Source organism: Kwoniella shivajii, chromosome 12, assembly GCF_035658355.1.
Source record: "Kwoniella shivajii chromosome 12, complete sequence".
Classification (NCBI taxonomy): domain Eukaryota; kingdom Fungi; phylum Basidiomycota; class Tremellomycetes; order Tremellales; family Cryptococcaceae; genus Kwoniella; species Kwoniella shivajii.
The window spans coordinates 1-72,089 of NC_085919.1; the positions used below are offsets into that span (position 1 = coordinate 1).

Here is a 72,089-nt window from a genome sequence, read left to right on the forward strand (position 1 = left end):
TAACCCCTAACCCCCTAACCCCTAACCCCTAACCCCTAACCCCTAACCCCTAACCCCTAACCCCTAACCCCTAACCCCTAACCCCTAACCCCTAACCCCTAACCCCTAACCCCTAACCCCTAACCCCTAACCTCCTAACCTCCTAACCCCCTAACCCCCTAACCCATCGTGCAAATGACCACCTTTCCTACACGACAACGACTTAGAAACCGCTACTCATCCAGCATGCTCGCAGCCGATATCCATGGCGTGATGCGTTCAATGGCCGAAATGAAGAAGCGGTGACAAGAAGGCATAAGGAAGGGTACGTTCAATTCCTGCACGTTGATCAGAAGGTCTCACAAGATGGACCGGCTTGCCAAGGGAAGAATGGGTGTGCATGTGCTGCTTAAGACCGAAATGAATATGGCAGTCAGGATCGGGATCAGTTGCTGATCATGTCTTGGAGACGAGAGCCGTTCCAGCTCGAAGGGCTCGAGATAGCCTTTGGTGAGTTCACAATGAGACGGAGATATAAACAATGATGTTGATCTTATGTGTGACGATCTTATCAAGGTATCACCCGAAATTATCGAGCGTAACACCGAAATTATAAGGGGATCCTTAGCGCGGGGGTATGCCACCGTTGCACCGATCTGGAAATGAGTTATACCGTTGCGTAGCTAAGCTTATACCTAAGGTACACAATTCGCTGTACTCACAGCGTTTGATCAAGTCAGTCCAGAAGTCTCGAGCAGCACTTGAGGAAGCGCCACGGGTAGATGCTAATGGAGTTCGAAGATCGTGTACCTGAGCTAGGCGAGACTCCAAGCGCGTGTACGCGTTGGGGACTCGGACGGAGGCTGACGCGGGTCGTGTTCAGTCATTACAAGGATGTTTCCACTTTCCACGTTCATCAGAGTGGCTTGGATCGACCGGTAGCAAGGAGCTGGAGCTTGCCTTTAAGCGTTGGCCGGAAGATTGAGCTTCAGGATCGTCGGTAGGTCGCTTAGTCGATTCTGTTTGACCAGGAAAACCAGCGGTGGAAGTTGTGTCGTGTTAGGGATGCGGCGGAGTGCCGCTTGCATATTCCACTGATGATGGTACAAGTGATGACTGATCGTGAACACGTAGGGTCGTAAGCGCAAGTATAAACTGATCAATATCAGAACAAAGGGACTGACCTCCTGACTGGGCGGATCATCCAACATGTCGGCGAGCTGTAATATGGACAACACAGGAGCTATAAAATCGGATACAGCAGCAGGAGCAAGCTCGGGTGCTGTTGCTTCCTTGTCGTGCCCTTGAAGGCCTCCTTACAATGGTGGTAGGACGTCTTTCTTCCCACATTCTCCGGTATTATAGGATGCAAAACCGTAAGGAAGAGTGAATATATCATGCAGAAGAATATTTGACTCTTGGATGCGATACGCGTGTTGATAAGGAGGACTGGTTGCCGGCACGTGAGCTAAAATTGACGTTCCGTCTCGCATGCGCTCTCACGAGCCAGTCAAGAAAGGATGAAGTGAATGAAATCAAAGACATAGAATGAATAGGTGGCGAAGTACATTTCTGAAAAAGCCGTCGAATAATGATAGGCCTTATGAATTCCGACCAATGCTTACACTGAATAATCCGTAACAGGGCGGTTCTCCAACTGTAAATTCCGCCTGCAGGAGATGGATGTGTTCCCGGGAAATTGCGTATGTAATCACCGCTCTGTTTGTTTGGTTTGTCATCGCTCTATTCTTTCATGCTACTTAAGCACTGAATAGACGCATGGGAAGTGTCCTTCTGCTTCTTTTCGCCATAAGAGGAGTATGAAAGGCCTCCTATACTTCAATCTGTCTGCTCAGGATTGCTATATATATATGAGTTAATCAGATCGATATCTCTGTCAACCAAAGAGACTGGTCATACCCAGCCCTGGGAAAGGAGTCTCGTTCTCCCGCCGAGGCTGAACCGCCAGGGGGGTGATATGGGCGGTCTAAAGAAGCACAAACGATTGAGACTATTATTGGGGTGGTGTTGGTGATTGTTGATCAGGTGTGTAGTAGCTGCGAGCATCAATGTGGGACACTCGGCAAGATATGAAAGAGACTGCGAAAGCTCCCAAGGTAGAGCTTTTTGCCTACTCTTTGTATCACACAATATCTCACCTGACGATTGCTTCTGAACTACGAGTCAGGTGAGAGAGTACTTTATTGGAGTATCCGCAGCTATAGCTGCCGGGCAAGCGACGCTATCAAAGATGGTGTGAAAAACCTAACACATGTAACATGGATGTGTCTATATATTGCAGCTATGTCATACAATGCTGTTAATCTTCAAGGTATTGGAAGTAGGCATTGACGTTGGGATATATACATATCATAATCGCCGACAGTACGGTGTCTCTTCAACTTTCAAATGATTGCATTTCAGTCTCCATAACGAGGTTGCGCAGTTGATCACCGCTCTTCCATTCAACCCAGCGGCTTATTCCAGCTCCGTATATAGAGCCTGGGTTACATAATGATGGTCTACCGCTCGTACATTGACGTACGTGTTAGGGAAGCCTATCATTGCCTTGCCCCGCGATATAACGAAATACAGAACGTTACCAGGTCGCCAATAGCCCGAACCTAAAATATCCAACTTGTTTCATGTATAACTTCGTAAATGTTGGGTTAATGGGATACTTGTCCGATGACTTGTGATACTAGAAAGCAGTCCAGGTAAAAATATCCAAGCTCTCTTCCGTCCAATCTTTTCTGTGAATAATCCAGAAATCTCAGCTTAGTCCTGGAAAGTCAAGGGTTCAAATAGGAACGAAGATGCAATCAAACCGACGATTAGCTACCAAACTTAGCAAAGACATGCTGTAATATTGTGAGACGGATGTCTAAGAAAGCAGCGACCCTCTTATTTGCAGTAAGCTCGAATTTACATAAACATGTTGAGGATCTAGGCATTAATTCATTATTAGGTCGTCATAAATTACGTTTAATAAATTTATATACAAGGTGGTTATCTACAAATGGTCATTTGCTGGGTATATTTATGGCGAGAGAAATAAAAATTATACGGCATATTAGAAATATATACAAGATTATGCTATTGCGAGTTCCTAGTATAATCTATCATTCACATTTCTCCCCACGTAGGTAATCCTATCAATTCATGGACTTCATCTTCCTCAGCAACTCTTCGATTACCCCATTCCCATAAGTTATCTAAGTCCGTTTCTGCAGGTCTCCAAGATGCAGCCTCGAAATCGATTATAACGATACCTTGATCTTGTGGATGTCTAAGAATATGTCTCTTTTGAACATCATCGTGGACAACTCCAGAAGAATGTACCGTATCATAAGCGTCTAAGATTTCGTTGCTATGTAGAACAATCAAGGCATCAATACTTTCCGATACTCTTCATATTCTTCTCACGTCAGGTAATAGCAGTTAAGGCCAAGAGATGAAAAATGATGGAAGAGATATAAGCTGGAAAAATACTAACATCGTATCTCCTGTAAGCTCCTCATTTTTCTGGAAAACCGATTCACCACAATATTCTAGAACCATCATCATAATCTTGCTTTTACCGTTACTAGATTCCCATAGACCATAATAATGAGGTACTACACCATGTAGTTTAGTTGAATATTTAGGATTTCTGAATTTGTTTGAAGATGAGGATGATAGGATGTTGACTAGAATATATGATTCTTTCATAACAGCTGACTCTGCTTCTTGTTTTGTATAAATATAAGATGTATCTTCAGACTTCTCAACGTCTTCAATTCTAGTAGGGAAACTGTCAAGGTTTATTATCTTAACCACGACTTGTATGGGTTTACTGTTGTTGACCAAAATACCATCTTGATCTAAATAACTTTTTGTCTTGAGGGTGATATTCGCTAGGTAAACATCATACAAGCGACCCCCTGAGAGGTAATTGGAAAGCTGGATTGTTGCTTCTGGTTGAGTTGTAAGCCCAGGTAAGACGGGTACGCTAGCCATAGTCGATCTCCTGTCGTGATGTGTAGAACGTACGTCGAGTGGCGAGCTAGGAGGGTCACTTTCCAAAGTAGAAACATCACTAGCTAGAGATGGGACATCTGAAACTCGAGCTGGATGGGATGCAGCAATAATTGACCATCGACTTGTATCAATGTGTTCAGGTAATTGGTGATAAGGTCGATGTCGTCCATCAGAATTCGAATGCAAATTAGATTGCAGAATGGAGGAATCCTTGAGTGTGACACGCAGCTTCATGTTCGTGATATTTGCATAACTGATACGAGAGAGGTTGAGATTGATATGAGGATTATCACGGCTAATATGTCCGGAAGAATGTTGAGGATCCTTTGACCGGACAGCTTCATTTTTAGTTGATGATGCAGTTTCAGCAGGTAAGTTGGTAAAGATGGATGGTCCTGATCTACTTTGAGGTTGAGTATCGAGAGGTGGTAGAGACTGAGCCGTCCGAGATCTGTTCTGCGGTTGTCGCTGCTTGCCTCCCAATCTAGCTTTCTTCTCTTCGTTTAAGAGTTGGCGAAGCGGGTCGACAATGTCCTTTGGGACAAACATTTTATCTGGTTGCTCTTCAGGTCGAGTGAGGAGTAAACCGGTGAATAGAGACAATGGGGTTGTTTGGCTAGCTTGATGGTTGGTGATAAGGGACGATGTTGTCGTGGGAAAAGTTTTTCTCGCTATAGCAGCCTGGATTATCGTTTTGATCGTTTCTTTCACGGGTGCATTAGCGGATGCAACCAGAGATTCCAAGAATTGAGGCGTAAAAGAGCGTTCCGGGTCGAGGGGATCTCGTAAGATGACTCGAGATACTCTACATTTGTGCGTCGCGGAAAGGTAGAACAAGATGAAAGCATCGTAATTACCGAGAACGCAAAATCGGGCTCGGTTGACATGAAGCTGTTCGACAACCTAGGGGGTATTCTTTTGGCATCAGCTACCAAGCACAGATATCATGAACTAGGTGGAATTTAGCAAGAGAAAGGAAGCAAGGTAGCGGCTTACCTGCGCAAGTATGTGCTGCATTCCCATGGACAATTCTGACCAACGAATCACCCCTAAATCATTTGCTCCTCCCTTCCTAGTACATATAAGCTTTTCTTTGCTATAGGAAAGCTCGACATCTTGCTGTGCGAGTAAACCCATAAAAATGACAACATCCCTAAAGGACATATATGGTTTGTTCTCGTAGACGGAAATAGGAGGACAGTTGTCAGGTTGAACAGGGTTTGAACCATAGGTGGATGAAGGTAGAATTTCGTTCGTATCCAAATCTGAAGTTCCTGAGCCGACCAATCCAGCAAATTTCCATAACCTTCTGACCAAATCATTGGGAGTGTGGAAGTTGTAATCCCTTTTGACGTATTCATTTGCTAAATCTCCAAGCGCATCTTGAATTAAAGAAGTTACTGGAAGTTCTCCACCCGCAATGTCGACAAGTTTAACCCATTCTCTTTTGCGATCTTGATAAGTTGAGAAGGTTTCGCCATTCTGCATAGCTTGGATACCGTCTTCTGTCCAATAGGTATATTTACCTTCTGAGCATATCATCTTGCTCCACCATGTGTTCATGAATGTCGGGAAGTGGCTGTTGGTGGCTGCGGTAGAATGGTTGATAGACAGTTGTTTCAATCGACTATCGATCTTCTCGTCGAGTAGATTACTGTCGAGCTCGAAACTAAATATGTATTGCATAATGTTGTCAGCTATGAATCTCTCGTGTTGATCTAAAGGGGCTGTCCCACGTAATCTTGTCAAGAGATTGCCAGAAAGCTAGTGCAGCTGTACTTGAAGGACGTCTAGTACTAGCTGGTGTTGATTTCTGCAGACTCGATTTCTTTGGCGAGGTGTTCAATCTGGTCGATGGACCCTGAGAAGTTGATGGGTTTCCTTCTTCTTTTCCTTTACCTTTCACTCTCTTCCTTCTCGATTGACTATCATGTTCATCTCGAGCTTCACCCTCATTTCTTCCTCGTTTACTTTTCGAGCTCTTCTTTTCAGTTTCGACATCCTCGTCAGGAACGACATCCTCGTCAGGAAATTCTGGCATGGGTGTATCAGCTTGCATTGAAAGTCTGTCGACACCAGGTAAACTAATTGGGGGAAGTACATGTTGAAACAAGCAGCCTATTGACGTTGTGGGAAGGTAGCCAGGTGGTAAGGTTGTGTATTCATAGAAAGGTATGGTTGCAGTATTATCCAAAAAGCTGACAGTGTATGATGAGTGACTATTACGGGTTGGACTTGATGGATTTGATGAATTTGATGGACTTGACGGATTTGATAAGGATTGTAGTGTTTGTAGCGGTGGTTGACTGTCAGAGCAAGAAGAGAGCTCCTGCTGCGTCATGATGATGGCTTGAGCTGCTCAAAAGTGTTGATTGAGTTGATGAATGTGACGAAGTGGAAGAAGAAAGAAGGAAAGATTCGCAGATGAAAGTGTTGAATAAACGTTGAAAGGGGGTATGTAAGATCATGCGTTTCCCTGTTAGATTGACAAGGCCGCGCCTAACTCTGTTTGCCGGAAGACTTCATTACGATTATCGCGATCAGACACCGAAGAGCCGTGCCTAACTCGCCGTCTGTTTGGTTGTTTGTTTAAGTCCCCCAGACGAACGTGCCTAATTACGTTACATCGTCCATACAAGTGGAGAAAGAGGACAGAGAAAGAGTGTTTTATTATACGACGTAACATCTCCATAAGTGACTTGTCATTTCATCATTATATGACAATATGTTTGTCAGCAAAGATTGATGAGAATCTATATGTCTCGGTCGTGCATAAGCAGCTACACGAAATGAACTGACCAAATGGTACAATGTTCAATCCGCGGAATCCGAATTGAACCTGCTTATATACTGATACGAAATATGCCATTCGTTACATTATAATAAGCTCTAGTATAGTGGAGCTGAAACTGGAATCCATCCACGACCGACATCGCCGACTTTCTACTTTTGTATACGATGAAATCTCAAACCAACTACTTTACCTTATTCCAAGGTCGAATTATAAATCCACATGAAAATATGTTTTAGGAGTTGACAACTTGATCGATTCGCATTAGAATTGAATACACAGTCCACTACTTAGTCTACGCTGCCGCATGTTCTCCTAATCGTCGCTTCAGGACAGAGCAATCAAGTTTGGTAAAAGAAGAAGAAGTGGGTGAATCTGAATCTATACTTTTTTGTAGGAAGATAGCTTTGTCAAGATCTTTTCCGTGAGTTTCTACAGATCATAGAGTCACGTCACAGCTATATTTATTGTTGCCTCAGTCGCAGTCCTTGATTCGTCTCGACTACCTATACCACTGGCAAGGCTCCGGCGATACTCTACCGAATACCACTTCTATACCGGTCCTTCTGGTTTACCATCATCTCAAGGGTATTTTAGTGATCTACACGTAAAGTCCCGGACTTGCAGCGGAAGCTACTGTTAGTCTAATAAGCCTGGCAATGGTAAGCGAGGTATCGATTGGGAAATGAATGATGATTTGATCGTTGAACGAATACAATCTTCATTGGATGGATTCTTCAATGGGATTCAGTGATGCATTGATCAGAATAATGATGAATTTGCGCCTTACCATGACGGGAAAACTATGGGTAATTTTATGCATTTCCTTTAGAAGAATCATGTCATTCCAATTCGTAAATCTCTATCTTTGCTCTACCTACCATATGGTACCTTGTACAGGATCTTCAGTCTCTCTACACTACATTGGATACTCCCTAAACCTATGGAAATTCGACGATCAGCCCGTGATCAAATAGTGGTCAATATATTCTACCTCCCGCACTCGAGCGGCAGAGATTACTCCCACCTTCCCACTTAGTATTATTTCTGCCACTGCTGATGGTAACAAGCACTTCTGTCGAGGTCAAGCAAGATAGTCTCAAAACATTAAGGTGAATCTGAAGCTCTCACTCCTTTACGAAATAGAATAGTTGGTGGAAATACAATTCCTATCTAGTTAGCTAGTGACAGTTAAGCAAATGGAATTAGATCAACCTCTGAGAAGAAGCTAAAGTAGACACTTGACTTCTCGAAAACGGAAGCCAAGAGTTGATTAGAGTCCTGTTTATATCGTTCAAAATCTTCGTCAAGAGTACCGATCACGCGGAAGGCCTAATTACCCTTCAGCAATAAATATACATACAATAAACCCTATCCGCTACTGTATTAACTCCTCACCAAGTTCGAATATCTCATGTACTGTAGAACTCGGATTAATACTCGATTCTTGATCTTCAATTGTGTCAGATGCATCCTTACTTGTATCCCATAATCCACTCCCAGGGTACTTGTAGAAGGATGCAATCTCTCTCCAGCGAAGTTGGCTTCGACTCAAGCTGTACCAGTGAGTTTCACGTCACAAAGTAGTCGAGGTATATACCAAGCGGCGGATGCTCGCAGTCTCTTTCACTACTAACATCCTCATCCAGTTTCGTAAAATTCCAATTATCTTCAGAAAGTATTACACGTAAATGATCATAAATTGGTTGTTGCAATATCATCTGTCGTTCAAACGACGATTAATGTTTGTTTACTACAACTCATCTTCCCAGAAAAAAGTCAGCTCTGAAGTAGCTATTTCTGAGTCCGCTTCAAGTGTAGTTTAATCTGCAGATACCATTACAATACTGACCGGATTCTCTGACTTTAGTAAAACAGAAAATCACATCAAGATCAAAATCTATCGGTAATTTCCTTGGTACATCCGCCCCTATCAATTCAGAGTAAGAGTTGTTGATGATAAACTGCCAAGTATCCGCCCTATGGAATTACGATGTACTCATCAATACCAGGTCAAAAGTTAGCAGTACCTCATTCTTCGTGTCAATGTGAAACAAGTGAAAGACAGAGAGCATAAACCTTGTATTACTAGAATTGCGGTAAAGTTGGGGTTTTCCCCTGCTTGGCTCATTTTTGTAGACGATGATGTACAATGGTGTTAGCGAACTAGGTAAGCCTCTGAACAGTAAATTGCAGATGAAACGAGTCAACCAATTGTGCATGTAAATTCAATGAGCCGAGTCTGGTATTGTTGATCGAGCTGAGAGGATCATGTGGCACGACCCAACATGCACCGTAGCATTATCCACATGACTGGCCGTTTCCATATTGCGTGATTATACAGTTATTATCTCAAAGACGTTACCGTAAGATATGACTGGGGAATGATCTGGAAAGGGATATAAAGACGACATTTCATAGACCTTTTTTATGTTTTTCCCCATCGGTGAAATATCATGAGTTACTTTCAATCGACTTCACAAATACATCACAATGCATTTCTATTTTAATGTCCGTCCACATTCAGCATTTATTACAATTAATCATCATTATCCACTATACTAGCGGTCTAGTCATCCCGATAGCACGGTCGTAACAGTGGATTTCATGGATCATTGGTTTATTTGTAGACAATTCCTTGATTTATCACTTTTTACATTCCACTTTACTTCAATAACTCTACTTCATCAGTCAGCAATCAATCATGGTCTTTCAAGCCGCACCAGTGGACAACTCATAAACCCGGTTAAATGATATATTAGCTGCTAATCAAACATTACGTGAGTCGCTTGACAAGGCTAACAACCGATTAGACAATATTCCGCCACCTCAACCTATAATCAGTGGCAACAACAAGCGCAATCCATCTGAACTCAAGGTTGCACCACCCGGATACTTCACTGGTGAAAGAACGCAAGTCAAAAACATTCATCGCTCAAGTCTCTATGATTGTTAGTCTACAATTGTTTCGATTCCCGGATGGAACAACCAAGTGTTCCTCCAAAACACCTTTACCTCAATCGAATGCTACTGGTCCGGAGATTTCAGCAGTTCAACAGGATCAGCGCAACGGATTGTTGCTACCACTCAGTCAATAATTCAGCCGTCGATCTTCTCCAAATTGTCCTCACACTTCTTTTGGTGATGTCGAAGAGCAAAATCATGTGACTGCTATGGATGATTATATCACTATTCCACACTTTTGCGGTTATTGAGGTTCACTAAATTCAATATCTTCAAGGTGGAGATTATCCTTCTGAATCCTTTTCTACCTCAGCAAATCAGCTTGATCAGGTAAGCGTATTTATTTGACTTTAAGAGATTGAGAGATTCCGCTGATAAAATCTGGTTATTCGAGTCCGATTCATCCAATAATTCACTAGACAGTGTGGTAAGTGTTCCATTCTTGACGCTCAATCCGCCGCATATGGCTGGTCGTAGCTTACTTTTGTAGGATCTGAAATGGATAAATTGAGAGTGACGGATTCATCAACTACTTCGCCAATGCTATCGATGATCTACTTGCCTTCCGCGAGTGATCTCGAACCGTGGTCTGTGATACGTATAATGTGCTCATAGAATCTTTCGAACAGCTTCCATCAGTAGCTCCATATCTGTCCCAAGATATCGCTATGGTTGTGCTCCAGATTGTCCGAAACATAGATTTCAACACAAGTATGTCGTGTACACATTGAGGACCCATCAATTGGGAGCGTATTTCCCAATAAAACATTACCTATAATCGCTGAACCTACGAACCCTTCTCCAAATGATGACACCCCGTCTTTTATTTTAAGTTCTCGCCAGGGTCAAGGTGCTTTATGGTCAATTACTGAGATCCGACAGTATACTTTCGATAATTCCGCTGCAGGTCACACCAACAGTATGATCGAGACTATGAGTGTCATCAAAGTCTCTGCTCCCTCGGTCTTTGATGGTATCGCTCTCGAAGAGGGTTTTTGTGATGTGGAACGCGCAAAATTAGCTATTAAGAATGAATTCGATCTGTCAAATGATAAATTTGCGAACTTTACAAGGTGAGATCGCTCCAGCTTTCAGAGGTATCCGTGTTGGTAGAACAAAAGTGAATCGGAAGGAAGAAATCTAGTCGATCATCATGGCAGATTGTGGGGATCCAGATTAGATTTGAGGAACTGTTACACCATGAAAAGTGAGATGTGATTGCGCCTCAGTGAATCTGGCCGATTTTGTCTGTCTGCAAACTTTAGGTTGAGAATCTTGACGCTTATAAAACGTCCATACGGATGGTATTCCTAGAAACCATTGAGAAGCGACGGTAATTTCAGAAGCCTTGATTTCGAGGGGTCTTTGACAGAAAATTCGTTGATGGAAGAGCAATCAGGGCAAGAAGCTATCAGGGAAGTTCAAGCGCTGGAAGAGCTCTGCGAAGAATACTCAGACTATGTGAGAAGTTCAGTCCATCTGAACCGAAATTGTCAAGAAAGTGACGGACATAAAGATATAAAACATGCCTTTTTTGGTGATAATTCTGTGTATGGATCTGTTTTTAAAAGATGAATTCGAGAGAATACAGATGATAACGAGCTTTTTTCATGACTCTGATGGATGATTTGGTTACCACATGACATGAATGGGAATTGCTCAATGGAATGTCTGCTTACGGAGAGTCTACGGATCAAATCGTGGGCAGCCGCTCAATGTTTGCACAACAAATGACGGACATCGATCAATCTTCTTACCCTACGACTTATTACTATTTACGTTGTATTGAATCACTTGATTCGCTTGATCACTTGATCACTTGTTCATTTGATTACTCGATCACTTGATCACTTGTTCAGTTGTCTACTCAAATCGTCTTCATTAAGAACCTCACCTTCTTTGACATGCAAAAATATACCAAACCTTCTGACACCTCATTTCCTGTTCTCATTTCGTCCTCGAAACCTACGATAAACAAAGGTTCAACTACCACTAAACATTGACGTAATGTATCCCAGCCGAAGTCCGGATTCGTCAATACCGTTTGGGATCACCAGACTTATTGGACTTAAGTGCTTCCACCCAACCGCAGTTCACATCTTCGAAAGCTTCTGGAGTTCAATCTCGGATCACTGTACGCACTTCCAACGGAAGGAATACCTCAGATGGACATCAAACTTCAAGACCTTTCAGTCATCACGACTGAAGCTATGACTTTCAACAATTCAAACCTGTTCTCAGTTTCTTCTAACCGCTTCCACGAAGTAATCATTAGCTTTGTGAGTAGCTTCAAGGAACAGAAGCCGTATACATCTAAATGTACCGATTTCAACATGCAATCAGAATACACTTTCAGTGTTTCCGGATACATACCCGCCTGAATTGAATGCTCAACAATCCTTTGATCAGTGGAGTAGAGTAAGCAGAGGAATCCGAACAAAGATCGTCACTTAGCAGGCTAAAAAGCTGTAAGCTGGTCACTTCCAATTGGATACATGAATGCTTAGCAGAAAGCAAATTGTTACAAGCTACGAGACACTTAACCTTGTTATTCAATGTCGAAGATGAAGATCAGGAAGAAGAAGGAATCCGGTTTGGCAGTACAAAAGATGATGAAGCTCTCGAATCCTCTGAAGAAGTTGAAGAAGGATTCAGAGAACATTACCTCAAAGTATAGGAGATAAGAAGCCTCCCAAGTTTTCAGCAGTCCCAAAAGATCAAATTATGCTGAATACCTTGAATAAACAAAATAATTCTAAGCCCAATCACGAATCTTCGGAAGGGCAAGAAAGGTTTTTATGATTGATCCACATTCCTAGTGAGTTGTATCCAAACGGGTCTGCAACTATGAGTTTGGATTTGTTAAAAAGGTCTTTTGACAGATCACCTCGATGGCTTTCTCATCATAGAGTTGCCCACATACATCAGAAGCCAGAAGTTTGGGTAATGAATCTCAGACTTTACTAGAAACTGAATCTCCTCTGTTCGAAAGCTGTGCGAAAACTGCAGCTAAAAGATCGAGATCCAAAATGGGAGAAGCTGATGACGAAGATCCTAAGAACATCAAAAGACTGTTGTAATATTACGTAATACATAATACGCTCTGTAGTTCTCCAAGAGGTTTTTCATACAATTTACTTCTTGTACTTCCTCATCGCTATATAAGACGCTGAGGAAGTACAGGTAAGTTCATATTATCCATGCATCGCTATATAAGACGCTGAAGAAGTACAGATTCTCACAAAGACAGCTGGACTCCACGGGCTGTGATGAAAATTCACTACGAGGTACTGCGACCATACTATCATCAGCATGTTTCGATGCCGGGACTAACGGTGAGGAGGATGGTAACAGGATGACGCACGGTTTTGGGTGTATACAAGGATGAGGAGCCCCAAATGATGGGACGGAATGAGGGTGCGTTGAGCGACGATGTCCCTCCTACCTCGCCAAAGACCCCGCTCATCTGCTGTAAGTACTTAGCGGCGATGCCAGTGTACCTCTGTTGGTCGATCACCGACGATTATCATCGATTACAGGCGATGGTGTTGAGCGTACGGAATACTCGGTGATATATACAAGTGACCATCATCAGCAGATAGAACTGATGGTGAGTTCGCTACTTTGGTGACAATTCTGTGCTCACTGTTGAGATTATACGTTCCATATAGGCATCGGACCATGCAAGTGTCAGTCTTCAAAGGGAGACGGATAATCGACACCGATTAGCTAATGGGAGAATGACTAAATAGCAGGACATACTGAAAAAAACGAAATCTCTACCAACGAGTGGGATCCTCCAGATTCCGGAGGAACAATTGAAGTGTCTATTATATGGAAAATTGATGAATTATGGAAAAATGATGTATGACGATCGGTCGTGCCAGTCCATTGAATACGTTTTTCACCACTGCGCGAAAGTAGAATCCGCACTCTGATATGTAAGGAAGGATGTATGCTCTTTCGCCAGACTGTTTCATGTCATAGGGATTGCAGTCTAACAATGTACCTCTAGTGAATTTACCGAAGATGATGAGTGATGTATTGCGAGAGTCGGGCGATGACCAGGTAGATTCAATCTCCTTAAAATTTCAATGAGGCCTAATCTTCCTCTTTGACATTGATGCGCTTTTCCAGCGCTGACCATCTCTCTTCTGGAGATAGTTTGAGCTCAACGAATATGATATACTGTTGACACCCACCCCAAATGACTTTGGGTGAATAGGATATGCAATTGACCTCCAAGTGTCGTCGGTGGATAGTGGGCGAGGACAAAATCGTGTGATGTTTGTTTTTGCCTGGGTGCGTGGTTAGTCCCTTTATCAATCAACAACGTGGTGCTGCCATAATCTTACCATAGCTTGCAGAACGTATAAATGGCACTGGAACTGCAGCAGGTCTAGCGGTTTAGCGGATAATAAAGAAGCTATGATAGGTTTTTATGAGATATGCTCATCCTTTGTTTGAAAGCTACGCCAGCTGATCTGTGACCATGTAACGTTCCGCGACTACAGCTCGTGAGCTTCCACTTATCGTGTCCACCTCCTCGCGATTGATCGTGCGCCTTCATCTCAACATCCAGCATCATTTCCTCTTTCTATTTATACTTGTCATCCTCTATTTTGTCAGAGAATATAGCGATGCATTCAGAGATTACCTTTATCAAAGTGACGAGCTCAGTGCAAGGGCTATCACCTCTAGGGCAAGTGTGACAATTACCAACCTTGGGACACATTGTATATTGACCCCAGATGCCTTACAAAGGTGAAAGAAGTAGAGGAGGAGAGGATGGCTAAGAAGCAAAAGAAAGCGCCCAATAATAGAGAAAAGCATGCATGTAAAAGGTCCATAGTAAGCATGGAGGTCAACCCTTTCCTATCCGCCCTTGACCTGGAGGATTTTGATGAATAGTATGCATTGTTATTGGAGATTTATGTATAAAATGACTTGAAATTAGGTGCTCAGTAAGGTGCTCAGTGAAGTGGACACGGAAAAGTGGAGGCTCACGAATTGTAGTCGCGGAAAGTTAGCTACCAACGATTCAAGGGAATAGTGGCTTATCGATGATATCTGACCAACGATGGATACCGAAAGGAATACAAGGGATGATCAATCACTCACCGTCTAACTTCGGTACATTGGTCAATCTTCGGTCAGATAAAGTCATATCGGCGAACAACAACGAGAATAGTAGAATAAGGCTTCGGAAGGAGCAATAGATCCTCTTAAGAAGTCAAAACCTGTAAATTTTGTTGAGATTTTCGAAATGGCTTTTATGTGAATGTTAGTTCAATCTGGCAAGGTAGATCCTCGTCGTCAAATGAATTCAGATCTATTCCGCAATTTCAAAACGCCCGTTGTATTGCCGCCCCATGCGATAAATTGGCTTACTTATGTTGATCAAGCTAAAAAGTTTGTTGACTTGCGTTCATTTACTCGTTGGAAATGGCCCTCACACTGTCACCCTGATCCAGAAATTCCTGCGCAGTCGGCGTAGCATTGTGTGACATGATCATTACAAGTGACAAGTCATAAAACAAGATTAGGAAGCTACCTCCGTACCATTGAATCCCCATTTGGTTTCTTCCACAAGCTCAATCCATGCTTTCGCGACAAAGATCTTCTTCCGGGTCCAGTAAGCGTATCTTGCTGAACATATCCTATTAGAGGGCTACCCTCATGAAGCTAGATTATATCAATTTGAGGCATAGTCTGGCTGGAAACCTCCAGGTCAATACCATTAAAGCTTCTCATATGCTCAATTGATCACGGTCCATAGACTCTTTGGCAATCAGTGGAGAAACAAGCGGGTAAACCGTTGAAAGTCAGGATATGTCCCGAGCATTCCAGGTACATACGTTGACACTGACACTGAATATATTGACCGGGCTGCCTAACCAAGAAGAGATAATGCATTGTTCATCGAACATCTGGGAGCACCAGGAAATCGAGCCGCAAGTCTGTTTTCTTCAGCATCAATCATCAATCCCAGCTTTTCAAAGCTTTGGGCCTGAATAGCCTTTGCCACCGATAGCCCTGTGAAGACTTAGCTTGTTTTCATTTATATACTACTACCCAATTCACTCTCAGATAAGCTAACGATGAGATCACTCTCATTCTGTTTTGATCCTGGACCCTTCTTCTTAGATGACACGAGCACCATGCAATCCGCCCTAGACAGAGAAATAATTAAAGCAATAACGACTTCTTTTGCACCTGTTTATCCAGTCAAATCACTTGACTTATCGTTTTAGGCTTTCAAGATCGCGTGAAGCATTGCTTTGAAGCTGTTGGGAACAGTTGGACGACTTTCATCTGAATGTGCTTTCCTTCATTGCCTCTATACCCCAATACATTACCAGGATTATTCCAGCTGTTCTTTACACATCATTCTGCATCCGGAGTTAACGGTGGCATTGATAGCCTTACATCCAGTTCTGGTAATTTGCGATGTCACTCAATTCGGCACTCGTAAACTGGTCGCGAACTTGCGAAACTTACAGCTGCGTAAATTCTACCAATCGTATCACAGTTACTCTCCTCCAACAGTCCAATCGTGATATTGGACAAGAACAACATGCGAATTGAAGTAATATGGACTCAACTGAAAACTCGCGGAAAATGCATATGGCGCTGGCGGGATTAACCAAGAGAAATCCGATGGCACACGGGAGCTTTCAGTGAAAACATGTACCGGAAATCTGCAACGCGTCGGTAATCTTTGTGTAGTTTCCGACAGCACACCGCCGGCCGGCGGCGGTCTCCGCTGGTACTGATCCTGTGATCGCCCATGCTGCCGTCGGTAACTAATGAATGATGCCAATATTAGTGGTATTCAATTTAATATTTTTCGTTTTTATGTCAAGATCTCCCCCGATAGCATTGAAAGAAAAGAGCAGGAGATGACAGCTTGCCCTGATATAGCTCAAAACCGAGGGATATTCATTCCTACTTACGAGATAGGAGAAGCGATCCGGCGTGCGAACTGCAGGTCGCGTGCAGCAGTAGTGCCGCCAAATTGGAAATACCAGATGTATCCGCCAGGCACTGTTCAGTTTCTGTATCGGAAATATGTCGGAAACGCTTCAGGCACTGTTCAGTTAAGTCGGGAGGCAAAATACAGGCACTGCTCAGTCTTCATTACAACCTGTCTTTCGCGAAGTCGATTTAGTGACCAGATAGCGTTTCTGACCGATTAAGCGTTTCTAAATCGGACTACAAATACTTCTAATCCCGATTACGAATGTTTCCCCTGTTTCAGATATTCGGTAATAGCTTACGGCATTCGTGCGCCAATATAGCCAAAAATCGACCATTTCGAAGAATTGAACACCCCTACTATTTGAGCATGATACAGCTACAAGTTAAAAGAAATGTTTTAGCTTGACCTCCAAGAGGAGTTTAGAAGACGTTGGAAGCCGCCTCAATTGCATCAAATTTTAGTATATCAATCATGTATAGCACACCCTAGCTACCATCTAGGCTTTTTGAAAATGCCATTTTGGATGGCTGCACCACATGTAATATGGGCACCAAACATCGGTCATTTCAGTAAGTAGTGATGAGATTGGCTAATTCAGTTATAAAGGGTCCCGAAAATGGTTGGATGAGTTATTTCTTCTGTGAAGTTCCTGTTCGATGGCTCCAAATCTGTTCTCCTAGAAATGTTGACGAGCATGAAGAGTGTGGAAGGAGTGTTATTTCTGGCTTGCTACACCTACAAATTCCAACAAATCAAACCCAGTAGCTGTGAAAATGGCAGCTTCGTCACCACTTTACCTGAAGTATCAAGGGCAAATCTGGAAGACAAAATCAGGCACAAAATATCGCTGGTAAGCCCATCCGGTATATGGTAAGATGTGTGATTAATAGGCTCGAATAGCCACAGCCAGAGGACGTTCTAGCTTTACCATTTTTGTAGATACAACACGAGATGATGGACCGCCGCTTGACGTCATACTCAAATGAATGTGCACAGTCCAGAGTCTTGATTGAACACTTCTTTGGCTGTATCATTCGGGTATGTTTTTGAATGAAACAGCGGCGCTTAGCAAATTTACGCGATGAGTTTCATTATAACGTGATGTTACAGCATGAAGGAATATTATAAGAAATATTCATTTGTATGACGAGAAGTATCGATGGGCCATGACCTACAGGACTTCCCTTTGTTACGCACTTTAGCTATGTGAAGCCTTGAAATTCTGAAAATCCCGGTGAGGTGATTTTGGCCCGAGTCCGTGTGAAGATGTCGGACAGGGAGGACCGAAAACGCTCCATAAGAGAGATTATGAGATTCCAGAGCGTATTGAAGACCTCTTTGGCAATTATAGACAGTATGATACATATGGCCACAGTTTGTTAAATGAATCACCTTCCGGATTAACCTCTATATACAAAGTGGTGATACAGTAGAAACAAGGAGTTATTGAATGAGTCTCTCGCTCGTGTGGTCTCGGAAATAGACTGAACTCTACTGGTATATGTGTAATAAGTATTCGTTTGCCTCTCTCTCCTCAAACTGTAACTTCGACGGAACAGGCAAGACCTATGTTCGAGAACGTTTGCGATTGTTGCGATCAAAGCTTACACCAGTTTCACCGCCATTCGCAGACTCTTCTATCTCAATACGTTCAGATGAAGTGATTCCATCTGTTGAAGCAGAGGAGGATATGCCGAAGAATCGATTTTTATCCTACATGGGTTACAGCCCCCTTGTAGTCAGTGCAGCTGCCAAGGGTGACAAAGCAGAGATGGAAAGGGACTCACTTGAGTCATTGTGTCAACAGCCTTACCAAGCTTTCTCTACAGTACGTGTTAGCTCCGCCCGCCATTATAAGAAGCTACGGGCCTCACTTACCATAGCAATATTGAGTTCTTCCGTTACGAGCTCGATCTCGCATTTGCCAGAAGCAATCTCTCTATCTTTCACAAACATCTCCTGCCTCAGCGTGGCAGCAGCGTGATTCTTTTCCGCTACCGCTTGATCTCTTTCGGCGAATGCTTGATCTCTTTCAACTAGATATCTGTCCCTGGCAGCAATAGCGATATCCCTATCGGTTATTGCTTGATCTCTAGCCGCTATCAGTCTATCAGTACCGGCTAGAATGGTTTTGTTCTGCTCCTTCAGAGCACTTCTTGCTTTCCCAGCCTATTTAGGAATGGCGATCAGCTCCCAATTACATACGTATCCGATATACCTCAAACCATGACTCACAGCTTGCACTCTACTCGATTTACCATCCGAAATCTGGGACTAAGAAGTGTTTTAGCTCACTTACAGAAAGGAGACTCTGATACTTACGATATTCGAGTTGGACAGCGCACTCAAAGGTCGTGTAATCAAGCTTTCTGGAATCATAGTTTGCTCCATCGTGCCTTTACCAATTTCAAACATTTCCTTTGCGAATTGTAGTGTTTTTTGGGCAGCCACAATATCCTCATCGGTAACAGTACAAACAAATTGAACGGTATGTGGCATCTTCACTCGATTGAGAAAGACTTTGTTTCTGAAAGACATGATGGTAAAGCGAGAGTCAGCTTCCATCTCTTGGGAAAGACAGTACAGTATGTATTGGACCCACAAGGCAGTAAGTGAACAAGAAGTCTTCCATCCGCCATTTCCTAGATCACGAATCAGCTTTTGAAAATGATAAAGACTAAAGATCATTCAAGAAGAGATATATCAGTAAGCAAGGCAATCGTCTAGTACAGCACTGTCATCACTCACCTTTCGTTAATCGCCCCAGTCTCCTGTCCTCTTCTTCGCTTCTCTTCGGCAGTAGTGCTTACAGCTGAGCCAGCTGCTGTGGATTCTTGACCTGCTAGATCTAATGGAACAGATTTTCAGCTTTATGGCTTTCAATTCATTCCGACCATTGACTTACCAAAGATTTCTAAGGATGCGATCATTTGTACAGCTTCGTGTACTGTCTGTTATTATGAAAGATGATCCAGTCAATAAAGACCCTTGGTAAGCCTAATTTACGGATACTTACAAGTCGAAAGCATGTATGAACCCGTGAACTTTTCGTATTATTCCCAGTTGCAGCTACCTTTCTTCCCTTCTCGATCCGATTTCTAATATTTTTTATCTTTGCTAGTTGATCAGGTCCTGGAGCTATTTCATAAAACTTGGGGCTGAATCTATAACCTGTTGACGAACTACCTTGAACGCTTAGCGAAGAACGTTCACCGCCACTGGCAGTAGCGGTAATGTCGTAAACGGTTTGCTCCTCAAATTCAAAAACGCTTAGGTGAATTGAAAACGTCCTAGACTGGGATGCATTGCTTGCGTTAGATGGGATAAGCAGGTTGTCGCAGTATTCATCCAAGAGCCCATTCAGAGTGTAGGTTTTACCGGAACCTGACTTTCCATAAAGAGCGATAGTAACATCTCTTTCAGCCACACTAAGTGCAGGGGTCTTTTGCGAGGCAGCGCTGAAAGATGCTTCTGAGGGATTGGATATGGACAGGATAGCTGTAGATTGAATATCAGTGATATGTATGCGTAAGATGTGGGACAATTGATACTCAGGTCAAATGTGGAAATAATTCGACTCACCATTAACTGCAGGAGCGAGCAATTCTTGATAAACGCAACCTTGTTTGATGATAACGGGATCGAAGTCATTTGCTGCATGAAGATAAGGATGTTTAGTCTAATCGCAAACGGTAGTTGACAAGTGTCAAACTTACTACTATGAGTTGCTACGGTCTCCCGGACTATCTCCCTTATCCATCCCTCGTCGTTCGATGTCTTGGAAGGTTTGGGTCTATATCGTTCAACTAGTCAATTGAAACCGAAAAGCAACATAATCGCATGCACTTACCGAACAAATACTTTGGGCTGAGATAGCTTGTATATTTTAACTTTAAGTCCGGAAGAAGAACTAAAACCTGCAGAAGTATGGGGTCTAATATTCGCCTGAGATGTAGGTCGACTCATGCTGGATAAGCCTATCATGGAGGAAGGTTGGGATCGTTAAATCACCTGTCGAATACTAATATTGCAAAAAGAGTGATAGTGATAGTAGCAGGGATGCAGAGGGGAAAAGAAAGGACAGAAGAGATAAAAATATAGGTATTAATCGTATGATATTGTGTTCAGAACGTTCGGGACGCTCGCAAGGCCTCCTCAGAAGGAATTCGGATGGTTGTAAAGGTGATTTTCCGCCAATTCGATTATAACTCCGCGCGCGAATCGAAAACCCGGCCTAGTCAGGCGCGTCGAACACTTTGAACATCGCGAACAGTCTGGACAACAACATATAGCCAAAATCAAATCAAAACAAACAGCAAACTACGTATTGACATCCCCCAAAAAAATAGATGTATCAACGCATCTCATCATGGTCACTGCAAGCAGTCAGTCATCGATGGCTTTACCTCAAGACTGGGAGCCGATCATCAAGCACAGGATCGACGCAATTCACCCTAAACTTATGGCATTTCTTATATCATTTGCTTATCATGCCGAAGAAGTAGCTGCCTTAGGTGATGAAGACTTTAGCATGGTAATGAACAGTTACTTTCTGGCTAGAGGTGTGAGTGACGAATGCCAAAAACTCCTCTTCCGCGTTTGACCCGTAACCCCCATCTTTGGTATTTTTGCGACTGCTTCAATTTGACTAAAATGCTGAGATGACGTTCATATAAAGGTAAGTATAATTTGTTCCGAAGTTGACGGAAGCACCTCGAACTCTTTGAAAGCTATATTTCAGCCTTCTGGAGTATTCTGCAGCACCAATTGTTCAAGGAATAGGAATAATGATGCTAAGGAGGAGATTAACTGGGATGTCATTTGCTGTCTTTTGGTTTCTGTTGCTCGTGGTACAACCATCAATGGGAAGCGTAAGGTGAGCATCTTCTATATATACAACTTGGACAATGTTTATTGGAAGCTCATTGAGACAACTGTTTATGGATCTTATGACAGATGCAACCCGATGAAACCCCGTCAGCAGACTTATCCTTCAAGGTGTGTTGATTAACCAATCCCTCTTCCCCTTCACCTTTTCTACACGGCTCTCTACAGCCTCCTCAGCTGATTAATCTCTTCAGAAACCTAGACCTAGTGATCGAGATACACTTCGCGCACTTGCTTCAATTGATGGGTCGTTGCGAAAGAAGGGGATTAAACCTTGTAAATCAAGATTTTCCGGTTCACGCGTTTCCGAATTGCGAGCTGTATTTGAAAGTTCACCTTATTCACCTCCGACATATAACTCTCCCGGACCCTCATCTACAAACTCGTCTGCATTATCATCTCCTGCTTCTTCCTCTTCTAAACGCCAATGGATTTCGGAGGAAGTACGAAGTTCCACACCTGTTGAACTGATAAGAAATAGTGAACCTTCAAGTTCTATTGAACAGAGTTATTCACTCTCATCTGCAAACATCCCTGTTGTTGAGGTTCAAGCTATAGATCAGATGCTATATTACCCTCAAAGTCTGGAGCTTCAAGTGGAAGAAGAAGAAGTGGTATTCAACTTAAATTACAATCCCAACCCTACTGAACAAAGGGCAAATACCCTTAAAGATCTGGTTACGGATACAGAAATACATGACCAAGGCTCCGTCATAGATGTAGATCAAGCTTCTACGGAAGTATATGAAGTTATAATCAACAATACTGTGGATCGAATAGCATCGAAGACACGTAATGATAACGACTCGAATGAATTGATCGCTGTAGATCTTGGTGAAAATCACATGAATCTAGATTCATTTGGAGAAGATCAAGCATATATACGACCTGAAGAAGGTGAACAGGATCTGTTCGAAATAGACAATGAAGTTGAGATGGAAAATGGTCATGGATCAGAGGACGAGGAGGAGAATCATAGCCGAGATGGAGATGGAGATGGGCATGGTCAAGATGTAGAGAATGAGAATGAGGATGAGGATGAGGATGCCTCTGGAGACGAGGACGAAGATATGAATGAAGAAGAAATTGGAGACATGGGGAGTGATCATGAGGACGATGAAGTTGAACCGACAGATGAAGACGAGCCAGTGAGCCTATTGATTTCTCTCAACTTTACGAAACTGTGCTAATAGAGTACTGCAGCCCTCCGCTTCTGAGGTCAGGCGCGGTGGTGTGAGGACAAAAGGTGCATTCATGTCTGAAGAAGAGAGAAAAGTAAGCACTTTGATGATTCGGATGTCTTGATAATCACGCTGACATTGGATGCTCAATAGAGGAACAACGCGGATGCTGCTAAAAGATATCGTGCCAGAAGGAAAGCCATACGTGAAGCTGCTAAAAAGTCCAACGTTGATGAAGATGACGATATTTCGAAACAGTCTTTGATCGAGGCTTTAGCCACTCAAAGTGAAGCTCTACAGAGAGTTTTGAATCAAGTATTGCCATTAATGCAATCTCTTCCTGATCAGTCCTTACAACAAAGCGAAGCTTCATCCTCCTCTTCAAGCTTTACTGGAACCTGGACATCGTCGGGTCATTATAAAGCTTTAGCTTCTATCGCACAAATTGCTAATCAAGCTTTATCACCAGAAGATTGTGATCCTAGGATTGATTTGGCTTTAGCATCTTTCGCAAGAAAGAATCGAGAAAACCATGATGATGAAGAGGGTGAAGAAGTATAATAAGGGAATGCATAAATTGGTGTCAGGTAAAATTATCGTTTCTTTGAAAGCTTTTTTGGGTTTTGTGGATTTATCTTTCCTTCTTATACCCTACAAGCGATCTGCTACCCGGAGTCAAATACCTAATACTATCTGTAAATACTGATTGTGCTGATTGTCATAGCACTTTGTACGATATGTATTTATCTATCTGCAGTATGATTCACTGCTCCGGAGCGATATTCCAGCTCATACGAGGCTTAAGTATTTGAACACATAGTAGTCTCCACGACATTCATTGGTTGAGATGTACTCAGACTGCTTCGTTCATGGCTGGAATGCACTAACAGAACGAGAAAGGTAATCCAAACCGTCCAGGCGATCGCGATACACCAAGTAAATCAATGAGCAGTGCAGTATATGTGATGTGGCATTCCCGACCTCTTGGCAAGCAGGTTATGACAATCGAGTTTGACAAAAGTAATAACACCGACGGGGACTTCCCCTCATTAGGACTAAGGAAGTGAATGATTTGAAGAGAAGATGGCCTGAAATACATTATCTCATAGCTGAATTGTTGGTATCTTTTCACCTTGATTCGTGGAGGATTTGCTTGCTAAGCAAGACAGATAAGTTAGACGAGACAAGTTATCCTTACCTCATTGTTGTAACCTCATTATATCGTGGATATCCCATTTCATCGTGATCATACCTGCATGATGACATTACTAAATATATTTGCTTGACATAAGTCGATTACTATAAATGCTCTACAAATACCCTGTTTTCCAAATATCCTTCCTCATACTTCTACAATAACCCAGAACTCCAACAAATATGAATAATCAATTCTTGTAATCCCTTTATAGTTGTAATCTTATGCTCACCCCATTCTGATGATAAACCAACTGAATCACTATATGAAGAAGCTTTAGGTAATAATGAAGTCTTAATATATTCTCTCATATTTTCGATCGGTTCTCTTCTATCGGATGGGTGGTCTTTAAGATATGTAGATCCACATATCCAGAAAGTGACGAACTGACACAAAAAGCGTAAAGTCAGCTGATCGGACTCTAGATTCCATCAGACGTAGAAGTGGAGTTGAGCACGATAACGATAAATACAATGATAGCGATAATGTCAATGAAAATGATGATGATAATGATAATGATAATGATAATGATAATGATAATGATAATATAATGAAAATGATAATGATAATGATAATGATAATGATAATGATAATGATAATGATAATGATAATGATAACGATAATATAAGTAGCTCACCTTAAGATTTATAGCTGCAACAGCGGCATCCGTACTATCTCCACGTCGATATTTCTTAACCTTTTGCTGATCTGCACTACTAGTGATACCTGATGACATTGTTACTAATGGTGATTTTGCACGGTGAGGTGTTGAAGCTGAAGCTATTGAGCGTGAAGATAAAAATGAAGCTGAAATCGAGATGCTTGAACCTGAATCTTCTACATATTGACCTGAAGGCCCTACAATCTTTTGACATTCACGTTTCTGACCTTTCTTAGCGCTGAAGGGTGGCTCGCCCGCCTTTGCTAATTCGGTGACTTTTGTAAATTCTACAGATGGGAGTGAATTAATTAGCTTGCGTTGATCATCATACTCTTTCAATACTCTGCAAAGATCGTCGATAGTAGAGATCCTAGAAAGATCTCTGAGCACCTTCTATGCTATCCTAGTGACGATACATAAGTTGAAACATACCAGTCTGATATACAACTTGCAGTGCCCGATAAGCAGTTGTAAATGCATTTATCTCGTTTGATTCCAATAATAATCGAGCACCACCACCGAATGATGTTGCTGTACCGGTGATCTACACCCACAGAGTGAGTAAAAACAGGATTCTCCGAGACGTATCCCTTATCGCTTCAATCAAAAGCGAGTTGTAAGCTCACAAGATTGTATAAAATGTGGATTTCTTCACTTTTGACCTTCTTCGTGATCTGTGGTGTTGTTCCGGTATGAGTAGGTTCAGCAAAAGTTGTAGATGCCGATGGTAGAGGCTCATTCTCCTTAGCAGCCTAATGGAGCCGTTAACGAGGAAGCTAGATCAACAAGCAGAAAAACTTACTTCGTCCAACATAACACCTGCTACTACACGAAGATAATCACCGGGATCACTATTTTCAATAGATTCTGGAATGATAACGGTCGTTATACCAAGTTCAGTCTGGGATTCGCGCTCCAGAGGGCGCTTCCATACACGTGGTGATGTAAAAGTAACATATGGTCGAGCTTCTTCAGATGATGCGGCTGAACGTATGTCATATTTCCTTGTTCTATCATCAGAATTAAATTGAGTTGTATCTTCAGGCACTGAGTTATTCGAGCCATCTTCACCCTCTGTTGATTTTGATGATGATTGTAAAGGCAATAGGAATGATGATCCAGATGTTGGTACTGAAACTCCTGCATCTTCTGGAGAAATATCGACTCCTCGATCTTTGATTACCACACCTGTTTCTTCGAAGGGGAAGTGTTCATCGTCCGAGAAATCATCGAGAACACCAGCGGTATGTGTACGTTCATGAGAGGTATAATGACCAGGATCGGGAATTGAATCGTCGATTACAGATTCATCATCGTAAGTAGTTTCGTACGGTACATCCTCATAACCGGATTCCTGGGGTGTAAGGTATGTAGTCGGATCGTGGTTAGAAATTAGAGGCGGTGTGCTTGAAGTTGTAGTAGTAGCAGGATTTACCGTGCTATGTCCCTTGTTCGATGGGTATTCATCGGGAGGCACAACATCTTCTTTGTCAGGTAGTGGTCTGTCTGTCTTGGGAATTGAAACTCGAGTTTCACTGCTTTGTTTGGTTTCAGGAAGATGAGTAGTTGTCGTTGATGTTACTATTAATTTTGAAGAATCTGGTCTTATGATAGCTTGACTACTATCTACCCAGATCAAATCTCCATAATCTTTAGGGGTTTCTCTATTCATATAGCCTGGTTTATTAGATTTGAACCGTAAGTACAACTTGGCGTTATTCCATTTTTCATCTTCACCTGTGACTTTATTTCTGAAAGTCAAATTCCATAAGCATTTCTTTTTACTTAATATACATGGTAAACACGGTCCAGTTGGTACTACCCATTCTTTTATTGAAGGGATATATTTTGGTGGTAAAGTACTGCTTATAATGCACATTCTTTTTGAACAGTTGTGACAACGAGGCATTGATCTGAAAAGCATGGTCAATAAACAGCCAACAACACGTATTCCGATAACTAAGGTCCACCTATGATAGCTTAGGATATGTCAATATGAAATCGGTTAAAACTCACTCGTAGGCAAATGGTGGTAAATACATTGGTCCTACAGGTTTCTCTTTACCTTTCCCTTTTGATCTGACATCCAAAGATATAGAAGATGGTAATTTCATAATCCCTTCGGGATCTAAATAGCTCATCTGAACAGGGTTACCTTGATAATCTTGTGAATAACCAAAAGGTGAATATGTGAGTCTCTGAACGCAATTCTTGAGTCTTTCTGTTAACATATCTATAGGTTTTAGAAATGGGAAATATTCTGAATTTGTTGGCCATAACACTGGACTTGTCAAAGATGGATCTAAAAAATCGTAAACTCTAGCGGATACAGATTGTTCAGGTACCGGGTATGGAGCAGTAACATCTACATGTTTAGGATCAATACTGAATCCTTCTTTGATCCATTCGTGAGGTATTGATTGTTTTAAGATTCGAAGTTTCGATATATTACAACAATCAGGTAGATCTTGTGCTTTGATGATCCTGACCGATCTTATATTAGGAGCATTGTCTACTTTGGTGATCTTGGAAGGTCTAGCCGAACTTTCACCTGTCTTGACGGACGATAATTCACCGGGAGAGTGAGATCGGATGTCGCGAGATCTTTTGGTCTTCGGATGCGACATTATAGTCTTCTACCTCGTTACTGCTTGACATTGGAGATAACCATGACTTGAGATCTTGTACCAATATGCATTCGAAGAGCAAAGCCTGAAAATTGATGATGTCAATCAAGCATCCAGGTGTTTGTCGCAGGAAGAAAGTGAAACGAATCAAACATATAGAATATCGGATATGAAAACAAGAGCGTTTGTTTGTTTTCATTGTTTCAGCAATGAGTGGTGTATTTCTGGTTTTATCATTTTATTCGATTTCTCCCAGTTAGTCGAGGCAAGTTTACGTAAGCTCCTTTCTAGCGGACATAATCTGATGCCATTGACCCACGTGGGAATTCCAGCGAGATCTCCGTTCGGTAAGTTCCGCCTTTGTAGCGTTCGAGCAGGAACCTCATGAACATCATGGAACCCGAGGTACAGCTTACATAGTAGACTTCATCGAGCATCATTCCAACCAATTGATCAGAGTAGATTCATCATCATCATCAAGACGATCATTTTCGAAGCTGGTCAGAGTATCGAGTATACCCTTTGGTAGCTGGATGGTCCTGGCTCACTGCTTATCCATCCTCTTCTGTGAGTCACAAAGAGTATTTAACACCGTATTCAATTTAGGGAATTCCGATTTGAGAATGAGACGTTCGAGATAGGTTATGAGAAGGAAGCGTGACTGAAATACTGACCATGACTGTTTGATCTGTAGTTGTCATCCACTACCGTCGATCAATTCCACAATTTCACCTTTCAACTGCGCGTCGGCAGAATGGATTTCGAAGATTGCTTCAACTATAAAAAGTATGAAGAAGATGGTTTGATTGATACGCAGTTTCTATCAATGTGCATCGAAGATCCGCCGCTCATACACAGGCTCAGCTTCAACCCTGGGGTGAGTCTAGAGGTAGATAACGAGGTACTAGAGTCTTTAGCACAAGCTGTACTTGGTCAGAATGGTATTAGCAACAAGGTTGAAACTCCAATATCAGTGGCGGAACTGGCGAATATGTACGTCAACGAGATTCGTATGATCAAAAGGAGACCCAACGGCGATATCAATTCCACCATCTCCAGCAGCTCTGAACAGGTGCAAGCGTCTACCTCTTCTTCCAGGAATTTGACTTTAGTAGTTAACCAGCATGTCAGAGCGAAAAAGCCAAGGTCAAAAAAGAAAGTCAGGTCTAGTAAGTCATCTATTGTCAACAATGCAAATGGAAGTACAGTAGCCTCGGTCGACGATCATGAAAGGAAGAAGAAGAAAAAGATGGGCACTTTCACTTCGAATACAGCTCCAAATGTAGTAAGAACATGCTTTGCTCATAAATCATTTACATTACCGAAATCAATCCCTCATTTGTATCCTGTAGCGTGGGGAACAAACCGATTAGCTTTTTTTGGACCTGAACCTGAATCTGAACACTCAACTATACAGCCTTGCCTGAAATTAGATGCGGATACAGCGCATCACAATACTTCACCCAGAAAAAGTATGGAATACGTTCTCGAGAAACGATCAAACGTACGAATACTTACGTTGGATGATATTTTGGGATAAGAGACACTTTACAAAACGGAGAAAAACAATCATTTGAAGCAAGATATCCTACCATTCCTTCAACACAACCCTGGCCATCACGCGTATCTCTTCCCCTGGAACACAATCTTCATCCAAATATCTTAGTCTCATTATCATGGAGAATTTTGGTACATTATTAGCTTTTTTCTACCTGAAAATTCATCGTCAATCTGTTTGTTGATACAACTTACCAAGTACACCTGATGAGCCCCAACGTCTCTCTCTTTGCAATTTTTTAATTCGGTTCGTCATAATATTCCCATCTGCCCCATCAAGAAGCCATGGAAATTTCCTTCATCTGTACATATTTTGTTGTATATAGTCAAATACTCTTTCTCTTATATCGTGGCAGATGCAACAATTGGATGATTCGGATTCGATCATCAGCTCGAAATCTTCTGTTGTATTGTGTGCAAATCTCGTTTTCCCTCGTAGCCCTTCACATTACACTATAATTAGACCATCACAATTCGATGAACTACAGACTAAAGGAGATCTTTGGATAGTACTAACGAAGGGAAATCGTTATTTGGTGCCACCGAAACAACGACAAGCGGGATTCGCAGTTGATTATGCTGCAGTATGTAATCGCTCGAGCAAGTGTCTCAAACTCAACTGACATGCTATACAAGCTTGCTGTATGCATATGAGTGTGCTAACTCTGAATCCATTGTCTGCCTTTCGCTATGCATGCATCTATTCATGAAAGATGTCGGGAGATTTACTGCATGCATCGGATTTCTCAGTGAGTGGTCCTTGTAATGGCTTTCGTAATGGTATTTTTCAGATTTGGTAATGCCATTAGCCATACAATTAGGTCGACGCGACTTAAAAACGATGACAAACGAAACGCGTCGGTCAAGAGTACAAGTGCCACACAGACGCGTCTGTGAAACGCGTGATTCGGCGATTTTGTAACACCGAATTCCAAATCAACACGATTTCCATTCTTTTCCTTTCCTTTTCTCCCCCCTTCTTTCTTTCTCTTTCTCTTCATTCTCTTCATTCTCTTCATTCTTTCATTCTTCATTCTTTCCCTTCCTTTTACTAAATACTTTTACCTTTTCTCACCGTACGATACCTTTCCCCTTTCCTCCTTTCCCCTTCTCCCACCGTATAAGAATACTACTACCTTATTCTTATTCCTCCCTTCATACAAATCATATACTTTCAATAGTATGAATCAACAACATTCTCTACAACATCCGAATCCGAGGTCGCTCTTGGTAAGGAATTATGTCCTCAATGGGGTCATTCTACTTACTACCAACATCCAACATTTATCATCCAACTAAACGATAATATCGAATACAGCCGAGATCAAAGGAAGCTGGACCTCAACGGGGTCCAACTACTTAAGTCATCTCATCAGTACTGTTCAAACCTCTCAATCGATGCGTGTGAATCACTTGTCATTTCTCGATACAAACAACAAAACATATCATGACTGGTTCATCCGTACATCATCATGATCATCATCACCATCATAACGATCATCATCAGCATCATCATCATCATGAACAAGGTCAAATGGGTTCACGTTGAGGCAGATCAACCGCATGGCGGAGGGTACTACTCAAAAAAAATCTATTCCTTTAAAGACGTCAGCTCTTATGTTGAGTTCGTGAGTTTCCTCTCTTTAACCTATCCCCTATTCTATCACATAGCTGATCATCATCCCCTCGTTATAGAGAAATGCCAACTTACTACTCGCCCAACATATCACATCGTTCGATCACTATGAACATCACATAAGACCTTCGGTTGATATTGTATATATGAATCAGTGAGTTGATCATCATAAATATATACGCACGTATATATATATATATATACATATATATTATATATCAAAGTACTATAGCTGATCGTCGTCTCCCAATAGCGCCTGCACACCGCATCATACGTCAATATCACATCTTGTATGATGGTCGGTACTACTTATCACCCAGTATACAGTAGGTGCCCCCATAACCAATAACTAAAACATATATTCATTGCTAACCTTATTGCTTGTAGTCGTCGACGTTATTATGATCTTCAATACATTCCTCATTATATATCGAGGATCGCTCGGCATCATGTATGTGATCAGTGAGTCGATTCTCCATCAATGATTATACGTCTCATCGCTGTTGCTCATACCCCTTCACTTGCAGAATTCGACGTGATTATGAACCGCACTCATCAAGATGAAGTCGTTCTACAATATGATTGTTACGGTATATACCATAGTCAAGGATGGATGGTGACCTGATCAAGCATGAATGGAAAAGTAAGTCGACCTTACAGGCTTAATGTAATCTAGATGGACGGTTGCTAATAGCTTGCACTCACAGGTATTGTACCGATTCGAATACAAGGTGCAGTAATTAATGTTACCACGCCGGAACAATGGCATGTCATTGTGTAAGTCGTTCTCACCTCTTCACCCATAGCACCATGTAAGTCACATCATGCTGACCATCATACTATGTCCATTAGGTTTATAGGTATTCACGATGTCGTTCTATGTATCTAATATGCGGTTACATCACCTTCTTACATGATGTCTGTTCAATTCACATTGAAGCTTATCTTTGTACCCTTCACGAGAGCTTATCACTTCACCTATCGTCATAAATATATCTGAATCTTCTGATCATAAATCTCTTCATCCCGTATTTAGACAGAACAGTATGACGATCCCTGAATCTACGTTCCAACGCCAACCACCCATTCAGATCGATGTACAAATCTGTTTCGACCTGCACACATCAGGAATAGACTCCAGTCGTGGAGAATGGTAATAATGATGTCGCTGAGATTGATTGTTGAATAGCCGCTAGGACAGTGGACGAACAAGACTAGGTACACACAAGTCCACAGCGTGAGATATCCATTGAAGATGTATGAAAGTGACGCGCGCTTGCAATCTAGTTTACTGATCAGTTCTTTCCAAATCTGATGTTTTATTTTATAACTTCAAGGAGGATGGAACATAAAGTGAAGAACGTATGTTAGTGCCCTCGCTGTAGCTCAGATGACTGATCATGTGAATTTGGGCGGAACGTACCGGATCAAATTTCTCATTGGCAACGCTACATGTTGAACAATTGCTTTGAAATGTCACTGCTTTGTGAGCAGGAGTGTGTTGTCTCCCCCTTTACTCATATTACCGTAGAACGATAGTACCAGAATAGCTTGACAGTACGAACACAATCAAATATACTGGAATCATTTGTCGTTCGACCGAAATATATCAAACTTCTTCAACTTTGAAGATTGCATAATTCATCCGTGCATGACCTTGGATAGACCTGAATTCTAAGACTAAAAGAACAGCTTCAGTATACACCACCAGGTCTAACTTCATCAAGAACATCAACGATGATCTCGAACTCGCTTTGTCAATCCCTCGGATTGGATACCAACGGGTTTCGACTGTGCAATTCGAATGTCAAGTCAGCTTTTTCTCCATCAATACACTCATAACCTGCGTCTACAGCAACTAGCCCAAAACCATCATGGTACACAGCAATAGCCTCGCTACCATGACACAATGTCATCAAATTGCTCTTCAAGACATGATGCTTGACTTGGACCTATTCACTCCACGTTTGAGCTAATAAAGAGCAGTATGTTTTCCCCAGTTTTATTTCCTTCCAATACCATCACACATCCTTTTCATCCAAGTACCTCGCAGAGATCCTTATTAGATCCATTGATCTTACAGGCAGCTTTTCAGTGTTTCTGTAGCATAGCTAATAGCTTAATCTTTGTCTTATCACAGGATCCACACCTCGTAACCTCTTACATCGACCAAGAAATTGATGATGAGTACCGACTAAAAGAATCAATCATCCCAATTCCGTCTCAAAGGTCAAACAAGACAGCTCGAGAAAGCTTTTTCAACGTAGACATCATCTGCTCGCTGTGAGGCTTGGTACGAGCTAAGATTTCATATTGGTCTATAATGCTGATAAGACACACCAACGATCCTTTGGAGGCAGTATTTACAAGTTGATAAATCTCTAAGGTTGATTCTCGAACATCACATGTGAGATTGCAATCGTCACTACCTCTCCCATCATCTCAGCTGGCCTTCCACATGGCCTTCCACATAACATCTCACAATCACGGGATGACTCAGCTCCAGAGCTAGAAGACATATCCCATCCTAAACAACAAATCTTTAATCTCGTCTCTTAATACTTCAGGAGGATCCCGTGGAAAATGCTGCACTTTACCGTGGTGTACCTTGGGCTTCGGAGTGGCAACAACAAGGTACAATTGACAAACCTACTGTGTTCAATACATCTTGAAGATATGGCAACCATCAAGCGTTAGTATGGCAAATTTTCAATGTAAACAACGTATGGTATCTAGTAGAATGGATGGGAGGATGGTGAGGAACAAGAAGGAGGAGCTATAAGGACGTAAGTTCTAATGTGCTTTTCACAGAATAAAAGACTGTCTTCCCCTCCCATTATCTGATATGGTCAAATATATATCTGCTCTATCTTCTTCTTCATCTGCTTTTCTATGGGTTCTACTTCTCTGGATCCTGACATCATCGCTTGCTATATCGTTTTTTTTGTCGGAGAATCAATTGAATCGGATTCTCATGATTATAGGATTGGTACGTTTTGCTGATGATAACCTTCGTCCTTCGTCAAATAAAAGCAACCTCTGATAATCAAAATACTCTACTCTCAATTCGGCTCAAACGTCTTGCATCACCTCTTTCTTGTCTTTATTCCAGATTACACAACCTGTCAAGATCTTGGTGGACGATTGCGGCGAACATCCATTAACTTCAGTATCGCAGCTTGGGACTCACTACAGCCAAAGAATATACGATATCACGGATCTCATCCTCGTCCTGAATCAGTGCTGGATCAACAAACAATTTTGTCCACAAATCATTCTGGTAATAATCACCCATTCCATACATCGAAGTTGAGATTGTCTTGGGTGGTATTGCAGTATTTATAATTCTTAGGTTGCACCTGGATGACGTTAAAGGTGTTAAAGGTGAATTTTTCACGGAGTATCGTTTTAAAATACCACATTGTAACGCATACCATCACAACGGCTCCCCTGATTGTGCCTCGAGGATGATAATATAGGGATTTAGCATCCCTGCTGGGAATTGACAATGAAGGTGAAGATGGTCCACATAATTCAAAATCACTTCCAGTTGATGGTCAAGTACTTCGATTCTCGTATCACAACCTTGAGCTCTTTGACCAGATCCTGTAACTATCTTTCCAACTTCTGCATCAAAACCACTTGCAGCTGTATTATCACCTAACTCGACTGCTTCAGCTCTATCACCAACTACTTCAGCTCTATTACTAGCTCCAGCCAGTTCAGCGTAATGACTTGCAGCTACAACATTCATCTTAAGCTTTCTTCGCCCCTACTCCAGCTTTGTTGTCATCTGTTTCAGCGACTTCAGCTTCAGGAGCCCGCTTGCCTAATATCTAAAGGGTTTTCCAACATTCCCCCAACCCGCTTCCCATCAAGCCTACTAATGGCTGATATACTATCATTGACGATGAAAATTGCAGTTCGGCTTCGTTCATCGGCAGCCTGGTTGAAGAACACGTTGTGGGTCCGGTATCTCACATCGGACCTGTAAATGTCGAGGAAACATCAAGCACCGTTTTGACTTATATCTGCCTCACGAACAACACTCCATATAACGATGAGTCAGAAACCAAGCCTATCCGATGGATCACCGAAAGATACCAGTGAGCCCGTATCTTGTAAGAGAACAGGTGAAAGTCTAAACTGTCAGTAGAGATCTCCTAAAATCTTCCGAAGGTTCCACGCCGCGATTTGGTCATGTTACCCGAAGGGAAACAAACACATCCCTATAAATTACGACTATAATAGCCTTTCTCAGAGTACATTTTTGGTATTGTATACTGACACTGGTACTATCCCGCAGACTCTGAAGAACTGGTTATGCACCTATATCTGAAAGTTGACTGATCAACACGAGTAGGGTAGCGTCTTGAATTTAGAAGGAAATGCTATGCAGAAGCATCAAGGAGTCCTCAATGATTCCTGTAAGTTACGAACGCCACTGATTTCCCTATCTCGGGCTATCAATACAAATGGAATGGGGACTAATCAATAAATCCTGTCTATCCTTGAGGATTACAGCATTTGCAAATAGATATTCTACGACTTGGTCATAGCAATTTCGATTCTTCAGCAAAGAGGTTACCGGATCTACTAGTGCCCAGGTGGCATTGTGCCCGCCTTGTCGAACTTGTACATCGTAAGCATTTTCGTTTCCATATTACCCACAAGATTGGATATTTCAACTGATACATACACCTGTTCAGCAGGTGACACAGCTACACAGAAACCAGAACGAATTTCGGCTTCTTTGGTCGATGGCAACACACCAGCTGCATCGTCTTCAATTTGGAACAAAACGATCATCATCGTCATGGTCCCTTTTCGGCATCTGTCATTGTGATGACCCTCGTCTTCTGTGCGTTAACTTTTATGATGCTGATTGATACTTCCGTTCGATCCTAACAGACTCGAAAATCCTTTGGAGCGTACCTCCGATTTCCATTCTGAATACAATCCTTGACGAACCCTGCTAGATGGATGTGAAGTACCAAATCCAATCTGCCAAGTACATAGTATGTTTCAATATTTATGTTTCGGGAAAGACCGCGGAACAAGCTAAAAAGAAAGGATGAACCAGACAATGGATCCAAAGTTTGAAATCACGGTGGAATAAACAGCTACTTCAGTTATAAGACAGGTCAATGTTGAGACAGGTCATTTATATTTATAAGACAGGTCAGTCATAAGACAGGTTAGTTTCGGAATGACGGTGAGTCAATAATTGTATCCTAGATAGATATAATCTTTTGCGTATCTCATGCACGGGTGCTGGACGTTACACCTTCCATCTATAAGCAGAACACCATATTAGTCTCTTCAAATGATCACCAACAAGCTTGATCATCGGGATCCCTGTATTGCTTTCAGTCTGTCGGATCGCCACGTGCTTGCGGTGATTCATTAGCGCGGATACGTAAGAACAACATTGACAGACATTGACTAACATATGACCAACACATGACTAACAATTGACCTAATGAATGACTAACAATGAGTAACAATAACTCTCGCGGTCTATATACAGTCGATCTCACACAATTTCTTCAACCTAGATTTATCGGCTTTGGGGGTTATCCATCAGTCAATGTCAATTCAGAAGTCGATTCTGTTTCCCTTAATCCAAGTGATATCTAGTGTTTTCGGACATCATCCCTACATCCGCCCGGATCGATCTTCCATCCCGACTCCTGGTTCAAGTCTATTTTCAAGTCATAATTTTATTTCTCAATGCATGGACCCAGCATAGGTACTGTAGCAAATCCCTTCTACCAAAGACAATCAAAGAGAAAGTATACCAAATCTTGCTGAAGATCGTTGTACATCCTGCACCAAAAGTAACAAAGGAGGATCGAGTATAGGCTTACTAAAAGAGAGAAAGATAACATCTAGACCGACAACCCGAAGAGTTCATTCGTTCCAGGTTTAATTGTAAATGGTTACATAAGCTAGGTCACACAAGAACCTTTTAGCGTAATGAAGCTTCGATTAGAAAGGTTGTTTTGGTCCTCGTTTGCGTTGTTCTGTTCTGTTAAGTGGACTGACAAGATCGAGAAGTGGTATGTGAGTTGGAAAAAAGAAGGGCCTTGGAGCCTAGTTAGAAGATCGGAAATATGAAGGGTTAAAATATAGAGAAATAGATTATGCTCAACGCCACTGCACGTTTTCCGGAAACACTTTGTGAGTCAGAATTTGTCCAGTTCAACTCATTAGTCTATTAACAGTAACAGAGGGGGATCGTACTCTTGCTGACAAATGTGATAATTAAAGTAGTGCGAAAGCGGGGGTGGTCCTGAAAAGGTAGGATCCACTAGCGAGTGTCCACAATATGATTTCAGGTATGTTTTGTGATTCGCACGCTTGGAAACCCCCCCTCCACCAGCTTTCCTCCTTATAACCTACATCCGTCAGCTCGACTTACTTTTCGACCATATCCCATAATTGTGATTGTCTCAATTCCCCTCCACTAACGTTCCGCGACTACAATTCGTGAGCCTCCACTTTTCGTGTTCAGTGATCAACTGAGCACCTTACTGAGCACCTCAATTTCAAGTCATTTCATACATAAATCTCCAATAAATTGCACTGCACAATGCATACTATTCATCAAAATCCTCCAGGTCAAGGGCGGAAAGGAGAGGGTTGACCTCCATGCTTACTACGGACCTTTTACATGCATGCCTTTGTCTGTCATTGGGCGCTTCTTTTTTGCTTCTTACAATGTGTCCCAAGGTTGGCAGTTGTCACACCTGCCCTAAAGGTGATACTCCTTGCCTTGAGCTTGTCATTTTGATGTTCTAGAAGGGTAATGTTTGAATGCATTCCCATATTATCTGACAACATAGAGGTGAGCTTTCTCTTGATTGGAGTTGCCATTAGAGTGCCAAGAATCCTCAGCAGCTCTGCATATTCACTGGCACTTGTTGACAGATTGTCCCGAGGGATACCCTAGTTGGTGTGCTTGCACAATCAATCACGAGGAAGTGGACACGAAAAGTGGAGGCTCACGAATTGTAGTTGCGGAACGTTAGATGCGGATCTCCAGGTTACTAATGGTTTCTTCCGCTAACGCTCATATCATCTGCTTCCTCCTTAGCCTAGGATGACGCGGTTCTATATCATTCATCAAATCTTCATCAGACCCTTCTACACCTTGGGCACTTCTGCACCAGCAAATCTGTCTTACCACATTTTCGATATATACAAACATCGCTCACTTCTTATCCCTTCTTCGCATATACAGTAACATGCTCGGTAAATGGATTATCGCCTATTCGATCATCTCCAAAATTCCCCTCACACGCTCTGAATAATATGATGACAATTCAAGGCTACTCGACAATTCTACTTGCAATATTGTAAGTCATATACTCGGATAACGATTCGGAGGTAGGGGAAAAAATGCTGACTACCACAGGTCGCGCGTCTTCAGGATCAGCAACAATTGACAGCTTGAGCTGCTTCACCTTATACTCGGTCAACACAATCCTTTTTTGAAATACTGATTTACACCTACAAGTAAATGTTTGGTGTTCCAGAATTGTCTTGTAGGAATATACTACGTTGTCACGGTTGGATTAGAAGAAGTAGAAGATGATGGATGCGCGACCAACAACTTACACATCATGGATACCGCCTTATTGGCCGCTTCACCAGAACGAAGTACTGATCCAGAACATTTGTACTTTCCCTGTCACATTTCAAAACCACACATCAGATTCACCTAAATCCTCAATTGCTTCAACGTTTTCACTGTTTGACACCTTCTGCGATCCCCACCATCCAATATCTAATTCAGTCTGTTATTCTTATCTAGTTGAAATTTCTTCCTCAACTCATCTATGCCAAACCGGCGAAAACACGATGTCCAACTACCGTCTTCAAGCAATAAGAGAATACAAACAATGCAATCAATCCATTATGCTTGATGTAGCCTTTCGTCAATCTGTCTTCTCTCTGCCACGTCCACCTTGTGGTCCATAGCGCATAGCAACAATATCACGTACAATATCTGGAAACGAACCCACAGCTACTTCACCTCTAGTGTTCCTGTAAATAAGTATCGTTGTAACGCAAAATCCCTTTACCCATGTTGGCGGCAAGGTTTTTCTTGCTGAATCATCAAGTCATTGAAGTCGAGGTAGAATAGTCGGTCTGCCAACGAATGATCCGAATGTGAATACAGATGACGAAGAAGTTCGTCGGAAAAAACGTTGCGACTTGACCGGCTAGCCTGCAACGTCTTGATAAAATTGAACAGCTACTGAAATGCAGGTGCAAGTCGGCATGTGTAGCTTAATCTCCACTTGCATTTCACAATGAAGTCACTTTGCAGGACCTTTCTCGAGGCTGCAGTTCTGAACAGCTGCAGGTTAGAAATGCAAGTCCGAGTGATATCAGCTTAATTCAAACATATATTCGCAACACGTTGAAGAAGGTCCGCAAGGAAGACGCGTTGTTGATCGGGATCTTATTGATTTCTTCCACTTTGAAATGTTGCAAGTTGCGGGATCAAAATTATTACTCGAACAAAGCAGCTTTTACCGCGCGTTATTATCACGGTCGCGTCTGCTTTCAATCTTGTTTAACCAAATGGTTTCATCTTTCCAATGACGCTCTTCCTCCTCACTCTCATCCGTCCCACCACCTCCAGAGTCTGTCAATCAAGCTTTCAGGTCCCAACGTCAATCACAGGCTCAGATTGTCCCTAAAACTACTTCCTGTTTGTTTTTCAAGCACTTAAAGGCGGAGTTTATGTCGATACCTCCGCAACTGGTCCTTCTTTGGCTGATCCTGCTGCATCGCAGTTCGATGTTAATGAACAGAGCTTCATGTACCTCGTGGCAAGAAAACGTTACTATACTGGTTGTCATCGGTAAATCTATCTTGTTTTTTTGTATCTGTATTTAAGTAGGCTAACCTCAGTAGAAGAAAACAGGTTCAAGCCCATCTTAAATAGAACTCACCCATTCATACTGCTGTTACTGAGGGACAAGTCTTGGGGTATCAGACAAGGACTTCTGCCGCTATGGCAACAATGTCCAGTTTTCTGGAGTGGTCCTATGTGTGGGAGGGTGAGCTTTGATTCATCCATCTCCAATGTGCCCTGTATTCTGTACTAACGAGGTTCTCTCTGGGATTCGCGACATGCTGCCAATCAGTCTAGAGTATCCCAATCATCATATACAACAGATCCACCACTGTCCACCTTCTGCTGGTCTACAAGACTACTGAATGAAATGCTCAGATTCGCATTATTCGCACCGTGAGTAAATGCTCTGCGCTCAACAGCATCAAAACGCATATTAATTGTAAGTTCCCTTTTAGCTCGACGGATCTCAAGCGCAGATTAACCAGGCATTTATCGCTGAATTCACCTACATCCAGCGTTTCCTTGAGAACATCTGGCTCGTCTTACTATGGTCATTAACGGGTGAGTAATAAACACCTGATCATCGACCTTAGTCGGTAATCACTGAAGCTGCCTTTGTCAATTCAGGCCCTCTCGTAAAACAGATCAATATACAAATTCCTACTGAGCAATGCCCACCGAGCTATGACAATGGTTCTCATGTATTCTTCCCGAGCTTGGTTGGAAGTTACTCCAGTTCAGTAAATCAACCATGACACTGCTTCAACCCATCAGTAATCTTACTCATAAATTTTGGTATAGGTCTCAAGAACTCCATTACCCATGGGAAAAAGAAATTGTACATCGTAGATTATATCCTATACTGGCCCAAGCACGTGTAAGTAAATACGGCATTGCGAGAATCATACACAGAATGTCTAGCTAACTGAATTTCATCATTGTCTAGCAAGCTCCCTCTTGTGGTCTGGACTCCCAGTCTACCGGCATCAGCGGACCTCACAGCCTCCATTCGCTGCAACCATCTGATAGATCTTTATTTGGTGGATCAAAATGGATCCGCTTCACTACCTTGTATATGATGGTAAAAGTAAAGCTATAGCCTGCATCTTTCAGGAAGACGATGCAATCCCTCTTCTTCCTCGCCTTTCATTTCGCCGTTCACAATTGCAGTTTGGTATCACCAGCATGAAAAAGGCCTTTTTAGCATTGAAGGTGGAACTTATAGGGATGTCAAGAGATCAAGGAAGTAAAGCGTGATGGATATACAAAGCAGTCGTTAAGCTAGGTGAGTCGGAAGGTCTCTCAAGCCAATCAAGGGATAATGGAAGACTTTTGTTGTTCTTTACGTACTGAGCTCAAACTGACTGTGATATTGGATTGACAACATCTCAATCAGATCTTCTACACCATGAAGGACGATTTCTACATGACTACTCGGCTCTCAAATACAGTAAGTGTGCATAGCTGCATGATGGAATGTCGTTTGTCTATGGATTCCGGGCATAATATATCACTTCGAACGCGACATATCGGCATGCTTACAAGTTGGGTTTTTTTTCCATCAGTTCCCTTCAGTTGATAATGACGATCATAAGCTCCTCGCGGTACAGTCTGCCCTCGAGATCGTTATGTGCCCGCAAATATCTTCCGTAGAGCTGCTGTACAAGATGTAGTCAAGACTACAGTTCAGTGCTCAGACAAGATCAAGATGTAAGTGAATCTGCTCAGTAATCGTCCGACCAGCACGTCTTAGGTTATCTCTCCCTCGCCGCCCCCTCTTTGACATTGGCTAGTCCTTGGATCTTTTTCCCTCTTAGCTAGAATCTATCCAATGCTTACTACATTTATAAGCCTGGTAGCCTAGGACCTTTGCTCAAGACCGTCGGAATGCTTACGTTAACAACGACATTGACACGCTGGTGTCAGTGGATGTTGTTCAGCTTTACAAGGTGGGTGTGATTTGGTTCGCATAATAATGTCGACTTCATGATCTGTAACCTCTCTAGGTTCAAATCAAGCACTTGACCTTGTACCAAGTCGGTTGACATTCTGATTCAAGTAGGAACGTCGTGCCGGTATTCGAAATTCGACTCTCTTACACCGCCAAAACCACCTCTTGAAAAGCAAAAAGATTCTATATAAGTCAACCGCTACTCCTTACGTTTGAAGTCAAGGGACACGCCTTGACACTCAAGTACGATAGTCTCACGGTGAGTAGTTACAGGATGAGATGGGCCTATCATGGTATGCAACTCTGCTTTATTACACATGTCGAAAGGTTTTAGTGGAAGTTAATGGACTGAGATATGACATGTCCTTGCCTAGGATGTGTATGATCGACAAAGCTGGCATGATCTTCACCTGTGACTGCGATACCTTCTCAATTGGTCCCAAAAAGGATGAAGGAAGTAAATGAACGATCATCGTCGATATTCCTGGATATTTCAAACTGAAGTTCAGGTGGACGATAAACGGCAGGACATGTTTCTAGAGGTTCTTATCTAACACATCACGATCATAGCAACGCTTACAATTATCAGCCATCTCCATCATCATCGTCATCATCAACAACATCATCATGATGAAACAACATAAAGACGATCATCATGATCGCCATCATATCTTCTCGACGCAGATACTCAAACACAGTACGGAGAAGTGGACTACACTTGCCGAATTTGAGGCTATTGGTCCCGCTCAAACCGACATCGTCACTTCTTTCGTCCATATATATCCAGTTTCTGTTATATCATCAGAAATTCATGTATCGAGATACAGGACTTTGTTAGAGGTGTCAAGTTTATCTCCTTAACATCGCACATTCTCCGCGATATGCGATATCACCGAACCCAGACTCTTCCTCAAATTTCTTTTCGCGAAATATATGGACTGCATACCATGAACAGACCGGTCAACACCTTGGCGATACTGAACTGCCCACGGAAAGAGGGTGATGTACTCTCACCTCAACTGATCACACGCAGATCCACTCAGCGATTTCTATTGAATTTGCAAGGATCTGACCTATGCGTATTCATCAAGCGACTACTGATTGTGTCCAGGTTACAACAGTACCTTATACTTTCCCTGGCTCTGGTACAACACTCTCGGTCAAGTATTGTCCATCGACCTGTATCTAAATGCTCGCGGCAAGATTCAGATGTACTTTACTTGTAGAACCAGCGACAAACAAAAACATTATGATATGATCAGATAGACAATATCTTGCTTTTGGTATCAGTGGAGTATCCAAGCTAAAATCTTCCTGCTTCAATCTCCAACCTCTTCAATTGAAAGTTCAGCAAATGCAATATCAACAGAAGAAAGGATCAAAAAGTGATAGAGCGTCAAATGCGATGAATACAGATATCGGTAATCTACCCATCTGGAGGCATGTTATTATTGGAGCATCCATTCCATGTCTCTCTATTAGAAAGCAAGAAGGGAAACCCACGGCCTATCTGGGAAGACAAACGCCACTTGGTGATCAAACCGTTTCAGGTCATCTCCGAAAATCCGGTATTACCATTACCAGCCTTCGACTTTTGTCTGTATATCTTCCCTTTTTGCCAAAACGAAATTAGATTTCGCTACAAATATCTCTTCGAAATTTTACACTCAATTTACCACTACGATATCTCTTTTACGTTATACTAAAGGAAGTCAAGCAAAAATGCCAATATGCTTACTTTTGACCTTTTCCGAAGGGTACTCCGTAGCTTTGCTCTCTCGACAAATGACCCAACACGACCCCAGCCGTGGGATGCATGAATCTCACTTCGTTCGATTTCCTCAATCGATAAGGACCGCCTTGTACGCACATACCAATCTACTGGACGGGCCACATGCTTCCACTGGTCGCTCGCTTGACGTAGTCCATTGGGTTTACTGCAACACCTCGACCTCCGTAAGAATACCTTCATCTCTTTACTGGTTTTAAGATGATCCGCTTCTGCTGTCCCGCTTCCCTCGTTGCCCCAAGTAAGATAGAGAGAAATTTGGTACGAATATGAAAATGAAGATGCGTAGGGAAGACCAGATGGCGAAACAAGCTGTATAATTGTAGTGGCAAAATAATACCAATGGCAAGAAGAAGCTAAGATGTTGACGATCTATGGTTGAAGACTAATCTGTGCTGCGTAAGTGGTCCAAATCAACGCGTCAAGCAAACATTGCTAAGCCTGTGAGGTAAAACCTCAAAGACTGATGTTATCGTATTTCAGTCTCAACAGCACCAATGCCGTTTGTTCCGCAGCTCACGCCATGCTCCTACTCGGTAATGGCATCCTCGTGATAGGTATCGGGATATGGTCGCAATGTTTCACTGACCAGGAAGCGGAGCTGATGCATTTGAAGTAGGAAGAGAGATAAGTCTTGAGGGGAAGATGGGATTATAGAATATGTTGGGTATAGACTGAATAAGATTAGAAGAGGTGTTAGCCGCCGGTACAAGCTATACCAGGAGAAGCCTGGATAGTAGTATAGAAAGACGAATAATGAGAACGAGAGAGAAGGAGAATCTGGGAGTAAGCTTCTGCAAGGTGAGTTGCCTCTCGTTTTTGATCTTGGCCGTTGAAGCAAAACGAGGAACACAAAACCCATTGGCGTTCTGTATTTTTGTCTCTTATATGCTATTCGACATGATCTTGCTTATAATGACGTCGGTCACCAATGGACCTGCCTTGAGGCTGACAATCTTATCCTAACTCTGCAGGAAAGAGCAGGTGCCATTCACCTGAAGCCGATCTCACATCCACACACTTCTTGCATGGGGGAGCAACCAATCTTGAACATAAATCTGTCCTCGCATCGACAAATCATCATCAGTCAAGGGTCCAGGCTTCGATACGGCAGCCGTGTCTTCAAGATATGTCGATACATCCATCAGAACAGACGATATATAGAGAAGCCGGAGGAGAAGCAGAAAGAAGGTCAGGTCAAGACAAACGTTGAAACGATCGTAAGTTCTCCGTCATGCTTGGAAGTAGTAGGGAGGAGCAACATCTAATACAACTGAAAGCTAAATCGTACTGCTTTCATGCCGCTGTAGCTGCTGGTGAACAGGCTTCAATCCAGAGCTAAAGCCAATCGAACCCCAATCAGCACACGAACGTTTGAACTTCGCACCTCTGCACCTATCTGAAATTTCTACGCCCTGATAACGCCTACTCGGTTCCACAATTCACGACCAGTACCCTATTCAAGAGGGAGGTTACTTTAAACTCCGAATCTAGGTAGTTTACCTAGGCACTTCCTTTTTCGAACATCTTCGTCATCCTGATTGTCGAATAGGGACTCATTTTGAGCTCTTCACGCCCACGCCAAGCTGACTCTGTCTAGTCCCATTAACAGCACACCTGGAAGAAAAGGGCAGGCGCAATTTCAAAACACTTCGAGTTGGTTACAAAATGCTATGCGATGTCTTTCCTGCTCTTCCAAGAAGTCAAGCCACTCGAGGTGAAGAAACAGTAGAAGCTGGTTAGATTAACAGTCTGTCTTTGGGGTGTGGTCAAGAAGTAAACTTGGAACTGATAGGCTCGACAATCGTATTTCCGTCATGACTTCCAAGGTATTCCGGGTTTCAATGCCACCGGGACCGATTGTAGAGATACATCATGCCGAACCCCATCGGCGTTCCCTTAGCAATGTACGATGTGATGAGTGTATGACTATCCATATAGCGCTCCTTCGGCAGATAGAATTAGCGGAATCACGCAATATGTGTGTTCAGAGATCCTGATGAAATTTTGTGTTTCATCCTTTCTGTTGTCGTATGTATTGCTATACTTCTATCTATACCACTTAGACTGACACGTCATAAGCCTTGCTTTGCCCGGAATGAACTGAGAATAACCGTTATCAACTGCTTTGACTGCTATTATAGTAACAAACGCACCAACCAATATTCAGCTTCGCTATAGCTCAGACATAATGGCAAGCCTGAGATAAGTAAAGCGCAGATATATAGTATGCACAACTAAAGAGTAACTATTACGAGGTGTGACACAGCTGCTATTTACTTTCTTCTGTCAGGAAGTACTGCGTGGTAAGATGTGATCTGATCTAGTACGATTGCCGGAGTGTTTGGAAAGTAGAAATTGCATTGGAGTTGATGTACCTGATATATGAAATCTGTGTACCTTATTTTCACTCTTTATCTTCTTTCTCCAAGAGTAGCGCTTTGTATGAGCTGGTATAATATCTTGTTTGACTTTGTCACCGATTAATCAACGATCTAACTCAGTATGTAATGACATATTCATCTGACATGAACCTTGTAAAGTAGATCAGCAACTCCCTGTATCAAATCCCTACTTCTTCTCTTTTCTTTTTACGCTTTTACTTTGCATGATATAACCTGATCGTGTCATTTGATCCATCCATTTGTTAATTAATTCACCCACTCAAATTGCCACACTTTGTGTGTCAATGCCAAATTTTGGCATTTTTAACACCTATTTATTTGAACTTTTTACTCGTTTACTGAGCGTACATGATGAAGCTTCATACAGCAGGTATGTTTGTTTCGTTTGTTATTCAATATGATAATAGTGCAATATCTTCACTCTTCAGCGTCATGTGTAGTAATTACAGTCTGCACATAGAACTTAAGAATAACTAACTACTATAGTGTAAGTTTAACAGCAGCGACAAAGATAAAACTGCAGAGACAGAGAACGATCTCAAGATCAGACATAGTATAGAATATGATCAGGTGATGCTTGCAGCTGCTGGGTCAGCATCTGTCAAGTTGTCATTCCTATCAATCATTCTGACTATCAATGCTATCATGTTATGCAGAAATGGGTCATGATGATGGAGAAAGGAGTCATTATGATTGTGAAATGACCATAGGAAATGACGACCAGTCATATCACGCACTACTGAGACAAGAAAGATTCTGTAACAGTGTAGGTCATTCATGAACAAACAAAACAAACACCTTAGTAGTATGGATGTGAATTCAGCATGGCTGCACTGATTCCTCCCAGATATAACGCTTTGAGCACTAGATAGCAGCACTGAGAAGTACTTGAATGTATTATGTCCTCAGCTTTACATAAATGTGTCAAGTGTTAGCAAAAGAAAATAATATGACATTTATGCAGAAAATAAGAAAAGATGAGAAGCAAATACAGCACAGAGCGGTCAGATACACCAACGGCACGCAGAATGGCCGATTGCCACATTTTCATATTTACCATGAAACCCGGAAATTGACACATCATGTTTCTACTATATCTACAAGCTACATGTTTTTTTCCACCACTCTCCACTGTACATGCATCTGTCCATTTGGCAATATAGTCAGACCAAAAAATGGTAGGTCATTATGGATTCATGCAGAGTCTGCGTGTCAAGCTGAGCGATAGCAATCAGAGTCAAGCTACAGGTTATGCTATCTACCAATTGTGCTTAGAATCGATATTGTGAATATAATTTGACCATATTGTGGACGAATTCAATGCCTCGATGGTGACCAATCTATAGCACATCATGACTCCAGCAAAGCATCTTATGTTATCTAAGATCACCCTGATTGCCACCTGTGATCATGGTGACTGTTGAAAAGCATGAAAAAGTCATCGTCAATAAAATGTCTCTATCCTGTTGAGCAAAAAAGCTACTCTTACTTCCCACATTCTAATGATTGTTAAAATAGACGTCAGCATGATCATGAGCTCATCATTATGATCACTAGGTTTATCACTATTATCGTCTTTATTGTGAATATCATTGCTCATCTCTCATATCGTTTGGCTGAATCTGTGGAACAGTGCGCGAAGTGATCTATCCGCTGGTCAATCAGCGGTTTGAATAGTCAAAGAAGAGCGCCTATATGATTAGCGTTTCGTGATCCGATCCTTTATGCCACTTTTCGTATTTTCTCTTATATCTTTATTCAAAGGTTGTTCAGCTCTTTCTCCGTAACATGTATGATATAAGTCCCTTCTTTGATAGTCAATATGATGCATGATATGTGATGGCTGAATCACCAGCTTTGTGGTTCATTCTATACTAACAGAGGCTGATGTGTCAAGTAGTAAAAGTCTGACATATTATAACCTGGAGTTGGGCCGGATTTTCGCAGAATATGAAGGCGGCAGTGTTTGGTAATTTGGGAATACGTGAGGTGATAATCGCCCTCCATATGCCCCTCTTTCATTACATAAGAGAGACGAGTGGGCAAGATAAAGAAGCTGAGAAAATAATGTAAGAGTGTATAAGGTAACATTTGCCCTTGTTTCTAACAAATTGAGCAAAATTAGAGTGATGTTTGATTGGCAGACTGTAAGTAAAAGTAGAAGGAGTTATTGTGTTTTTCTGTGCTTCTGCTTGTACCCCTCTTTTGTTTTGCTAGTTACTCAACGAAACCTGTAAGTCTTACAGGCTACATGATCGCCAACAGGTCAAACCAAAGTGCCAGTATCAACATCACTGTGCTGCCTTGTTAAATGACATGTAACGCTAGCTTTAATGTGACCAAGCCCTGCCATATCCAGATCTGGTGACCACCAGGTTTATTATATCACAAGGAGTACAGCTGGTCAGGCTTGGAACCGGGACCCAAATGAATTTGATGCTCCTGAACTTGGAACCCCAAATTTTGCGTCCCATTACAGTCAGCACCATTGTATACAGAACAGTCATCCGGCTTGATATATCTAACATGGCCCTGCATTGTATCAGATCAAAAGAAGTTATATCAGGCATGTGCCGGTCTGAGCTGTATATAAGCAGCATGTTGATGATTATGACTATGATAATTATCAGTATGATTTGCGTATTCATCATATGATGAGTTATGACATCAGTATGATTGTGTGTTCATCATATGATGAGTCTTGAAATCAGTATGATTTGTGATTCATTGTATGATGAGTTGTGACACAGCCCTGCATTGCGTCAGGTCGAAAGAGGGTATAATAAGCATGTGCTGGTCTGAGCTGTATTTAAGCAGCGTGTTAATGATATCTGACTGATATAGTCGTCAATATGAGATCTATGTGTTCATCATATGATGGTATAGTTCTTTCCGATTCTTCTTTGCATCATTTACATGAACAGTTGCATTCCCGCGTAACTGGTTTATGCAAAATTCTTCGTACCTCATCTATTTCTTTCTTTCTTCCTTATAATGGGTTGTGAGTGTATTACTATTGCTTGTCTGGGGCATTTTTTTCTTCTCTTTACCATCCATGCAGACATGGTACATACAAGATTGTGATTATTTTGGATCGATAATATATCAATGGACATGAAAAGCTCGACGAAAACAAACGTGTAAATGGCTTCAGTCTTCGCACACAACAGATATTGGCTTTGTCACAACCAGGGTACTCGCCAGCCATATATACAAGACCTCTACTTCAATTGTCACTTCAGTTTTTCTTTTTTGTGGGGTATCAAGAAACACATCACTTGACAGGACCTGTTTACCTTTTGGATCAAACATACATTCAAGGAGACGGTGGCTACATAACAGGATCAAAACCTGCAATTTGATAAAAAATTAACTTTGTCTACTTGGTGTCATTGACACAAATGCTAAATATTTAACGGAGACATCGGCAACCTCCGAAGTGTCATTTGACACGGTGTCAAAATGCCAAAATGGTGTCAAACCCAACGTGTTAGATTGACCGATTACCGATTTATTACCGTTTTGGGATGAAAATTAGGCGGCGCGGCCGATGAATCCTGTAAATTGAATCCCTACAACATATCCTAATCATAAAAATCGAGTGACTGAACACTGAATCATCTCCTTTGATAGGAGGGCAAGGGAAGTCAGACCAATAATCTGCTATCAGCATAGTACAAAATAGCAATACAGGGTACAAATTTACGGAACCTACGCTAACTGGTTCCTTTATCTGCTCTTCCTGCTGATCAATTTATCTGCTTTCCTTGCGAATGGTATATGATAGATATCACTTATCCGGAGAGTATGCTGATCTAATTGTGTATTCTACAAGAGAAATATGGAGTCATGATGCTCTATTTGACTAACTACATCTGACTCCCGATATCAACTACGCCCAAATAGACCTTAAGTACTGGACTTACTTTCACCTCTTTTTTTTCTTCGGATATCATTGCGGATATGAGGTAAATATAGATGCAACACTAATAGTACAAGACAAGTTTGAGAATCGCAACCACGTCGTGTGGTACAACGTGCAGTGTCAGGAATATCTCATGCAGGTCCACATGACCAACTGCGGAAAGCAGCCAGACACTCCATTCTTTCCTTTGGTAACCTTTTGCGCTCTGATCTACTTGTGTCCTTCCTCCTTCACAGCTATTGCGCCATCTCGCAAGCTTGACAGTAAACCATCGACCTTGCATATCCCAAGGAATCTGGGTTCATCTGCGCGTTTCTTGCGCCGCTTCTGTTATCTCTGTTACAGTATCGATACATCCTGACCATATACAATACTAAAGCGGATGATAGATCCGAGGTCTTGGCGCTGTGAAAATGCAATCAGGTATGGCGCTGTATTTTTACATCATTAGCAAGGACAAGAAGAGACAATGTAGAGGAGAGCGTATGTCAGTCGGCTGCACTGCCTTGTTGCAGTTCTCAATGACATCACTAACGAACATAAAGATATTGACAGCAACATGGATGGTATCTCGCAGGTTCACGTCATATGTTGAGAGTGCAGAGATAGAAGATTAGGATAGATGTCAACCACTCTTTAGCAATACGTCCTTCTAGCTTGCACCACTTATATGTCGATTTGGACTGCATCTCCGGTTTTCTTCTTCAGTTTCTACCCCACTTGTGATTGTTTTCCGCTTGTGGCACATATTGTTGGTCCACTTGTCGAAGGCTGAGCCTTCTATCTATTCCTCTGATGGGATTACACTTTGTCAATATATCAATGGGCTCCTCTGGATGCTGCGGACGTTGAGGTGTTGTTTCTGGAGATTGCTGAAGCGGCCATCGATTGGCTTGATCACGCTGCATGTCGCATGCTCGATCATCTGGATCGTGATGTCTCCTGGCCGATCGGCTGGTTCCTCGACAATGATCCGAGAAGGTTGAGCTATAACTGATTTCATGGCAATGAAGGTTTTACATTAGCTGCTGTTACTATCATGAAAGAGACGTAGGTAGTAGCCAATTCCGCTATCGAACTTGAGAGCCATGGCCGGCCATATCGGACACTCACCTTTGATATTCAAGCATGTATTTGAGGTGAGTTTACTACGCATCTGACATCTCTACAGCAGAGATGATGATCTTGTTAGATTTATGGTTCAGTACGGCATGATCTACACGTCTTTTGATGACTGGAGAGGTTGAAGGTGTCGAATTCAACTTGTGAAGGTGGCAAGAGAAAGGGTACGGCTCTAATGGGAGGCAAGCTATACTGCATTTGTACGGTGGAGATCTGATATGTTTTTATGAAGATGAGACATACGAAGGGAGTGCAACCATCTGGTGTCTTTTCGATGACCCGTTACAGTCACGTTGAGAGAACAGGCTGAGGAATGTACGCTAGGATTGGTGAGACTCGACCAAGCACTGATTCGAATGTGGCAACATGCGGTAGAATGTTGCAAGGTGACGAAGTGATCCTCGGATCTGCTCTCACCTGCTGCATGGTGTTGATAGCAGCAAGCATGAGATGCAGCTTGATGTCGAACACTTTCTCCCGGTCCATAGGTCAATGAGATCTTTCATGATCAAGCTGGTGGATCCCGAACCCATATCGATATAACATCGATTGACGCTATAAGAATCTCAGCTGTAGGAGTAGGAGCAAGTGTACGAGCTTCGAGAATTGTACTCGCTACCTACTGTAGCAGCAACGAGGACCAGAGCGGTGGGTCGAGGAGGAGCAGCAGTGTATGTAGGGACTGCAGGAGGTCAACAGGAGGGAGCTGTAGACGATGAGCTTGAAGTGGATCGATCTTTCTCTTTCTTTACTCCTTTTTGGGTCTTGCTGGCCGCGGGGCGCGGGGTCCAACTCGATTCACCCGGCCGGTAGCTTTTCCCTTTCTTATATTTGGGGAAGCTCTCTGAGGAGGGAACGATGTGCATATACTTCATGGAACATTCATCGAGCCAACCGGAGATAGCAGAGGTTTGTCATCTCCAAAAAAGACACCAACGCTCACCTTGAACGCTACTTCTTCCCTTTTTCTGTCTTTTAAGATACACCTTCTACATTGACTTCAGCTTTAGTATGGTCTCATTTGGCGGCTTCAAGCAGGTTTTAACTTCCTCTGAAAGCTCGATCAAATGTTGAAGGTGTTCCTAACGGTTGTCCCTCCACACCGTATTTAACAAAGTAATTGGCCAATAGCGCTGGAAGTAGTTTGTTGATAATCGGACCAGTGGAACAAAGAGGTATTACCAAGCTGGGAAGGTCGGGGAACTAAAACGTAGCGATACTGATCCGAGCTGGGAGGATGGTCAACCGGAAGTTAGCTGTTGAGTCAAGTCGATCCAGATATACTTTTGTGTTTCAGAGTGACAAGCTTGTTGAGAATGGTGGCAGGTGAATATATCCAAAATGTATCGAATATCGGGCGCGATTCAGCGCGAGTGTAAGTGAAATGAGATGCGAGTACAAAATCGCTAGGTCGTTGATAAGGTGCACTTATCGGTTGGCGATTGATTATATGGCGATGCCGGGTCAATGTGATCAGAAAAGGACCGGGTGTGGGACTCGATCGGTCCCGTAGAGAGGTAAATGGAAGATGGGTACAGCTTTCTTCATATAGTAGAAGGAGGAAGGACCTATACAAGCATTCATATACTGATAGCTGTATGAATATATGTTACGAAAGCGAAGTCGCTGGAAACAAGGTGCGTACTTGAGATGGAGCTGCTAGGCTCCAAGAGCTCTTGGAGACATTTGCTGTTAGAATGTACCGTATTGATGGACAACCAGTCAAGTAGGACATGGTCCTGCATCTGAGAAAGTCCTTGACCGAGAGATTAAGGCTTAGTGATATGTCCATGCTGTTGCTGTGTATGGGGGATACGTGATGTTGATGTAGGATGGTCTGTAACTCAGATAAGTCTGAATATTTAGGATCGTGTGTCGGTCATAGGAAGTCTGTCAACGAAAGAGTAAGGGTTGATACGACAGACTGGGTGTTCTTGTTGACAAGAGACGTGTGTGCTGATTAGAAGGACATGATTGGCGAAGTGAAATCCATTCAGTTGGACAGGTTGCTGGTACAGGACTTCTGCTACGAGTGTAACAGTAATGCTAGACTAGATCAAGATACTATGGTGTATGGATGATCGCTTTGTTTGTTCCAGGGATACTTCAATTCCATTGGCGATGTTGCTCGATGTTACACTGGAAAATTCGATACAGCGAGGTAGAGGGAGCACAGCTGGACAGAGACCGAGATGGCGATGTCAGTCTGATAAGCAGAGGTGCGCGAAAATCAGTAAACAGTGCGTGTCGGTGAAGCTGAAGTAGTATAGTATAGGGTCTAACTGAGAGGAATTGGTCACGTCAGAATGGTGGTTTACTTACTTGAAATGCTACAGAAGATCGAAAGCTTTAGCTAATCCTATACTAGTGTCCTTCCGTTCCTTAAGTCTTCTTCTTGACTGCTTACTGGTCTGATGTACCAGTAAACGCTTTCCAATGATGGGATGTACGCGAAAGGAACCTGGGCGTGACTAGAGAAGAGGAGACGCTGAGGATCAAGGGACGATTGTTCAAGATGCCTACAGGGAGAAGAGGGGTTGGAGTGAGCTATCAGTCCGACACCGTAATCGTCACATGGAGGGTATAGACGCTTGGGAAGATGAGATATAGCTTCCAGATGACAGAACATGTATACCTTGACGATGGTTTGGATTGTGTCGGATGTACCTACTGAGACTGGAAGGACGGGATATATACAGGTTACTAGTAGTATGCTTGCGGAAGTTTCTAAGATCAAGCCGATGACAAGTTTCTCTTTCCACTTTCCCTTTTCACCTTTTCATTGTTTCACCTTTCCACCTTTTCACCTTTCTTGTTCTTCGCCGTGGATTCAATACTTGGCTACGTACACTGCTACTGTATCACGCACACGACAACAGAGTATGAATGGAAATCACTCACATGCCAGCCTATGAACACCCTCCCGTATAGCATCTCTCGATGCAAATTGAGAGATCTTGGTCCAGTTGAGGAATACCAGGTTTCAGATTTTGATTCGACTTTATAGTCCGGAAAAGATACTTACAGAAAGGCTGGGATCGTACAGCACTCGGAGCAAGGAAAAGAGATTTGATTAGACGAGGGAAGCCTAGATATCCCCGACTGTGAGTTGGAATGTTGTGTTCATATCCTTTGTGTTGATAGTGGTGTCCTAATCATGCTCTTTGATAAGCTAGTTATCTGACCAGATCTCTCCGTTCACTCACATTGTCCGCTTGATGAGACACCGACCTTTTTTTTTTTCCTTTAAGGTCGCAAAACACCTAATACCATACCACCGTTCTCACATCATCAAATTCGTCCGTATGCACCTCGATCAGTCACATCAGCCAAGAAAAACGCTAAAAACGCTTTTGGTTCCACATAAAAAGCCTGTTGAGACTTAATGAGTCAATGTTAAACTGTATCCTTCACCTTCCTCATTCCGCCTTGAGCATTCTGAGAGAGATTTCATCTTCTCCTCTTATCGCTCTTCTGTGTCCGTTGAGTGGCCCTTCTCGAGACCAAAAACCGGGCTGGAGGCATGTATTTGCAGATGCCATCTTTGATTTGGGAGTGCTACTTGTAATGTGCAGATATTATTTGCGTTTGTCTCGGTGAACTTGACACTGCACTTCTGCTGAATACGCTGGGCGGTATGTCTGCTGAAGGCTTGCATCACCGGTTGTATGTCGACCAGTATCTGCAGAAGCTACATCTACTTGAAATAAGGATACTGTATCAATAGAGAATCGCTGATCCTAAGGTGTGATTGTATCACTTACTTGATGTAATTTCGAAGGAATATGTTCAGTTTGGCCGAGGACTATTCTGCCTATAGCACTACTGAGTTTTGTAACATCTGTGTCAGACTCTTGCTCTTACAGCAGACTGAGCCCATAAGGATACGAATCGTGAGTTTGCTTCTTGACCAAATTACCAATCGGTGATGTAACAGGGAACGAATCGTGTCTTGTTCAAAAAAAAGGATCTCGTCTGGTAAAAGTCCACAATAGTGCTGGACGTTCAGCTACAAGCTGTAGATATATCTCTTGGTAATCTGTGGTTTCAACGGTGTGTGACGCCTGTCGGAGGTTCTCTGCGTCTGATTATTCCCATATGGCCCCAAATACGCCTTGTTCTGAAGCAGGATCTCCAGGTACGATGTTCTGTAAAACATTCCCTTGATGATTCTTCGTCACTTAGAGCTCTTGCACCTGGACGAAGATTTCTAGTAGTATGATGATACGTTCAGAAGATAGATTGTGGTTACCGATCGAATCGCTGTCGAGGATGTGAAGATGACGTTGACGAAGCTGGATGTTGGCTAGCGCATCCATGAACATTCTCTTGTTGTGAAATCAATTCCGATATCTTCTGCCGAGGAAACTTAACTGAATCATGAACAATGTTGATCGGTGTAGCAGTGACTAGCTTGACGTTGGACATCGTAAGGCGGTCGAGGTGCTCGAGAGCAGGAATCAGTCTAGCTGGACTTTGATGTATCTTCCATGTCATCTTTACTCGATGTCATCCTTTCTATTATCTTCACCAATCAGCAGGCGCTAGACCATGCTTCATAGGGGACACCATGAACGGACGAACCATTTGGTTTGGTGATGGTCCGCTGGGAAGCACCGATTGCTCCTTTGGATTTTGCAGCCACTAAGAGTGAGGAAGCTTCAAGGATCGGGCAATTATCAGATGAATTCCAGCTAAAATTTCTTTCAGGTGACTGTTTCGGTCATTCAGAAGCAGTTCTAAGAGACCCTCACAATGGAAACCATAGCCGTGTCATGGAAATTTGGCGGTAGTCACATTTTGGTGACATAGGATCGGATTGATGGAAAAACGTGAAATCTGAACAATTCAAAAGTGAGTTATACAAAGTCTTCATAATTACAATTACGAACGTAAGGGTTACTAGTAGAACTGTCACAAAGAAGACTTACAACTCAGTACAATGACCCTTTATCTTCACTTTACTACTCCCTACGAGTTCTACTCCAACCCAGGCATCTAAACTGATATCACAATTTGCAATCATCAGGTTTTATCGGATAGTTTTCGTACAGACTGAGATGAACTGCACTTTCTGAGGAATTCAGAATACAATACCGAATGATTAATGATGATTAACAGTGGATCGGCGTGAGCTGGGATTGAGCTGAAGTTACGTCGGAGTTTCGTTTATATACAATAGTATTGCGTGTTGTAGTTGTTACAGGAAGTACTGATTTGGGTTCGCGTTCAATCGTTGGTACACGATAGTTTTGATCTTAAGGTTTAAATCTTGGTGTTATATCTGATAGGGGTGTTTAAATAGGGGATTGTTCTTCAAACGCAAGTGAAAAGGTACTTGTACGTGAGAAACCTGAGTAGGCTGCTATATCCGCTAATGGTGGTTCGATATCGAATTCCACCTCGGGTATAGGTGCGGAATGATCTTTCGGTTCGGAAGGTATGTCGTTGAGAGGATGTTGATAGAGGGAAGGTGAGGATCAGATAAATCCAGACGTGAGAGGTTGCTAAATGAGGGTATTCTAGGGCCTCGGCCCTGATAAGGTGATACGTCAGCTGATGGTGGCCCGGTAGATTGGTTGAACGTGATGAACTCACGAATCCTACTTGATCCTCCTCCTCTTCAGTTTGCCTCTCCTCAGACTTTCTTCCCTTTAAGTGCCTTTCCTTATTCTTCCTAACGGTTACGTGCACGGCTTTCCAACGCTGCATTTCGTCGTTACTTGAATCTGTGAGATCCCTTCGTTGTCGAGTTTTCACATTACTCTGTATTCGAGAGAGCGTTATGGATGAAGAGTTTCTGTTCCTAGAGGTTGCTTTGGTTTGAGAACATCAGAGGAAAAAATGGGCTAATATCTGCGGATCATTATGATCATGAGTGTCAGACTTACTTCTCGTCTAGATGACCTGTGAATCACTCACTGATTTTACGTTAACCCTTCCAGATTGTATGGTTCTAAATCACCAGGCTCTTTATCTCTTTCGAGCCGCAAATTCTTCTGTATCGTTTGCTTAGCTTTATGAGCTAGAAACGCTTTTCATGTTCTCGCCCAACCATTTCTTCTAACTCTTACAGGCCAATCTGCTGATTTTGGCTTTTCGTGTTTATCCCACACTCCAGCTTCTTTCCTCTCCTCAAATCTTGTATCGTAATGTCACCTATGTGAGTGACCTGTAAGCTTTGGTATCTTTTGTTTAGGAGGGTCAGCCATCTGCTGAAAGACTTGAGATTGTTTTGATAAACCAGAAGAGTATGATCAGGATTAATGAAACGAAGTTGAAGAATAGGGTAAGCAAAGGGAAGAAGAGTATACATGTATATAGTAGGAAGGATTTGATACAGTAGTATTTTCAAGAGTGGTAAATCTGCGGAGTCTAAATACTAATTGATCAAACGATATGAAACTGAATGATTACTGCGTATATCTCATTGCATCTGGTGAATTGACTTACTAGGTTGATAAGTAATTACCGGTTCTATCTGCATCATTCCTTTCTCAAGATCTCATTACCACCGAACATGGACCCCTGAATCGTCCTGGAGTAGCTAGCTATACTTGTAGAATGGCAGCCAACTGCTGACTCACTAAGAGATCGACTTGATGGATTCGCAGATTTTTCTATTGCTCCAGGTAATTCGTAAGTTGATCTAAGATACCATATCAACATGGGCAAATACCTCGCAAAGATGGAGTGGTCCATTATGGGCTATACTGGGTGTCTCGCCGCTTTCATCCCGGTGGATTCAATGCTGTACGTAACTCACCAGAGCGGGACGATGAGATTACGATTGTTCTTTTTCCTGCAACATTCAGCAGTCATGCGGATCCGTTTAAGGTTGATTGAAAGACGAGGCGATGAGCTCGAGGATACATCTGCTGCTGGAAATGGACAACAATTACATTAGCTTGTGTTGTTTTATCGGAGAACATATTATCTGGGAGAATGTACTCACAGGTCACACGACAATTCTACTCTGTATAGGGCATGTAGCTTTACGAGCTATACCTAATAGTACTATGATTTACTAGCTCTCTAAGTAAGGAGCTTTCCAATCCAATTGCCCTTGTACGATTGTTGAAGCTTGTCAAGGCCGAATAGGATGTAATGATTTAAAGATATACTGAGCTTGATGCGATGATAATGGAAGAATAAGAAGAAGAAGAAGAAGAAGAGTTATCATTCAAAGTAAAGAAGGAAATGTGAAGACGAGGAAGTGACGTGGATCCGGGATGGCGGAGACGACCGCCGGATGATAGGTGCAGGCGGAAAATGCAGTGAAAGTTCCGACGCGGCAGAAACTGACCGACGCTGGTCTACACTGAAAGACCCGTGACGTGTCGGTTCTCTCTTCGAAAGTTCCGCCAGCATGAGGTGTAGCATTTTGCGCGAATTGCGTACGTAATCAACGATTAGTGAGCTTTGTTTATTTGGCTTGTCATCGCTCTACTCTTTCATCTCTTTCATTCATTCACTCCATCTTAACACTAACAATCATGTTAAGTCCATAAAGCAACCAATCCACCTAGGTTTGATGGAATAGTTCAATAAACATTGATCAAACTGCTCAACATGCCCGTTGATCGAACCCGCGCATCCTCCTCCAACGATTCAGATGATTACGAACAGGATTCCTTAATACGCCAAATAAGGGAATTTCAGTACAACTCTGATTCTGATGATGGCGACAGGGATAGACAACAAGATGATGACGAGAGTGGAAATGGACAAGAAGACGCTGATGAGGCTATTCGACATGAGAATGAGAAAGGTAAAAAGGTTGTACCTCTCCACGTTGATGATAGTGATAGCCATTCTCTTAGGGTAAGTACAAACAGTGCACCTGTCGCCCGCAAACATCTATTGGGGTGCTGATGACAATACGTCATTTCAGAATAGGGTGCAAGACAAACGAGGTGTACATATGATGAAGTCCCAAAGAGAGCGAATAGTGAGAATCAACTTTCCGAAATGAAAACCTAAATGTACTAAACCATCTTCCATCTAGCAACACATTCAAGAAGGCGTTACGTTGATTGAATCGGACGCTTGCGATCAATGCCAAGTTAAAGGACTCGCATGCAAGATATATCCTTCACACCGGGGCAAGGCATGTCTGTCCTGTGGACGCGGTGAATGCAGCTTTAAATTACAAGATGATTTTAGAGGTTTACATGAGTTGGAAGTTATACAAGTAGCTATCAAGAAGGCCCTTGAGGATATTAAGGATAAGAAGTATAAGAAGCTTGTGGAGGACCTCAAGAAGGAGATGAAAAATATTGAGGACTGGGTTAGTCTTCAATCTTAGGGGGTGAAATGGCTTCCAAGATAGGCCGCCTTGTGCATCTCGTACGTATGAATCAAATCGTGCGATAAATCTCACATCAACCAGTGGAGCTGACGTCTAACCCGATGTCTGTATTATCTCAGTATGACACTTGCTGGTATTCAAAGCTATCCAATGCTCAACAGTGGGAAGACGTTCAAGGTTGTGGTAGTAATGGCAGAGCTATAGGTCACCAGAATAGAGATGTGAGAGTGCTTTTCTTCCTGATGTGATTTCTTCCTGATGTGGTGAAAACATATATGGACCATGATCGTGTCGTGCAATTCACCTATTTATCTCGTACAACTCGAGTTTTAAGACTGTAAACACTGACACCGCGGCTCTACTGGAATTACCAGTAGATTTGTTGATCTGCGGTTGATCAGTTGATCTTCCTTATACTTGATCATCATTTGATACGCACTTCGAACTGCAATCAACCCACAATTGAGCTCGGAAAACAAGCATTAGATAGAGAGGAGTATTGCCTTGAGATCAACAATCACCATGGCGCCATAGGAGCACTACAATGGCTCAATAAATTTATGCTCAAGTTCATTTATCAGATACTGCGACATTTCGTTCAGCATACCAACCCGCCAGATTAACTAAACGAGCTCGCTCACCACATGCAGAAACCGCTCACAAACAGAACTCGTAGTATCGGAATGATAGAAAGTTCGTATTCAGTTTCAGGTGATAGTTATCCAATACAATGCAGTTGAAGGAAACTATTAAGGAATATGAAGAAGAGGAACTTTACGGATTGGATGGCTTGAATGGTAGGTCTTGCTCAGTGATGTCAACATAGTCGTACATCTATATACATTTCCTTTCTCCCCTTTAGCTATATCAATCGTTGACTTTCTGCTTCACTCCGGTATTTCTGTTTTCGTTTGCTTGGATTTGTTTCCTTGCTACATTTCCTGTTCGGCTAACCAATAATTCCTAAAGACTTTCACTAATGATTGCTGACTGTCAGAAGCCAATCACACGAGCTTATACGAGGTCAGAGATCGAGTCTAATGAGGGTATTTGCTCAACCTTTTCTTGAGCTGTTCTACTCTTAGAGGAGGAATTTTAGAACCTTAGCATGGAGGGTAATGAAGCATGATGAAGCTACAGCAACTCCGGCTGATGTAAGTAACCTACTCCTCCTTAACAGGTCAACAATATTCATTGTCTTGAATCTCTCCAAAGCTGAGGAGCTTACTACAGAACATTTGACAGTCATCCACCTTCGTAATTTGGTGCAGAATTTCCTCAAGAACAGAGGGCAAGTGAAGACACAATGTGAAGTTGTCAGTTCATCTATTATCAATCGACCCTTTCTGCTCCTCAAACTGAACCTGAAACTTTTTCATGATTCCGATTAGAGCAAAATCCTCTCATCAGTCCCTGCTCCTATCATATATGATTAAATCGACTGTCAGACGCTTGGTTAGTACCAGATGAGATTTAAAGCAAGCTCTTTGAGGAGGTCTGCTTCTAAAAAGTAAGGACAATCTGGGTCGAGTCGCGCAAGGAACAAGAAAGTAAGTGGTCAGGTAGACTGTATAATTTTAGTCTTTCAATGTCAAACTTACAGCTCATTAGACCCATTATAACTTTCACTTTTCCCAACTTCCTCATGTATCGACTTCAAGCGATGGCAAAGCAGTCAATCGCCACAACGATGAAGTCCCAATCAGCAAAAGGCGATCCCGCCGCGATTTTAGCTGTTTATTTCGACAAAGAAGGAATTGGCTAGCAAAATTAAGGTGTTCAAAAGACAATTTTAGGTTAGAGGTTAGAAAGTCGACTTGTGAGCTATATCTTTAGCTTCCACTTTCTAAACCTTCAATCATTGTTCCTCTTTAACAATGACTCTCATCGGTAACGAGGAACTTCTAGATGATTGAGGCAGGCAGATACATCGAATTCGCCTTTGACCTGAATCTGTCTTGCCGAATTTTCATTGACTTGCTGGATGAAAGGTATCCCTTTTCTTGATTCCCTTTCTCATGGCGGATTTTCCATCGAATAACAAGGACAAGTGAGTATTGAGACCAGCTTGAATCTTAGCTACGAGCTCAGAACTGACAAATGTAATAATAGGAAACATATGGATTTTGTCGAAGCCAAAGCTCGAAAGTGAGCATCATTCGAGGGCGAATTTTGGTTGAACAAGGGAGCTATCAGATAGTCAATCGAGTCCACATTCTTTTTTTGAATTTTCAGGAAATAATGGCTTCCTCGTCTTTGACCAACGTCAACCTCATAGTCCGAGCTTCCGCTTGCAAATTCCATTGCATGATCACAAAAGACGGGTTGATGGAAAGGCTTGCGGGAGGCGTAAGAATGGTTGGTGAAAGTATAGTTGAGCATTTGATACAAAAGTCGCCAGGATGGATGATGGTATACACCTCAAACAGTACTTGCGGTATGATACTCATGTAGGTTAACGAGTCCTGTTAACACCCTTCCTAGTCGTTATCAGGCGAGAAGAAACCAAAATTTGCTTACTAGCCATTTTCACTTCTATAGCAACTCTCTTCAGTACCCTTTTATCAAAGTGAGAATCCAATATCAGATCAGGAGACTCGAACTTGTCGGAACGTTACTCGTAATCACCACTATCAGACTGTTTCCTGCAAACAGATCCATCTAAACATGCCAAAGACTATTCATGTCAGCTGGAAGAAAGCGTTTCCTTGCACCTCGTCTCCAGAAGTCTATGGTGGCCATCTGATTGAAGCGGGGTGAGTTCTGCATTACCACTTGAATCTCTTTTTTTAACGCGAGACCACTACACGTAGCAAGAATGACGACTTGCTCAATCAGGACAACTGTAGTACAACGGTCAACGAAAGGGAATTTCGTCAGTAATATGCTTTATGATAACTTCTCCCTAGACGGTAGGAAGGAAGAACGTGTACCTGAGTGGGTTATTTCTCGGTGAGTGTCATGAATTTGTTATATCATTCTATCACTTGAAATGCTAATAGAGTTTCGACTTCATCAGAAAACCTACCCGACCATGTTGACGATAATGTGTCAACACGATACCAATTCTGTTCACCATTCTCATCCTTCATATCGTGGATCATTCTTCCCGCCAACGTATCATCCGAGAGAACGAGCGATTCCAACTACACCAACCCACCTTTTATACCCTTTTCCAAAACATCAACTTACTGCCTTCAGTGGCGATGTCGCCTCCGAAACAATTGCAAATGCCGAGTCCGACTCGACGCACGCTTCACCAGCGACCAACACAGCTATTCTCACACCCTTGAAGCCGGATCCGCCTGCTTCTCAGCAAACTCCGCGACTGCGAATCCATCGCTGACAGAACCCCTGCTTGCTGTGCAAGTCACATCTTTCTTTAATCTCTGGAGATCAGCCTACGAGTCGCCCACAGGAACTCCTTGTAAGTAACACACGGAAGGCTGGAAGGATCAGAAAAGAAGGTCCTACGAAGCATTGGACAAGTTCAAAACTAGGGACCTTCGCTGATTTGGCAATATACTTCAGACGTCATCGCGTCTGGAATGGATGTAGTTGTCAAGTGACAATGTCTTGCAGTCGAATATTACGGCTTATTAATTCAGCTTTAACTCTTTAGCTGAATTAAAGTATCGCTGAAAATGATATGTCGGGAATGGTATCAATATTCATTCATAGATTCCTACTAGTATCCTACTCGTGATATCAGCTTCCCCCCTAAAACTTGTAATGCTGTAGCTTTGCTTATACTTGTCTCCGATCGGTCTTCCACCCAATCCAGCATGAGCTGTAGTTCCCCTCCTTAGCATCACATAAAACTTTTGTCCTGATCACAGTCGTCGCATCTCTCCGGTGATAGCGAAAAGTTCGCCGTAGTGTACCCCCTAAGATTCTGTACGGATCGCGCCTTGAAACCAAGAATACAGCAGAGCAGTGTTACAAGGTTCAACGGGTTATACAATACATAGGCAGAGCTTTGGCTAGCTTTGGTGCCATCAGAATGATCCCCCATTTGTATGATGCAAAGATTCTATTTCTGGGAATACTTATTATTTTTTCGGAGTAGGGACCTGTAATCTTCCTGTGGTAGCAGCCGCTTTCCCCGTTACAGAAAGGACTTGGACTATCAACACCAATTTTTCAAAGACACATTTCCGCGACTATCGCACATAGTCGTCGCCACCGCTTATTTGTTTTGTAATTCAGATAGCATTTATGTATGGAAACTTTTGACAGCTCCAGCTTGACGATTTGGTGTGAATCAGGCAGATTGTCAACTTTTCATTGGGTAGTATCACTTCCGTCGCGTGTAAAAGACTCTCTTTGCCATGTCGACGACACACAGATCAAGGAAACCAAATTCCCAATGAAGAGCCGATGATTGGCCATGCATGGCAAAAAGTTGAAGCGATACATCCGATGATCCTAAACGGCTTCAATTCGTTATAACGTCTTGTAATGCGGAATTGTCCATCGGAGACAATGACTTAAATTGCTCACCTGGCAATCGTTGACGATGATCCATGGATCAAGGAATATTCTAAAGAAGCATCGGTGCGACGATGTGAGGAATGAAGAAGCGTCCATCTTGGTAGAACGCGATCGGAATGAGCCGTCGATGATCAAAAGAGTCTCCGTTCTCTGAGAATTTTTTTTAAGCTAGTCAAGCTTGTAGTGAACATGAAGATCATCTTTCCGTAATTATCAGTACAATGATATCTCGTGGAATACATTCAGTACACTTCTTATTTTCCGTTCCCTATGAATCCAGCATTGACTGTATAGCGATCCCTAAATCAACCCACCAGAGTGATGCACAGGGTTTGACAATCGAGAACTCAATGCTTGCTGCATTCACTTCCGTTCAATGGTGATCAAGCGAAAGTGATGCATACCTTTACATAAGCTCCACACCGATCACAAGCCACATTTTCAGTCAGTTACATCAACACTAATTCGTATTCTTGAGTGGCTATGTCATGCTTCGAAGATATAGTTCATTACTATTAAGTTGAAATGGGGATGCGGAAATAAACTTGTCAACTATAATTGTCAATTGCCCTTTGAATAAGTTGAAAATCAGGTTGCTGACAGCCTATAGTCACATGTATGGCTTGAAAGTAAGGGTCTGGTTTCTGGATATCGTCTTACTGTTTTTGAAGAGGATGAATGTGAAAATTCCTACAATAGCTGATAACGTATCATACGATGATGAGAGGCTTTCAACCCGAGCTCATACTTCAAGAATCGACAAATAAGGTAAATCCAGCAAGATCAATAGCCGCTCCAGATATCCGTTCAGCTCTGAGATAGCACTTTAAAGATCAACACAAACGTTGAAGGGTTTTTCGTCTTTTCATCCTTTTCTTGGAGATTTCGAATCTCCCAAAGTTGAATACCATTACAAATATCTGGGAAAGCAAAATTGCTGCAATTGTCAAGCCTAAATTGAGATCAGAGTATTTGAGCTGCAACTGAAATCTAGAATCTCATGGAACAAGAAAAATCTTGACAATTGTCCTTTTCTCAGAAGCCTCACTAGATTGGACCTTTGTGATGCTTGACAACATTTACGCACTCAAAAATATCTCAATTGTACAAGATGCATGCATGCGGTACTTCTGAGATTTGATGAGCTCTTTGGTACGTGAGTCGTACATGAATACACCAAATTTCGGAAGAACCAATACCGTTTCTGTCAAATTGTGATGCCATTCCTTCTGCCCTCCCTATATATTGCCTATACACTTTCCTAGCCCTTATAGGAGGCTTCCTGCTGTGTGACATTTGACTGATATTACTTGCTAGTACGTCACATTAGATTCTGATGAGTGGCATGATGAAATCGATAACCGCTTGATGGTAACAATCTTCCAAACATACATATAGGTGGTGGGAATAACAAAGCAAGTTCATCAAGTTGTCGATAGAGAGACCTCTGAAGTTGAGGTAAATTCGAGAAGGTGTTGGTGATGGCAGCATAGGGTATCAACCTCGTCAAAATAACCAGGATTTCGGCTGAGAATTTTCAGTTCTTCCTTACTCTCCTTGGCCTTTGCCCGTGAACATTTCACTTTCCATCGCTGAAGCTTTGGCATGACTGGTATGTCTGAGTAGTGTTGCGATTGCGATGTCTTTGACATGCAACGTCTCCGCCTCGAAAGGATTAGATCATGCATGCAGAACCCCTTCAATTGCCTGTGAGACAGTAATGAAGTGTAGGAGAAATGTAGGATTAGAAAGAGTGACGGAAAATGATGAATAAGTTGAAACAAATAAACCGATCCATACACCCACTTGAAAGCGATGGTGAAGGAAGTGCCAGACTGTCAAATCGTTGTGACAGAATAGCAGTCGAATTGTTGAAATTCAACCGGTGGTTGAAAGTGGACAGAAACTTGTTGTAAGATTGCCAATGAACTGAACAAAAAAAGGTCACCCCCGTCAATATGGGAAAAACAGAAATTTCATCAATGGGAAAAAGTCACACTCACCGATATCTATATTCATTTCTGAACTTCTATATTCATCGAGAACTTCTAGCCTTCAAGTCCTTCTATTCCTTAACTCCTACAGATCTAATCCTTAAACACTATAGCTCTCATTACGAGAAACCGATGATGATATAGAGCTGTTCTCAAGTGAGAATAACAATGATGGTCAAGCTAATGATCACGATAATGATCACGATACCGGTATGATTTATCTAGATGGACGATTAGATGAGTGATGAATAGAAGGATACTTGAATAATTGAGTGAACAATAGAATATCTGATGGAAATGCGAGTGAGATTTGGCATGATACGTAGTTCCGTTCCCGACGAATCCGCTCATCCATCTAAAGTTAGGTCGCAGAAGTATCCGATCAAAAGGTCGATCAGATACTTTAAAATTGATCGAATACTTTTGCCACGTAACTGTATGAATTCGTTCTCCATGCCTGAACGCATTATCTTTTGAATAGAATGTTCTATCAACTAATCCCTTATACTTTCTGTTTCAGATGCACTCCGACTTAGATCGTTCCCATCCATCCCGTTCGGAATGAGACACTCGTCAGATACTCAACACGTTTGTTCCATTGCCGTTGTTATATCTGTCTACATACATTGTCACTTGAGTACTCCACTTGTACGCTCATAAGTATCCTCATGTATCTTGTCCAGTAGCTGATTCAAACAACCCTTTGTTCTGATTGAAGACATCAATCATCCTTTGCACCAGATTAGACCTTAAACGTTGTATTTGACCAGGGTTTAGATGACCAGCCTCATTGATTTTGAAGAGAGATCTTTGGAGTGAAAGCGGTCTACTCAGATTAGGATTTCTGTTTGCAGCCATGAGGTTGAGGATTGTAAACGGTCCACACGAATATCCGTCATCCTGAAACACCTGAATCAGATAATTATTAGCATTCGTGAAGCACAAGCAGAAGATGACAGACATATAATACTGACTAGAGTGTCATGTGAGAAATGCCAATCCCCAAATTCATATTCCAGATTGCTCCAAGTGAGCATCTTCAGGACTATCGGAGAAAGTAGCTAGAAGAGAAACAAACGATAGACAAAGTTAGCTAAGATACGATCTGCAATCACACATGAAATGTGTTCAACATACTTTTACTACATCTTCGTCTTTCCAAATTGTCAGAGAATCATAGATGAAAGCGTTCTTTTTGGTTGGATAGAAAGCGATCCCAATCCAGTGATATTGATCGCCAATGTGAGCATACCCTAGTATCCTTTCAAAGTGTGAAAAAGGAATCGGCTCTTGAGTATTTAAATCAATAAATATATCTTTTATCGACTTCAACGTTGAACGACCCCACGAAGTGTTGGTCAAGAAGTCGTGAGGAAAATCTAGATCAGGTATCGACATGATTGCCGATTTCAGAATAATCTTCTTCCTCTTGCTGTAGACTTCGGTTGTATTCATGGCATTGAAATAACGTTCAGTAGCGATTATACAATCCATATTGGACGTACTGTACCATTGATTTCTGTACCTGGATTGTATATCTTCTTCAAGCTGCTCATCAATATTGATGCTATCCGGTAAAGATGGTGGATGTCGATATATTATATTTTGCTTTGCAGCTTTAATTAAAGTGTTGGCTCTAAATTGAATAGCATCCCATCTGTCTTTAGCCTCGCTGTCTGTTAAAGGTGGATTTACATCTATGTTTACCGACAGAAGGGGATATTCTGTAGGTTTTTGAAGGTAAGGAATGAATGGCTGTATAGACCTCCAAGCTTGACGAAATTTGGGTGAAGTCGGATCCTCTGTTTTCAGGATGTCATGGTAAATGTTGAGGAGCTGAGAAGGATATTCACCAGTACTTTTGGCGATGGAAAGGATGTGTATACGTGAAGGTTCGTTTGGTATAACAGGTTCAATGATCTCTATAGGCACAGAATTGCCCTATGAAGCCAAGGATCGATCAGATCATCTGTTCAGCCGAAGACCACAGAAGGAAGCTAAATGTACGCACTTTTGATGATCCTTGATTCTCTTTGATTCTCTTATTCTTCTCTGTTGAAGTTGAATCAACCTGGATTTCCCTCTTTTTCCCTTTGTTTATATCTCCTGATCCTTTCTGAGCTTCTTCGCCAGCTTTATTGCTAGACCCTTCTTCACTCTCATTGTAGACACTGGCACTTCTGAGACGTTGCACGATGTCATTTGTAAGATTGGGTGGGAGGCTTTCCGCTCGACTTTGAAGCTTACTTGAAAGCATGTTGATGGATGATAGTAGGATGGTTTGGCGTGAGACGAGGAGTAAGATTGTGCACCGATAATGGACTCTATGATATTGGCGGTATTAGTGATGCTGGTGGTTGTGGAGATGTTAGTATTGTTGGTGATACTTGATAGTATGATGAGTTGAAAATGTTAATAAGAATGAGTAGTGAATGAAAGAATGAAAGAATGAAAGAATGAAAGAATGAAAGAATGAAAGAATGAAAGAATGAAAGAATGAAAGAATGAAAGAATGAAAGAATGAAAGAACGAATGATAAGTTACAGAGTGACTCGTATAAAAAAATCAGAATCCTTCGTGACATCATCACTTTTCTCACTTTCTCACTTTCTCATCACAACTACGCGCGAATCAACTCCTTTTTATCATCATTATCATTGTATCACCGCATCACCGCATCATCGCATCATTGCATCATTGCATAAGCAGTCTGGTGTCCAGAACATGTCATCAACACCCAAGAGCCTCTCAGTTCGACACACGGTACTTCAACAGATACTAAGTCAAATATCTATGGCTGATAGAGCTCGACAATCACCCAGCAAGACATTTGATCCTCAAGCAGATGAGAGGGATCAAGTCAATGTACTTTTTTACTTTGCCATATATCAACGGATTTTAGATGAATACGACTTTATCGAAGATGATAAGGAAACAGCTATGAGTGCGAGAAGAGATTATGGATTAGCTTTTGGAGGAAGGTGAGTTGGGCAATGTCCTAGATTGTCTCCTGCCAAATTTCTCAGTCGTTCTAGAAAACCCTCTGATTGTCCTCAGAAAATATTCAATCCCTAAATGTTTCTGGGAGTCCGAAAAGTTCGACGAGACCGCCAATCAGATGGTACGATACATCAATGATTCAAAGGATTTGATGGATATAACAATGGAAGACTTACTGGATAGTACCAGCCAGTGTCAGCGGGAGGTGAATGATGTTATATCAATTGAAGCTTCAAATCAGAATCTAAGTAAGTAGGCAAATATCATAGCTAGCTTTAGGTCGATGCTCGAAATCACAAGCTGAGGGAGGAGCTACTCATAGGATCCTCTGCTGAAGGGTTTAATGATGTATTCTCCGAAATCGGAAGTCCTGAACTGGGAAGAGCCGAACAGATCTTTCATCTAGACGGAAATGTACAAGATGAGAGAGATCAAGGTGTAAGTTCAGAAATCTCCTCGATGGCCTACCTGCACTAACAGATATTCACTCCTACGAAGCAGAGCCAGGACGCTTTCTCGGACAATGATGACTTTCTTGATCTGAACGAGAATCTTTCTGATACACCTGGTCAAATCTCTGCAGACTTTTTGAATGCCTCTATTAGTGAATAACAAAAACCCCACATCCAAAGAATAACGTTTTGATAAAAAGCTGTTAGGTCCACAACCATCTCAAACTGATCAAGACCGGTCGTCCGACAATGACGAAAATGCTGTTTCAGGTTCAGCTCCTATCCATTCTAGTGAGTTGCTGTCAAGTATGCATTCAATGCTTCCGCCAGGGCGCTAGGCTGACTCAGGACTCTCAGGTGCTCAGGATAGGGTAGTTCCTTGTCAAGCGTGTATAAAAGCAGGTGTAACCTGCACTCCGGTCGGAGATCGTAAGGGAGCTGCCTGTCAAAGATGCAAAGATCGCAAAAAGAGATGCGTAAGATCAACAAAGTCTATCAATCACCTACGGACCTCCATTCAAAGAGTAGTTACGAGACTTGCCGAGGAAAACAACAACGATACCAACCTCCAGGAAATAATGGAAAAGGTCGAGCGAATGAGAATTCTCACCAATGCCAATTTGATATCGTCTGAAACAATTCTCGCGCAAGCAGAATGTGATGACTAGAAGAGGAGAATGAGACATGAAATGAAGAAGTGAATATTACCTTGAGTGATATGTAAACTTTGTGTTTATAGTAATTTCCTATCATCTCAATGTTATTGAGTGACGTTCAAAGACGCTGTCAGCGCTCAAAACAAATCTTACCCAATAGCACTTAATACGTTTGACGTGCTATTACCTTCAATGAACCCTGTGACATACGAGAAGTAAGATTAGATTTAGTAACATGATGATTGTATTCTACTTCTCCTGGATTTGTTTAGAAATAGACCAGTTAGTCTGGTTATCATATGTGCCATTTTTGTCACATCGGTAACTGAATTAGCAAGAGAGAATGAGGCGCATTCTCCTGTGGGCTGAGCTCACATCCATTTGATACGATACACGTATATAATTGATACAGATATGTATTTGGATATATATAACTTTAACGTATGCATCATTTGTTCGATTAGTTCTGCTATTGACATTGTGACCATCACAGTAATTCAAACACACTCAGAAAACTTAAGGTGTTTTCCGCTGCATTTAAACGCCAATTCGCTTATCACACTGAAACTCTTGATTATGCTTATAAAGCCGAAGGTGACCATCAACAACTTACAGATCTTAGAGGGATAGCACTCATAACACCGACAACATTCAGGTCGGATTCCATCAAATATTGTGATTGTTTTCAATGGTCAAGGGTCAAGGGTCAGATTGTCTGCCAAATATCTAGCCCGATCACACCCCTCACGCTCAGTTCTTCCATCTGCTCCATGAATGACCTTCCTGCCGAAGATGAGGACAGAGCCAATATGAGCAGCTCTATCTTATGATCCGATGAACATGATCTGATTTGAAGACATACCGATCCGTAAAGGTCATGAGTTCAGTGGATGATAGGGTTAATCATCGCTGCTATGGTTCTCGTGTGATTTCTTCATCAGGATTTGAAATTGACACAACATCCTTAACATGGCTTTGTCTTGTTTCACCCGTATCTCCTGGTAAATATTGCAAAATGTGACACTATCTCAAAATGCGGACTGACTTTTATCCATATCAGATTTCATTACGATACACATGCGAGAAAATCAATTGACTATCAAGGTCATCAACATACGTTATGCCACAAATGGACAGCAAAGAGCTCGATATCTCATGTTGCTATGAATCTAGAACAGAACATGTGTTGACTACGAGGTGGTGAGTTTTGCAAAAATAACGTGAAAATGTGAGGATTTCAAGTTACGAATCTGTCTTTACCATGATCCACTTATTACTCCAATATTTACCGATATACCAGTTGAATGAAGGCAAGCTTCGCTCTTAAATACCATATCACACCTAAATATCATTCCGCCTTCGGGCATAATTACTGATAGAGCCGTGCAGCATGCATTACATAAAGACGAACGAGTCAGCACTATTCATGGCATAGTTCGTTGTTAGTAGGAAAGCATCATTATGAAATCTGGAAACTGGTGAAGCCGTCCTACGTTCATCGGAGAAAAGGTACGGTCAAGTCATGTTGTTAAGGCAAGATATATACGTACAGGTAGAAAAAGGTCCCATATTCTATACCCTGAGGCGTGTTGTCACGAAATTCACTGACAGATGTTGCGTCCACGAACAGGTGAGAAGGAAGATTGAAAGCGCAACAGTGAGCGTCACTGTGTCATAGCAGGAGAGGGTGAAGGATACGTGGTGTAGTCTAAAGATGGTGGTGTCTCAAGCCAATGATGTGATTTACTGAATGAACTTCGCATATTCGATGCGTCTTCGCATATGCTGTAATTAGTTTGGTGCCATCCACGACAAGCTGATTACTGCAATCGTTGGTCTACATGAATTTGATTTATATGTTCTCCATGAGGCTTTCAGGTGAGCATGTGATCCAATCGACACTGAGGTTTGCGTTATACGTCTTGAAGATGTTCAGGGATCAAGTTCAGCTTCAGACTTACTATTGAGTTTTGGGTCGTTGAATTGAAGGGAATCGTGGTTAATATAGCTGCACATATGGATGACTCAGCTATGATGGAACGTTCCGCGACTACAATTCGTGAGCCTCCACTGTGTCCACTTCCGTAATTAATTGAGCACCTTACTGAGCACCTTTACTGAGCATCTTTACTGAGCACCTTACTGAGCACCTTTACTGAGCACCTTACTGAGCACCTTTACTGAGCACCTTTACTGAGCACCTTACTGAGCACCTAAATTTCAAGTCATTTTATACATAAATCTCCAGTAAATTGCACTGCGCAATGCAGACTATTCATCAAAATCCTACAGGTGAAGGGCGGAAAGGAAAGGGTCTCCATGCCTACTATGGACCTTTTACATGCATTCCTTTCTCTTTTATTGGGCGCTTTCTTCTGCTTCTTAGCCATCCCTTCCTCCTCTACTTCTTTCACCTTTTGTAAGGCATCTGGGATCGATATACAATGTGTCTCAAGGTTGGCAATTGTCACACCTGCCCTAAAGGTGAAAGCCCTTGCCTTGAGCTCGTCCTTTTGATGTTCTAGGAGGGTAATCTTTGAATGCATCGCCATATTTTCTGACAAAATAGAGGATGACAAGTATAAATAGAAAGAGGACATCATGCTTGATGTTGAAATGAAGGTGCACGATCGAT

The 72,089-nt window shown here is 42.2% G+C and overlaps 9 protein-coding genes across 9 annotated transcripts; 4 read left to right on the forward strand and 5 right to left on the reverse strand.

Annotated features, from left to right (window-relative positions):
• Nucleotides 1–3,105: 3,105 nt before the first annotated feature.
• IL334_007968 (uncharacterized protein) lies at nucleotides 3,106–6,340 on the reverse strand (the record flags this gene model as incomplete). Its single annotated transcript, XM_062939657.1, has 4 exons — nucleotides 3,106–3,349; nucleotides 3,476–4,902; nucleotides 4,996–5,668; nucleotides 5,736–6,340. The coding sequence occupies 4 exons, from the start codon at nucleotides 6,338–6,340 to the stop codon at nucleotides 3,106–3,108; spliced, it is 2,949 nt and encodes a 982-aa protein (XP_062795708.1).
• An 11,962-nt stretch (nucleotides 6,341–18,302) lies between these two features.
• Nucleotides 18,303–20,702, reverse strand: IL334_007969 (uncharacterized protein; the record flags this gene model as incomplete). The annotated part of the gene is made up of 12 exons (XM_062939658.1): nucleotides 18,303–18,449; nucleotides 18,524–18,559; nucleotides 18,615–18,905; nucleotides 18,972–19,004; nucleotides 19,059–19,263; nucleotides 19,339–19,413; nucleotides 19,485–19,584; nucleotides 19,642–19,687; nucleotides 19,753–20,234; nucleotides 20,319–20,390; nucleotides 20,453–20,529; nucleotides 20,587–20,702. 12 exons carry the CDS (start codon nucleotides 20,700–20,702, stop codon nucleotides 18,303–18,305), a joined length of 1,680 nt encoding a protein of 559 aa, XP_062795709.1.
• A 430-nt stretch (nucleotides 20,703–21,132) lies between these two features.
• On the forward strand, nucleotides 21,133–23,365 carry IL334_007970 (uncharacterized protein; the record flags this gene model as incomplete). Its single annotated transcript, XM_062939659.1, has 6 exons — nucleotides 21,133–21,300; nucleotides 21,415–21,612; nucleotides 21,693–21,734; nucleotides 21,818–22,771; nucleotides 22,827–22,898; nucleotides 22,958–23,365. 6 exons carry the CDS (start codon nucleotides 21,133–21,135, stop codon nucleotides 23,363–23,365), a joined length of 1,842 nt encoding a protein of 613 aa, XP_062795710.1.
• A 789-nt stretch (nucleotides 23,366–24,154) lies between these two features.
• IL334_007971 (uncharacterized protein) lies at nucleotides 24,155–27,287 on the reverse strand (the record flags this gene model as incomplete). The annotated part of the gene is made up of 6 exons (XM_062939660.1): nucleotides 24,155–24,385; nucleotides 24,637–24,947; nucleotides 25,093–25,204; nucleotides 25,287–25,412; nucleotides 25,463–26,522; nucleotides 26,677–27,287. 6 exons carry the CDS (start codon nucleotides 27,285–27,287, stop codon nucleotides 24,155–24,157), a joined length of 2,451 nt encoding a protein of 816 aa, XP_062795711.1.
• Nucleotides 27,288–28,041: 754 nt separating this feature from the next.
• Nucleotides 28,042–28,827, forward strand: IL334_007972 (uncharacterized protein; the record flags this gene model as incomplete). The annotated part of the gene is made up of 1 exon (XM_062939661.1): nucleotides 28,042–28,827. The coding sequence occupies one exon, from the start codon at nucleotides 28,042–28,044 to the stop codon at nucleotides 28,825–28,827; it is 786 nt and encodes a 261-aa protein (XP_062795712.1).
• Nucleotides 28,828–33,916: 5,089 nt separating this feature from the next.
• Nucleotides 33,917–34,234, reverse strand: IL334_007973 (uncharacterized protein; the record flags this gene model as incomplete). Its single annotated transcript, XM_062939662.1, has 1 exon — nucleotides 33,917–34,234. The coding sequence occupies one exon, from the start codon at nucleotides 34,232–34,234 to the stop codon at nucleotides 33,917–33,919; it is 318 nt and encodes a 105-aa protein (XP_062795713.1).
• A 23,885-nt stretch (nucleotides 34,235–58,119) lies between these two features.
• Nucleotides 58,120–58,530, forward strand: IL334_007974 (uncharacterized protein; the record flags this gene model as incomplete). The annotated part of the gene is made up of 2 exons (XM_062939663.1): nucleotides 58,120–58,371; nucleotides 58,447–58,530. The coding sequence occupies 2 exons, from the start codon at nucleotides 58,120–58,122 to the stop codon at nucleotides 58,528–58,530; spliced, it is 336 nt and encodes a 111-aa protein (XP_062795714.1).
• Nucleotides 58,531–66,012: 7,482 nt separating this feature from the next.
• On the reverse strand, nucleotides 66,013–67,603 carry IL334_007975 (uncharacterized protein; the record flags this gene model as incomplete). Its single annotated transcript, XM_062939664.1, has 4 exons — nucleotides 66,013–66,255; nucleotides 66,321–66,407; nucleotides 66,484–67,287; nucleotides 67,358–67,603. The coding sequence occupies 4 exons, from the start codon at nucleotides 67,601–67,603 to the stop codon at nucleotides 66,013–66,015; spliced, it is 1,380 nt and encodes a 459-aa protein (XP_062795715.1).
• A 467-nt stretch (nucleotides 67,604–68,070) lies between these two features.
• Nucleotides 68,071–68,823, forward strand: IL334_007976 (uncharacterized protein; the record flags this gene model as incomplete). Its single annotated transcript, XM_062939665.1, has 3 exons — nucleotides 68,071–68,327; nucleotides 68,404–68,594; nucleotides 68,669–68,823. The coding sequence occupies 3 exons, from the start codon at nucleotides 68,071–68,073 to the stop codon at nucleotides 68,821–68,823; spliced, it is 603 nt and encodes a 200-aa protein (XP_062795716.1).
• Nucleotides 68,824–72,089: the final 3,266 nt, after the last annotated feature.